Source organism: Microcaecilia unicolor, chromosome 3, assembly GCF_901765095.1.
Source record: "Microcaecilia unicolor chromosome 3, aMicUni1.1, whole genome shotgun sequence".
Lineage (NCBI taxonomy): Eukaryota > Metazoa > Chordata > Amphibia > Gymnophiona > Siphonopidae > Microcaecilia > Microcaecilia unicolor.
In genome coordinates this window covers 99,791,302-99,863,390 of record NC_044033.1, presented here as the reverse complement: position 1 = coordinate 99,863,390, position 72,089 = coordinate 99,791,302, and positions in this window count along the sequence as shown.

The following is a 72,089-nucleotide window of genomic DNA, read 5'->3' as shown; positions in this document are numbered from 1 at the left end:
GAGTCCTGCCCTTCCAATACATGCCCATCCATGCTCATCTGTCACCTGGCCCCTCCATTTTTCCGTATCCAGCATTTCCCCTCTCTGCCTGAGGCCTGTCCTGCAATCCATATCCATCCATGGCCATCTGTCTCCTCCATTCATCCCTATCCAGCAATTCCCCTCTCCCTGAGTCCTGCCCTTCCAATCCATGCTCCTCTGTCACCTGGCCCCTCCATTCATCCCTATCCAGCAATTCCCCTCTCTGCCTGAGGCCTGCCCTGCAATCCATATGCATCCATGGCCATCTGTGCCCTCCATTCATCCCTATCCAGCAATTCCCCTCTCCCTGAGTCCTGCCCTTCCAATCCATGCCCATCCATGCTCATCTGTCACCTGGCCCCTCCATTTTTCCCTATCCAGCATTTCCCCTCTCTGCCTGAGGCCTGCCCTGCAATCCATTTCCATCCATGCCCATCTGTCCCCTCTATTTATCCCTATCCAGCAATTTCCCTCTCTCCCTGAGTCCTGCCCTCCCAATCCATGCCCATCCATGCTCCTCTGTCCCCTGCCCCCTCCATTCATCCCTTTCCAGCAATTGCCCTCTCTTCCTGAGCCCTGCCATCCCAATCCATGCCCATCCATGCTCCTCTGTCCCCTGCCGCCTCCATTCATCCTTTTGCAGCAAGTCCCCTGTCTCCCTTTCATGACCCCCCTTGCATCCATGCTCCTCTCTCTCCCATGTCCCAGCCTGGGCCGCCCTCTTCTTCCCCCCCCCCCCCTTCGCATCCATGCTGTCGTTTCTCCCCTGCCCTCCCGCTCCCATTGTTGTTCTTTAGTGGCCACCCTCTTCTCTCCCCCCAACATGGTTGTTTTTTTTTTTTTTTCTTGTTTTTAAATTTACCTCCGTGCCGGTTCCGGCAGCGAAGCGTCAGGGAAGGAGGCGGCGCTCCCGACGTCTAGGTTTCCCTTCGCTGTGTTCCGCCTTCTTTTGACGTCATCCTTGACGTCAGAAGAAGGCGGAACACAGCGAAGGGAAGGCTAGACGTCGAGAGCGCCGCCTCCTTCCCTGACGCTTCGCTGCCGAGCGTAGCGATTGGTTGAGTGTCATTGCTCCGCCCTCGACGTCATCACGTTTGACGCGTGGGCGGGGCAGACACAATGCGATCTCACCCCCTTCACTTTAGAATGTTGGCTGCTAACAGAGGCTTCATTAGAACGTTGGAGGTGCGTTTTATATAGAGAGATATTGATGGGTATGTAAATGCTAGCACCTCTGTTACAAATTGTCAGGTAGAAGCCTATTCAGTAAAGGAAGGTAGGCATTTACATTTTTTATAGAATACCAGCATAACCACTTAAGTATGCTTGGGCTGGTTTTTTAACACCTAAATGCCGCAGATACACATGGAACAGTAATCTATGAGTTATACATGTAAGCCCCACCCATGCTCCACCTATGCTCCACCCATGTATCGACTGGCATATTTATTTCTAATCTTTACCCTTTTACAATTAAAGATCAGGCTATCAATAAAGACAGTAGATACATGGTAGTTACTGGGGAACTGGCATCAGCAAACATTTATGGGGCCCTTTTACTAAGGCTCATAGGCACCTATGTGCATCTAATTCCATTTTTGACGCACATTCAAAATGCAGTAGAAAATATTTTCTATTTTCTATCGTATGGCACTTAACCAGTGGTAATTGGCAGTTTACGCGTGCTGACGCTTACCACCCAGTTAGCGCATGAGACCTTACCACTAAGTCAATGGGTAGTGCTATGGTCTCAGTCCGAAAATGGACACATGCTGGTTTTCATTTTGCCGCATGTCCATTTTCGGACACAAAAAAAGGACTTTTTTCCAGGCACACTGAAAAATGGACCTGCGTGCATCCAAAATACGAGCCTACACCAGCGCAGGCCACTTTTTGGTGCGCCTTAGTAAAAGGGCCTGTATGTCCTTAACTCTGGTATCTCAGGTTTTTTTTCCCAATTGCTTTTTTGAGACCTGAGATATTTTGCTAAAGCTCTGATTTGTTTTTTTGTTTTTTGGAGGGGGGACTAATTGTACTCTCTCCAACAAATATAGCATAGATTAAAGCAGATTGTAATGCTGAGCCCCAAACCCTTAAGTACTTTTTGAGGGAGTTACAACTGTGTGATCCCTGGGCAGAAAGTTATGAAGTGTAGCAAGGTTATTCCTTTTTTTAACTACATACATAACTCATACTCCTGTATTGGTTTTGGCTCATTTGTGCAGATGTTTTAAATGTAGCATGCAAAATTAGTTTCATTGTACTTGGACCATGTACATATATTTTTATTACTAGACTGAAAATCTTCCTCCTGAGTACTGCTCTGTGAATAGTCATTTTTTTAGTGGATCTAGAATTGTCAATAACTTGACCAGTGTGTGAAGAGTCTATGCAGTTCAATTATAACATACAGGTCTGCTTATTAACATTATGGGATGTGGCTGAAGCAGTCTTTCAGGGATAGATTATGGGGCCCTTTTACTACGCTGCGTAAGTGGCTATGCGTGCCAAGTGGCATTTGGCATGCGTAGGTCATTACTGCCCGGTTACCGCGTGAGTCTTTACCACTACATCAATGGCTGGCGGTAAGGTCTCAGACCCAAAATGGACGTGCGTCAATTTTCATTTTGCCGCACGCCCATTTTTGGTAAAAATTTTTTTAAGGCATTTTTTACCGGTGTGCTGAAAAATGATTCTGCGCGTGCCCAAAACACACATCTACACTACTGCAGACCATTTTTCAGCGTACCTTTGTAAGAGGGCCCCCCATCTTCATTTTTAAAAAGTGTCTATCTTTTTATAAAGTATAGTTGGGAAAAACTCCTTTCGTTAAACACTTAATTAGAATACTAGTTTGGCAAAAGGGATGACACATTGCAACATGTGATTAAAATTAGGGAGAGAGGAAAACACCGGAGAGCTCCTGTACGACTTACAATGTGAGGCTGAGAAAGATACATTTCTCTGAGCATGCAAACAAGCCATCTAAGCTATTGCTATGGCAACTAAATCACATCAGAATAAAATACAGAATTAATAGATTGAAATCTGGAAATGATGCTGTTAATGTACCCTCCAGCCAAAGAATTGTTCATTTTTCTGACTTGTATGGGATTATATTCTCATCACAGCTCTAAGTGGATCAGGGCTTCACATCTTAATGTTTAAACTCTCGTTTGGAGCAGGATGCTGTTTTATCCATTAATATACCCTTTTCCTTACAGGAAGTAGAGAGAACCATCAACAGCAGCAGGCCCAGACGATCTCCTAGCTGAAATTTATAGAAATGTTTATATACCATTTTCCTAAATACTCAAAATGGTTTTTTTTAATGTTGGATTGCTTTGCCCCAGTTTTATTAGAAGCTTTTAATGAAGTCTTGGTGGAGGTGAGACTTTCTAATTTCTTTTATGATATTTCTATTTCTGTTACTCCCAAAGAAGGGAAGAAACCTTGGTTATAGGTCTATTCAGGGCTTGCACTAGAAGATGGAAACCAGGGCATCTGCCCTGGGCCTCCATGCTACAGAGGGCCTCAAACATGCTTCATGCTGAAGGAACATAGCCTGAAGGAGGGCTCAGGGGCCCTCTCTCCAGTTTCTATTCTAGGTCCCTGAATATCTAAAACCAGCAATAGGCCAATTTAGCTGTTGAACACTAGCTAAACAATTTTCACAAACATATTGTGCTTCAGGATTAGCTCTCATATCACTATTATTGTGCATCCAGATGAATGTGAAGCACCTGATAAAAATGCTAGTTCTGTCATTTATATTTTTTTATGCTAAAAGAGCTTTTTAATATAGTAGAATGGCCCAATCTCATGTTTGGATATGAAGATTATTTTATAAAATGGATTAAGGCCATGTATTCTACTATTTTAGCTTCCATGGTTGGTCTTCCTTGACTCTTAACTAGTTAGGGTTATGCAACAGGGTTGATCCCTATCTTTATCGCTGCTTATTATGGCTGTTGAATCTATTGCTATTGTCATATGTGAAACTAAAATTGATATAATGTAACCAAAATAGCTTTAATTTTTTTTTAATTTATCTGAGGGCTCCCAGGAGTTGGGGTAGGTCCCAGTAGGCTTTAAGTATGGGACCCGATGGGGTCATGCATTTGCCACAACTGCTGGTGTTCCAGGCCACATGAGAGTGAGAGGAGGCAGCAAAAGAGTCCCTGGCTCTTCCTGGAGCTTGGGGCAGGCCAGCAACATCATAGGCATGTGTGGTGATGTGGATGCATGCTGATGTCATTGATATCAGGCTCATATGTGTGAAACTCAGGGGAGAAGGGCAGAAGCTCCAGAAGACCACGAAGCACAGAGCCCTGGAGCCAGCAAAATTAATTAAGCTCCAGTGCTACCAGCATGGCCTGGAGTGATCCCTTGATAATTAAGAGTATGAGTCTGGTGTGAACTGCATGGGTGCACAGTCGCATATGCGCAGATATATCTAGGCAGACCCCTGAGCATGCTGGGAGGCAAGGGGGCACCAAAGAGTTTGAAAACAGCATACATTTTTGCACAGGTACCCTAAGGCTAATGAGATTTGTATGGAGACTGGTTTCTTAAAAGAAGTTTAAAATAAGTATTTTTAAAGTTTGAATGTAATTTTAAAATAACAGTGGGTGTGTTAGATGGCCCTAGAGGTATGCTATTGGGTTATAAAGTGACATCAAAGCTGTCTGAGCATGCATATTAAAGAAATAGTGTGGAGATTAATATAAAATTAAAACACAGTTTAAAATTGGGAAATCTCCATAAAAGAAAAGTTTCAGGTGCAGCTGAGATGTTTTAGTAATTTTTAAAGCAAAAATGAAATTTTTAAAAACATATTAAAGAAATTTAAAAAAATGTCTGTGCTGCACAGTATTTATGTAAATGGAAACAAACTCCAGATTGGCTGTACAGCACAGAGAACAGAACTCTGGCTGGAGCTGCAATTTTCTTATGCTGATGCCACACAAACCTTTGGGAGAGACAGTTTGGAGTTTGAGGGGTCCTTTTACTAAGGTGCACTGAAAAATGGCTTGCTGTAGTGTAGGCTCGGTTTTGGGCACACGTCAATCCATTTTGTAGTGTGCCTGTAAAAAAGGCCTTTTCTTTTTTGTTGAAAATGGATGTGTGGGAAAATCAAAATTGTTGCGTGTCCGTTTTGGGTCTGAGACCTTACAGCCAGCCATTGACCTAGCGGTAAAGAATCTGGGCGGTAATGACCTACGTGTGTCAAATGCCACTTGGCGCATGTCCATTACATGCATCTAAAAATTAAAAAATATTTTTCAGACATGCACCAAAATTGAAATTACCGCAAGAACCATGCGGTAGTCGGGCAGTAACTCTATTTTGGTGCACGCTGGGTGTGCATAGACGCTTACGCAGCTTAGTAAAAGGGCTCCTGAATGAGGTGTTGCTTGGATGTGTTTAGTCAGTGCAAAAATTGATAAAAAGGGCAGAATTTCATTAATTTTATAGAGAAATAGTTTGTGAGAGGAATTTAAGTGAAAAGGTGGTGGTTGGAAGAGATTTTAAAGAAATGAATCCTTCTTTAAAAAATGAGATTTCTACCAGGAATTGTGTGTGAGTGGATTTGGTGAAGAAACATATTAAAATATTTAATAGAAGTAGCTATTACAGTGAAGGAGGAAATATATTTTCTGCCAATTTTCTACAGGTAAGAGAATTTTCTTGCCCAGAGTAATTTGAGTATAGAGAGTTATTATATAACTGAGTATACTTCAAATTCAGAATAGTTGAGACAAGGAGAAACCTTGGTTTGAAATAATAAAGAAAATGATGATTTTAAGTCATTTTAACTTGTTAGTCTCACTCACTCACACACACACACACACACACACACACACACACAAGGATTGACTCGGGCTGTACATACTGCAGCGGGACATGTTTATCCACTCCTACCCTAGCCGAGATGATATTTAACTATCTCTCTGACCTCATGTGCAACTTTCTTCAAATCAGTAACCTTACTTTCTAATTCTTCCTACTTTTTTACTCATCTATATGTTATAACTTTGCCTTACCCTTCACTGTGCCAGAGCCAGTGGTTGGGAGGCGGGGATAGTGCTGGGCAGACTTATACGGTCTGTGCCAGAGCCGGTGGGGGGGGGGGGGGGGGGGGGATAGTGCTGGGCAGACTTATACGGTCTGTGCCCTGAAAAAGACAGGTACAAATCAAGGTAAGGTATACACAAAAAATGGCACATGTGAGTTTATCTTGTTGGGCAGACTGGATGGACCGTGCAGGTCTTTTTCTGTTGTCATCTACCATGTTACTATGTTAGAGAAAGGGCCCCTATATTTGAGAGCAGTGAGGTAGTATAGGGCTTAAGCAGATTAAGAGGCCCTTTTACTAAGCTGCAGCAAAAAAGTGACCTTGGCACAGATTTTTCCTACATGCTAAGGCCTTTTTGTCACAGGCATAAAATGTCCGATTTTCCATTTTTTGTATTAATGGCCATGCGCTAATGTTGCCATCAGTGAGTGAACTATCAAGTAAACAAAAAATAGGTGAAACCACCAAGTATATCCAAGTACAAAAACCAAAAACCTCAAAACCAGTGGAAAGTTGCAACCATAGCAATCAAAAATTACTTAATTGTATATTTGTTATTTTTTTTACATATATAGGCGTTAATAGATTTCAAGTGAGACCTCATCTGGCTTGCAAGATTGTGGCGTCACCACAGGGCAAAATGCACCATAGCATAACATACCCAACTTTTAATCATAGGTCAAAAACTCTTCCCTTCTTTAAAAGAGTTCAGTAATGTCCATTTCTTTTTTTCATAAAACTTGTTTGCATACAACTCCACTTTGCCCAATAATGTGGTTCAAGTATCAACAAAACAAGCCACAGAACAAAGCAGCAATTACCTTCAAAATTGATCCCTGATCAATTTTTCATTGCTATGATTGTGATTTTCCACCGCTTTTGAGGTTTTTCCCATTACTGACCGGCCACTAATAAAAATGACTGCATAACCAGTAATTGCCACCTATTTTGTAGGCAGTAAGGGCTCCTGCAGTAATCTTAGCACATGGTAATGTAGGGAAAGGGAAATGGGACTTGATATACTGCCTTTCTGAGGTTTTTGCAATTACATTCAAAGCAGTTTATATATATTCAGGTATTTATTTTGTACCAGGGGTAATGGAGGGTTAAGTGACTTGCCCAGAGTCACAAGGAGCTGCAGTGGGAATTGAACTCAGTCCCCCCGGATCAAAGTCCACTGCACTAACCACTAGGCTATTCCTAGATGGTAGTCAGTTAGCTGCACTAACTGATTACCATAGGATTGCCCTCTGACTTGGCCCCCCTCCCCAGAAAATAGAAAAAAATGTTAGCACGTGGATTCGTGTTCACTAAAATAGCACTTACCAGGTTTCTCTCCACCTTGTCTTTGTTGGCCTTCCTAAAGATTTTTCTTATCTCTGGAATACAGTTTCCAAATTTTCTGTAACAAAATGGCAATAGTATCTAAGACATTTCATCATGGTGATGATTGTCTACCTTAACTGGACTGCATCTGAAAGACAACCTTCTTAAGACCATAACATTTGCCATACAGGATCAGACCAAAAGTCCATCCAGACCACTATCCTCTTTACAAGTGTCCAATCCTGGTCAAATGTACCTGTCAACAACACTAAAGGAAGATAGATTCCATGTTGCTTACCCCAAGGATAAACAGTGGCAGGTCAGTATTCAGCCCGTGGTGGTCGGTAGATTTTTATACGCTGACCACCATAGGAAGAATTAGCCCCAGATATTCAATGCTGTTCCATGTGTTTTTGTCATGTTTATTATTGATATTGATATGTGGAAATTGTGTTTATGAATGTTCTATTGTAATCTGTCTCGTGTTTAGGTGAACTATACATCTGCAAAATAAAAAAAATTCTTCAGATGCTGGAGTTTATTTGGGTCACAGCTGAATATCGGCCAGACCCTGCATAAATAGATCTGCTACCTTCCGATGTCCACTTTCCCTCCCATAGAAGCAAAGCAAGACCCCTCCACTGGATCTCCTTCTCTCCCTCACCTCACCAGAGCAGCATCCTCCCCATGTTTGCAGGCTTACCTACTCATTTCCCCTGGTGGTCCAGTGGGAGAAATGGGCAGGAGTGATGCCCACTCCCCCCTGCCCATTGCAGCTGCCCCCCTAAAATGGCTGCTGTGACCTCTAGGAAGATCCTTCCCCTTTCCTCACTGGACTACCAGGGAAATGGGCAGGTAAGCCTGCAACCATGGAGGGGTTGCTGTTCGGGGAGGGGAGAGTGAGGGTTTTGGCCTGGGAGGTTAGAGGGAATATTCAGCAGCATTGTCCAGTTAAGTGCTTCTGAATATCCCTGGTTACCCCCAGACAAACAACAAACTGTCAGGAGCTTTCTGGCTATTTAAATCGCTTTGAATATCTATCCCTGGATTTCTGGAAATCTACCCTAATGTTGGTTTATGGACTTTTCCTACAGGAACTTGTCCAAACCTTTTTTTAAACCTGGATGTATTAAAAGCTTTAACACATATCCCCCTGTTTACTAAGTTACGCTAGCAGCTGCGGTGCGCTAATGCCAATACAACCCATTCAATTTTAAATGGGCTGTGTCGGCATTGCTGCGCGGCAGCTAGTAGCGCTGCTTAGTAAACAAGGGGGATACTTTGGTAATGAATTTCAATGTTTAATTAGCCATTATGTAAAAAAAAATATGACTTGTTGAGCAAAAAGGTACCAAAAATGATATCCCAAAAGATAGAGGGATATCAACTGCATGATCCTGCAAAATTTCAGCCTGAGGTACAACATCTTTAAAAAAATTAGAAACATTTATCAATAAAAAGCTAATTAACCTCAGAAATCACATATGTCACTTTAAGTACCTGCAGTTTTTAGACTGTAGAACATGAAAAAACGTCAAAATTATGGAAAACATTTGCACATTCTATTGACCCTATAGTACACAAAACTTTCAAGAATGAAAGTTGCCCTTCAAACGTTTACAGCTTTTATCTCTGTTATTTCTAACCCTACTTTTGGTATCTTTTCAGTCAGCGGGTCACAAATATTTCCTCCAATTTGTTTTTAATGTGCTGCTTAGTAATGTCAATACATGCCCCCTAGTCTATATACTTTTTGATCAAAGATTAGAGATCAAGGAATGAAGTTTGTAGAACCAGGGGTGGGTAGCCAGAAATTTTTCATTTTGTGTTGTTTCCCATGTCATGTCTGGGAATGTTCGTTTTATTCATTTTTGTCTGGCCATTTTGTTATCACAGGAGTAGTTGTTGAAAGCATGCACTTTCAAAGGAGTAATTAGGAAGAAGTGAGGTAAATCACCATTAACAATAAAAAAAACTTTTCCAAATCTGTGTTCAGTATTATAATGATTCTCTAGACCTCTGATTTGGCAGGAAGGAAAAGCCTCGGTTTTATCACAGGCATATTATATATTCTGCCTGTTAAACTCACATCACCGGCTAAAAAGCCTTCCACCATCCATAGTTTGTGTATTATAAAGTGTCTCAATATTTAATTTTCAAACTTTTTTTCATTTTTCTCTTTATACATAAAAAACGTTTTAAAGCAAAAACTTAGCTTTTGAGCAGATTGACTGTCCCTGACGTTGGCCAGCGTTTCACAGTTTTATACTGCTGTCTCAGGGAGAACACAGCTTTCTGCTATATGTTCTCCAGTTCATTCATGACTCACTAGTTTTCTACTACATGACTCAGAATTTACGCACACCATGTTACAGAATACACTTAGACACTTAGCAAGTAGTATGCATAAATTCTAATTAGTGCTGATAATTGCTTAACATCCACAGCACTGATTAGCTTGTTAACTAATTAAGTTATGCTCATTGTTATGGAATGCGCTTCGATTTCCACACGGAAATTGAGGCATGATATATAGAATAACAGGGAAAATGTCTAACGCCAGTCCTGCGTGCAATGAGAGAAAACCAGAAATGGATCCATTTATTTGACTCAGGTGGGGGTAAAGTGGCAACCTTAGTAGCAACAGTCAGGTAAAAAGTTTATTTTGCCTTTTCTTTAGTCATGAATTTCAGCCATCAAAACCTAGCACAAGTTGTGTAAAGCATTTCTCATGGGTGGTGAGGGGCAAGGAAGTGAGAACCATTAAGAATGTTATTCTATAACTCTATGCTCTTAGAGGAAGCCTGTTAGGAACAGGGGCGTATCTGCGTGGGGCCTCAGGGGCCTGGGCCCCCGCAGATTTCGCCCTGGACCCCCCTACCGCTGCCAACCCTCCCCCTCCGTTGCTCGCCTACCTTCGCTGGCGGGGGACCCCAACCCCCGCCAGCCGAGGTCCGCGTCCTCCTGCCGCTGCCGGCTGCCTTTGGTCCTTTAATTCTTCCATTGAAGCAGTGGCGCCGACGAAAGTTTCTTTTGAGTCTGACGTCGCTGCACGTTGTACGTGCAGGACGTCAGACTCAGAAATTGTTTCTGAGTCTGACGTCCTGCACGTACAACGTGCAACGTGCAGCGACGTCAGATTCAAAAGAAACTTTTTCGTCGGCGCCAGCTTCAATGGAAGAATGAAAGGACCAAAGGCAGCCGGCAGCGGCAGGAGGACGCGGACCTCGGCTGGCGGGGGTTGGGGTCCCCCGCCAGCGAAGGTAGGCGAGCAACGGAGGGGGAGGGTTAGCAATGGCAGCGGCTGGGGGGAGGGGGATCGGCAATGGCGGCGGCGGCGGCGGCGGCGGGGGGGGGGCTATAATGTGCCCCCCCTCTCTGGCCCTGGCCCCCCCTACCGCCGCAGTTCAGATACGCCCCTGGTTAGGAACCTATTCTATAACAGACAATAGGTACTACTACTTATCATTTCTATAGTGCTACTAGATGTACGCAGCGCTGTATACTTGAACATGAAGAGACAGTCCCTGCTCGACAGAACTTACAATGTAATAAGGACAGACAAACAGGAAAAATAAGAGATAAGGGAATTAAGCTTACTTTTTTGTGTAGAATACTAATGTAACCAGGTATATGAACCCTTATTCCTGTGATAAAGCTGGTATAAAGGGAAATGGAAAATGGGACTTGATATACCACCTTTTGGGGGGGGGGGGGGGTTTGCAACTACATTCAAAGTGGTTTACATATATTCAGGTACTTATTTTGTACCAGTGACAATGGAGGGTTAAGTGACTTGCCCAGAGTCACAAGGAGCTGCAGTGGGAATTGAACCCAGTTCCCCAGAATCAGAGTCCACTGCACTAACCACTAGGCTACTCCTTCACTAGCAAGATTCCATGTAGAAGCCTGCCCTTGCAGATCAGCAATACGGCCGCACAGGCTTCTGTTTCTGTGGAATAGCAACATTCCATGTAGAATCTCAAATAGTAGCAACAGAATCTCAACATTCCATCTAGAATCTCCAATAGTAGTAACATTCCATGTAGAATCTCAAATAGGGAAAGGGAAATGGGACTTGTTATACTGCCTTTCTGAGGTTTTTGCAACTACATTCAAACTGGTTTACATATATTCAGGTACTTATTTTGTACCAGGGGCAATGGAGGGTTAAGTGACTTGCCCAGAGTCACAAGGAGCTGCAGTGGGAATCATGCTCAGTTCCCCAGGATCAAAGTCCACTGCACTAACCACTAGGCTACTCCTCCACTCAAAGCTCACAACTAAATGCCAGAGAAACATGTCTAGCATGTTGAATTCTATTAGGTATGAATATGTTCATACTTCCCACACTCCACCCATGCATTCGCCTACATTAAAATGCACACTATATACACATGATTTACAAAATAGAACATAGGCAGACTTTTTGGCATTTATGTGTATACATATGCACACGTAATTATTTACATGCATAATGACAAGCAAAAGCTAATGCCTTATTTATAGAATTAGCCCTTCACTGTGCATTCAAACCAACTAAAAGCCTCTAATCAGTTAACAATCACTGCAAGAGCTGAAAGCGTAGAATTTGCATAATCCAATTTTTTTCTTGTCTTGATCCATAATAAAGAGAAAGTTACTCTCTAGGAAGCATTGTTAAAGCCTGATTTTCTACAGCATCGAAACATGTTGGTGTACTAAATTAATTACAGGTACATGAAATTGTGCTAAACAAACCCAGCTTTGGATTATTAATTCCTTCGGATCATGAAAATTAATAAACCTTAGAGATCATAACTTTGGACGATAAAATAGTCAATGAAAGAAACCAAATGGATTTTAAAATTAAATTTCTTTTACTCATGTGGAATGAAGCCTTAGGCTATAAACTGTTCTTTTTGTTAACAGGATTTGAAATCTGTAGTCCGGTTGCTAGAATATCAATTCATCATTATGTATAATTTATTGAGCTTTATAAGACTGATAGTGATTTCAAATATTATAGATCAATTTGACAGAGGAAAATTCTTATTTCTGGTACTGGGGACTTCTTTATTGCTTACTGTTTATTGAGAGGCCAGTTTTCAGCCACAGATTAAGAGATGCTCCAGTGTGGAGTCAGGAACGGGATGACACTGGGGAAGCTCTTTAGGGGTGTGGGGGAAGAGAAACAGGGGAGAATGTCTTTAGGGGGGGCTTTATAACTTGCGTAAGTCACTTAACCCCCCCCCATTTCCTCAGGCACAAACTTAGATTGTGAGCTCTCCAGGGACTGAAAAATATCAAATGTAACTGAATATACATCGCTTTGATAGCCTTTGGGCTTACAGGTAATAAATAAGACATAAAGGGGCCCTTTTACTAAAGGGTTGCCGTGCAGCAACAGGCTTGATACACAGCAACACCAAACTATCATGGCCCAATATGGGAGCCGGTGGTAGTTCCACCCCCATGGCGCGCTATTTCTGGTGCTAGCAGAAATATTGAAAATATATTTCTGCAGGGGGTTACCTGGAGGTAATTGGGCAGCCTGGTTACCACCGGGTTAGCACAGAGCCCTTACTGCTACCTCAATGGGTGGTGGTAAGTGCTTTCCCTGAAATGGCCACGTGGCAAGTGCAAACTTACCACACGGCCATTTCATTGTTGGTTACCACTGTGGTAAAAGGGGCCCTGGCATGCGGCAAAAATGGCCTCTGCCACTAGCGCAGGGCTCCTTTTACCGCAGCTTAGTAAAAGAACCCCAAAATAAATAAATGCAAGTAAATGTTTTTCCATATGTACTGTGAAGCCTATTTAACACACAGAAAAGGCCTTTTATAAAATAATGCACTCATATGTACAAGTATATAATAAATAAACTGCTTTGTTTGTACCAAAGAAAGACGGTACATCAAATGCATAACCCATGCTTTATATATATATATATATATTTTAAAAGTATGCACACCACAGGATCATGCATATTTTTATGTGGACTGTGCTTAGGTATTCATGGGGCTGTAGTTTGGACAGAATGGCAGCAGAGTTATGATGGACATGTATATTTCATAAACTATGCAGGTGCATGCATAAAATATATGCACATTTTTATACCATCTTCGGAGCTGGTGTAAATATATACATTTGAATTTGTGCGCTTTTGGGGCTGGTTCTGGGAGGCTATTTTGTAAAGGTACAAAAACACCTTTGTAAAAGAGGGATAAAATTGGTACCTTCTTGGACATTCAACACAGGCATCCTGTCATTAGTTTTGTGTATTGGATGTTAAAGCCATTGGTTTTAAAACCAGCAAGTAACCCATGGTAGCACATAGCCCTCTAGGTGCATCTTGTAATTATCATGTGCCATCAAATTCTATTTCTATCTTTCAGCTTGATTAGGTAATGGTGAATTAATACTCAACATGAATGATCATCTATGGCAGACTAACTTGTTCATGTAGGAAAACCACTGTGAGAAAGGCATCAAAAGGAATGATTTACGCTGCATTGACTTTCTTTTCCCTGGATGTCAGCTGTCAAAAAATGTAAAATGAAAGTTGTGAAAAACAGGAAATGAACCGTTCACTCAATAAGAAGCTGCCAGTCACATGAAAGAGAAAATGCAGAAACAAGTGAAATGAGATTGACTGGTTCTTGCAAAGTAAAGTGAAGACAATATGTAAGTAAAGTTGAACAATATACTATCTCGTTTTTGCGAGTTTTCTATGTATAGAAACAAATTCATTTTCCTATATAAATCATTAGATAATACATACAAGATGAAAAGGCTTTTATTTGTACATGTGTATCTAATAAGATATGTAAATAATCTCTTAACGAGAATGTTCAACATTTGTTTATTTATTGGGATTTATTAATTGCCTTTACGAAGAGAGTCACCTGAGGCGGCGTACAGCAGGTACAGTTTAACATAAAACTTAGAATTTTGTTAACAGCATAGCAATAGTAAAATAACCAAGAATAAACATAAATACAATAAATGAGGTAAACTTGAAAAAATAGATTGAAACCTAATAATAGAACTACTGTGAAACAGTATCAAAATATACACATTTAATAGCACTGGAATTCAAATACCAGACAAGTAATACAATGTTTGCATAATACTAATGATACACCTAATAAGCATTTAAGATACTTATGGATGGTGCAGGATTTTTTCTTCCCCCTCACAAAAAATTAATTTTATATATTAAAAAGGGCATTCTATTATGCATATGATTCGATCAATAACATGGAATGAGAATATAATTTTTATTTATTTTTACTCTTTAAAGCTTATTTTTTTCTCAGTCATTCTAGATCTGGATGTGCCTTTGAGTTAGAGTTGAGTCCTGGCAAGCATACAATGAGGGTCCTCATACCTTTCATAGTTTGCTTAGCTTGATAGAGGAGTGGTTTGTCATTCCCCATTCCTGAGGCATGGAAGGTAAGGGGAATTTGAACCTGGGCTGTATAGTTCCCAGCCCACTGCTCTAACCATTAGGCTATTTCTCTCAGTCATTAGGTACATAAAATAGTTTTCATGACCTGTCCCCCCCCCCCCCCCCCCAAGAAATGATAGAATCTTAATAGTTCAATTATTAAGAATAACACTGTTTACAGAATTTCTTTGCTGTATTCTCAATGCATTTTTTACATGCTTGCTGCAGGATAGAAAATAGCACACAACACATTACATTGTATAGGATTTAGAAGTGTGTTCCAGATTCAATGTGAGATGACACATTTGGGGAAAGTAATCACGCCTTTTTTGAGGAGGAAATACTTTTTGCAGAATTTTGCCTCTTGATATCACTCAAACTCTTCTGTTCGAGTTTCGGAAAAAAAAATCATATCTGCACCAGCATGGCCCTCCAGGTACAGCTGGTAGTCTTCCTATGCTCAAGGGCCCATATTTCATGCTGATGGACATCTTTCTTCCTGCCCAGGAGATATATACCCATAGTTATCCAGCCTCTTGATTGTCAGAACTTGGTCACTGTGTACATCCTTGATATTAGACTTCTAACATTCATGCTAATGATTCCTTTGACTCTTATGCTTCTTAGTTTCTCACTTTAACATCCTCTTTCAATCTTCAACTGTGCTCCTCTACCCCTACTCACCAGAATGGTCTCTTTCTTGATCTTATCTTATTCTTTAACTGCTCACTCTCCAGTTTCTGCACCTCAGCACTTCCCCTCCTTGACCCTAATCTTATAACTTTCACACTTAAACACCTTCCCCCCTAGTCCCACCCAATCTCCACCAATACATTTATGCCCTCATGATCAAAAGCAAACTCCGGTGCTAGAGGCTGTTAACGCCATACTAGCGCCGGAGTTTGCTGCCGACCCATGATCAGAGCCCTCGACCGCCTGAAACAACGCACTCGAGGGCTCTTAGCGCAAGTAGCATGCAAATGCATGCTAAACAGGGCTTCGAGCACAATTAGCTTGCAAATGCATGCTAATCAGCGCTTAACGCATTCATCCCCAATGATCAGCAGCCAGCGTGCCAAAGATTGGGTCGCTGGCCGTGGCAAAATCAACGCCAGCTCTGAGCTGGCATTAGATTTTGCGGATCATTGGGGAGGAATGGTGAGCCCTGTCCAGCTTGCAGTTGCATGCTGGCAGGCCCCCGTTCCCCCCCAAAGCAAACGCAAACAGGGGACTGGAGGTCCGGTGGACCTCCGGTCCCCCCGATGATCCGACCCCCTCCATGCCCAGGGAGGGCTGGAGATCCGATGGGTCTCCAGCCCCCCCCCGAACCCCCATAAATTGTGGTGGCTGCTTCCGGCCAAACGCTATCCCACCCTCCCTCCCACTCAGCGATGGGGGGGGGGGCTGGAGGTTCGGTGGGTCTCCAGCCCCCCAAACCCCCAGAAATCATTGTGGCCGGCACCCTGTTATCCATCGACGGAGGGGGTGGGGCTGGAGGTCCGGTGGACCTCCAGCCCACCCCAACTCCTCCCCCCCCCAGCGTTCTGAATCCCTGGTGGTCCGTGGTCACCCACCCTCCCTCCCGGCCGGCCCCCCGATTGCCCCCCTACCTTTTGTTGGAGGAGGGACGCAGCCTGCCTGCCTCCCTCCTCTTCCTGTTGATGCCACTGCAAAATGGCGGCGCCCAGCCCTGCCCATTGCATCCTGGGATGTGCTGGGCGGGGCAGACCATGTAAGGGAGTGATTCCCTTACATGGTCTGTAGCCCCGCTCAGCGCATCCCAGGATGCAATAGGCGGGGCTGGGCACCGCCATTTTGCAGCGGCGTCGACAGGAAGAGGAGAGAGGCAGGCAGGCTGTACCCACATCTAGGTGCCCCCCTTCACCCATAAGGGCTATGGTAGTGGTGTACAATTGTGAGTAGTGTGTTTGGGGGGCTCAGCACACTAGGTAAGGGAGCTATGTACCTTGGAGCTTTTTCTGAAGTCCACTGCAGTGCCCCCTAGGGTGCCCGGTTGGTGTCCTGGCATGTCAGGGGGACCAGTGCACTATGAATGCTGGCTTCTCCCACGACCAAAGGGCTTGGATTTGGTCGTTTCTGAGATGGGCTTCCTCAGTTTAACTGAGGTATGTGCTTAGATGAAATCTGTTCTTGTTGTATTTCTTGTTTTACTGTTTGTAAATGTTTGTGTGTTGAGATTTATTACCTGGGAATACATTGTAAATTTCTTGAACATCTAGTGGTGCTTTGACAATAACTCCCACGAAGCTGCTTAGAGGCATCAAGGGGTGACTTTGACAGTCTATACCTCAGGCAAATACTTATCAAATAAAAGAATGAAAGTGACCTAATGAGGGGAATTCATTAAAGTTCACCCACAGTTAGGCACTGGGATGACACTCACTAAGCATGAATTCTATAATGATAGTTTTTTGTGTGTTACTGCTGTTATAGAATATTAGCTTAAGTCCTCATTTTTGCCCAAAACTGAAGGTGTGAGCCTTACTGTCACACCCTCATACCTGGGGGAGTGTTGGGCGCAATCTGGGGGGTGTCCAGCAGCAGGCAGCGCCAGTGGCTGGCAGTGTGGAGGCTCCCTTGCTTGGAGCGGTGCACTCTGGCTGGGGGTGTTGCAATATGGCTCCCTCTTTCCCATGTGTGCATCTCCGTAGTGTTGGAAGGGGGCTTAGCCCCCATGTTTTTGATGGCGTCAGCCTGTCGGATGGTTCCCTCTTCTGCCAGCTCCTCGGCTTCCTCGGGGCTTCGGCAACAGCTTTGGCTGCTTCTCTGAGTGTACTTTCGTTTGACTGACTGCTTTGACTTTGTTTGCCTATTTGACCTGAGCTGACTTCTGACCACACTGCCTGCTGCCTGCCTTCTCTTGAGCTGACTTCTGACCACGCAGCCTACCTTGATCTGAAATTACTTCTGACCACGCTGCCTACTGACTGCCTTAACCTGAGCTGACGTCTGACCACGCAGCCTGCCTTGTCCTGCGCTGACTTCTGACCATGCTGCCTGTGGCCTGCCTTGACCTGTGTTTACCCTTGTCTTGTCTCTAGCTGTTCACCCTGATCTGTGCCCGCTTCCTGACACCGACATTGCCTGGCTGTGGGCTGGTCCCACTGGCTGCCTGAACCTGGGGGCTCAACCTCTGAGGAACAGCAGTTGGTTGAGATGAAGAACCCAGGAGCTTGTCGGCCTTCTTTGGTCCATTTTGACTAGGACTTATTCTCCCGGGCTGGTTGTTACATTTACGTCAGCTAAAGGCTGGTGTAAATGTTTGTGCCTATCTATTGTTAGGTGCAGGAATGCAAGTATTCTATAACACCACACCTAAATACTGGGCATACCCATGACCCACCCCTGAAGAGATGGTATGGAGCTGTAATGCACATAGCAGGCCACCCAGGGAAGGAAATGTGAAGGTCATCTTGTACATAAAGAAGGGATACTATCTCCATTAATTCAGCTGATTGTATCTCATCTTTCCTTGCTAATCTGCTAGATTTGTACAGTAATGGTGAGGCTCACCCCAATCAGGTATCCCACCTTTCTACCTCTTCAGTTCCCTTCAGTCCCTTCCATCATTTGCCTCCTCCAAACAGCTTCCTACTACTACTATTTAACATTTCTAAAGCGCTACTAGGGTTACGCAGCGCTGTACAATTTAACATAGAAGGACAGTCCCTGCTCGAAGAGCTTACAATCTAAAGGACAAATGTACAGTCAGCCAAATAGGGGTCGTCAAATTGGGACAGTCAAGATTTCCTGAAAGGTATAAAAATTAGGTGCCGAAAGCAACATTGAAGAGGTGGGCTTTGAGTAAGGATTTGAAGATCTATGAACCTGAACTGATTAACATAAGAACATAAGAATAGTCATACTGGGTCAGATCAATGGTCCATCTAGCCCAGTATCCTGTTGTCAATAGTGGACAAGCCAGGTCACAAGTACCTGGCAGAAACCCAAATTGTGGCAACATTCCATGCTACCAATCCCGGGGCAAGCAGTGGCTTCCCTATATCTGTCTCAATAGCAGACTATGGACTTTTCCTCCAGGAACTTGTCCAAACCTTTTTTAAACCCAGGTATGGTAACCGCTGTTACTGCATCCTCCGGCAGCGAGTTCCAGAGCATATCTATCTGTTGAGTGAAAACATATTTTCTCCTATTTGTTTTAAAAGTATTTCCATGTAACTTCCTCAAGTGTCCCCTAGTCTTTGTACTATTAGAATGAGTAAACAATTGATTGAGGGGGGCCACGTCCTTTTGGAGTTACGCAGTATAGGAATTGGGTGTGCTGGTTATAGAATAGGGGCATAGGTCAGATACGTGTGTAACTACTAATTACTGCAAATTAGCATTTGATATCTTTTATTTATTGGGATTTATTAACCACCTTTATGAAGAGATTCAACCAAGGTGGTTATTGATAGCATTAATTCAACCAGTTAGTATATGTGCATAGCTGATATCTGCACACAAACTTGAGCACCTAACTTTGGTTGACCTTTACAGAATTCCAGAAAATTTGTGTGGTGTGCTTTGAGAAAGGGCCTAGTCATCTTTACGTTTAGAATTGTTTCCACCTGCACTTTTTCTATTGTTATGTTGAGAATGATAGCAATAGTAAATGATAAATTTAAGCTGTTAATGAAGTTTGTGTTAAAGGCCATAAATAAACCACACATTTATTCTTCTTGCTACCTATTTATGAAGTGTCTTATTGATCTGGGGAGAGATAAGTTTTATTGCTTCAGCATTTCAAGGATCTATGATAAATATGGCCGACTGCCTCAGTTTGTGCTTTCAGAATATTTTATTTTATATATTCTCCTTTTCCTGGGGACAGGTACATTTAAGGTAGATAGCACTATATTACCCATCTTGCAGGGGTGTTAAAATACAAGCTTCTTTTTGCCCCTACTTTCCACTACTCCAGCCCGAAGACTTGGAATGCTCTTCCCCTATACCTAAAATCGCAAGCTGACCACCATCTTTTCAAGAAGCTGCTGAAAACTTACCTTTTTGAAACAGTGTATTCCATCAGTAATTCTGCTGTTTAGCCATCCTAATTGCTGCAAGCGTTTTATCCTTATTCTACTGTAAAATTCATGTGTTGTATCTTTTAACTTTTGTAATTCATGGAAGCCACATTGTGCCTGCATTTGTTTGAAAATGTGGGGTAGAAATGAACCATAAATAAATAAAATACAAATATAAACTGAATCATTATTCCTTACAAGTAGAGTATTAACTATCTGCCTGCTGCCAAAATTATTCCCACTCATGATCTTTCTTAAATATTTAAGGCTCCTTTTGCAAAGCAACACTGTTAGCTTGTGCTGAATGCGAAGAAGACCATGGGAATTGAATGGGTTTCTCCATATTCAGCGCTCTGCTAAATGGGTAGCTCTGCTTTGTAAAAGGAGCCCTTAATCCTTAGTTAAAAAGCAGCACTCATGGGGGGGGGGGGGGGGGGGGGATGACAACTTGACTTTTGTATATTCATTGTTTAGTTTATATTGTGAAATTAAATGTTGAGTTTTCCAATAAATCACCATTCAAAGAAAAAGTTAAATAAAGACAGGAACATCTGAAGAATACAACCTTTAAACTAAATCAGGTTAGTCTATGTTGTAGAGAAGTTGCTTTTCTCCAACTACAGTACTGAGAAATAATTTGTGAACTCCATAAGATGGTCTGTGTTTTAACACAATTTATATCCAAAACCTAATTAGATCCTAAACCATCTTAAAAGTACTTCCAAGTGTACAATACAAAAGATAGATTACATGGTGATTTCAGAAGCCATATGTAGAGGTGGAGGTTGCAAAGATTTCATGGTGTGTGGTTATGGTGGACTAGAAATCTACAATGGGAATACTGTATATTTTACATGCTTTCCCTGATGTCTTCTGCATCAGCTCTGAGACAAACATAGAGGTCCTTTTATAAGCCGCATAAGGCTCTATGTGCGCCAAAATGGAATTACCGCCCGGCTACCGTGTGGCTCTTGCGGTAATTTCATTTTTGGCGCGCATCCGGTGGTGGGAGGCGGGGCTAGTGGTTGGGAGGTGGGGCTAGTGCTGGGCAGACTTCTACGGTCTATGACTTGAAAATGGCAGATAATGGCAGATACAAATCAAAGTCAGGTAAACACATAAAGCAGCACATATGAGTTTACCTTGTTGGGCAGATTGGATGGGCCATACAGGTCTTTCTCTGCTGTCATCTACTATGCTATTATGATACGTGTGGCCCAAAAAAAAACTTTTATTTTTGGACATGCGTATTGGATGCACGCCAAGTGGCCTTTGGCGTGCGTAGGTCATTACTGCCTGGAAACCACGTGAGATTTTACCGCTGGGTCAATTGCTGGCGGTAACGTCGCTGACCCAAAATGGACATGCAGCAATTTTGATTTTGCCGCATGTCCATTTTCGGTAAAAATAAAAAAGGCATTTTTTACAGGAGTGCTGAAAAATGGATTGGCGCGCACCCAAAACCCGCGCCTACACTACCGCAAGCCATTTTTCAGCGCACCTTAGTAAAAGGGTCCCATACTGTTAGTTTTTGAGAAGGCTTATTTAGCCAGGGTCATAGACAAGGGATTGTGGGACTAATTTTTAAATTATGGCTTCAAACTTTTTTTAAAAGAAGACCCTTTTGTGGATTTTCCTTTTAATTGGTGATACGTATGTGTGCATGTTTCTAAAATGAGCCACTGTGGGAGTAATCGTATAAAGCAATTTTCATATCTAAATACCATTATGCCTGTGTAAAATCCACTCCACTTGGAAAATTGCCCCCTGAATAAGAGTACACGTGAAGACAAGAATGAACATACTCATATGCGTCTTAGGTATGCAAGTTCAGGGGCAAGTTTTGGATGGAGCACAGGTATAGTTGTGATTTACACATGTATTTTACATACAAACATTTAAATCTGTTCCAGAGCAGGCATAAATGTCCATGCCTTCAATATAGACGTGTTTTGCTACTTTTGCCCTAGTGTTACATAGACAATCTTGTGTATCAAATGGTCGCGATTGTTCTTCTTTCTTGAATATGGATTGTGGAGTTCCACAAGGGTCTGTTTTGTCTGCTACTTCATTTAGGGCCCTTTTATCAAGCCGTGGCAAAAGAGGGTTGGCGCTGCCATTGGCGCAAGTTTTACACGTGCGTCGAGGCCCTCTTTTACCGCAGCTGATAAAAGGGAAATCTCGCTTTCCTACAGGAAATGACCGTGCGGCAAGTAAAGCATTTCTGGGGGGGAGCCGTTACCGCCACCCATTGAGGTGGAGGTAAGAGCTCCAGCGTTAACCCGGCAGTAACCGGGCAGTGTGTGGCAGTGCCCAGTTACTGCCGGGTACACTCTGGCGCTAGGGATGGGAAGTACTGCCGGGCTGCTAAGCTAGCCCGGTGGTACTTCCTGTACATCAGGCAGTAAGTCCGTGTTGTGCTTACTGCAGCTTAGTAAAAAGAGCCCTAAATATTTTTCTGCAACCTCTCTGTGTTCTACTAGGAGGGCTTGGTGTTGAATATCAAATATATGCTGATGATATTCAAATTTTTTTTTAAATTAAAGACTCATACTCTTGGGGCCCTGTTTACAAAGGCGAGCTAGCTAAAAATTAGCGCACACTAACCGTGTAGATGCCCATAGGAATATTATGGGCATCTACACGGTTAGTGCATGCTAATTTTTAGCACATGCTAAAAATGCTAGCGCACCTTTGTAAACAGGGCCTTGGTTTGTTCTGAAGTACTGAAAATCAATGGATGAAAGTAAATAAATTGAAGTTGAATATGGCAAAGAGATATGTAATGTTGCTATTGGGTTATTCTATTCCATATTTTCCTGCCTCTTTCAATATTGATAATGTTGAGATTACTTTTGTCTGGAAGATTCTTTCCATAGGTGTGATTCTTGATACTGCATTGACAATGCAAGAGCAAGTAAGAAAAATGATTGGTATTATCTTCCCTAGGACCAGACTGGTGAGGCATCTTAAAGATTGCTTAACTCTACAAAACTTAAGGACAGTAATTCAAAGTAGTTATTCCATGGTTTGATTACTGCAATAGTTTGCTTATAGGTTTGTGAAAGAAATGATTAAAATCTCTTCAAATCTCACAAAATTATGTTGCTTATACTTTTTATGGATTATCTAGATTTGATCATCTTTCCCAGCACTTATATGTTTACATTGCCAGAAGAATATGGAATTCAATATAAAATCTTATTACTTGTGTGTAAAGTGTTAACAAATAATATCTTACCAACTATCTCTGCTAGCTTGCATATATATCAGCCCTCATAAACTCTGTGCTCCTCTTCAACACATTCATGAGATGTGCCATCATTTCGGTTGATCAGGCACAATGACAATTTTCTATGTAGCAGGGCCAAAGTTATGGAACAAACTGCCACTTTAGATGGCATTTGGCATAAAAATTATTGATTATTAAGACTTTGGGGTGTTGAAGATTTTTGCCTATTTCCTTTGTTTAAGTATGGAACTTGTGAGTTGTTTAGTAGATATATTTTAAATTTTGTTTTTATTTTATGACTAATGTCAGATTGTGATATTTATTTTTGTTAATTTTTACTAAAACTATGCATGTAAATTTGTAATCTGTTTAGAATTTCTGAGAACGCAGAATATAGAACTTTTTCCAATAAAGAATAAATAAACGTAGGTGCCTATCCTGCTTATTTTCGAAGGAGAAAGGCGGCCATCTTCCGACACAAATCGGGAGATGGCCGGCTTTCTCCTAAGGCCGGCCAAATCGGTATAATTGAAATCCGATTTTGGCCAGCTGCAACTGCTTTCCATCGCAGGGCCTGCCAAAGTTCAAAGGGCGTGTCGGCAGTGTACTGAAGGCGGGACGGGGGCATGGTTAAGAGATGGCTGTCCTCGGCGATAATGGAAAAAAGAAGACCGGCCCAGATGAACATTTGGCCGACATTACTTGGTCCCTTTTTGTTCATGACCAAGCCTTGAAAAGATGCCCGAACTGACCAGATGACCACCAGAGAGAATCAGGGATGACCTCCCCTTACTCCCCCAGTGGTCACCAACCCCCTCCCACCCAAAAAAATTTTTAAAACATTTTTTTGCCAGCCTCTATGCCAGTCTCAAATGTCATACCCAGCTCCATCACAGCACTATGCAGGTCCCTGGAGCAGCTTTTAGTGGGTACTGCAGTGTACTTCAGGCAGGCAGAACCAGGCCCATCCCCCCCACCTGTTACACTTGTGGTGGTAAATGGGAGCTCTCCAAAACCCACCCGAAACCCACTGTACCCACATCTAGGTGCCCCCCGTTACCCTTTAATGGCTATGGTAATGGTGTACAGTTGTGGGGAATGGGTTTTGGGGGGCTCAGCACCCAAGGCAAGGGAGCTATGCACCTGGGATCAATTTGTGAAGTCCACTACAGTGCCCCCTAGGGTGCCCGGTTGGTGTCCTGGCATGTCAGGGGGACCAGTGCACTATAAATGCTGGCTCCTCCCATGACCAAATGGCTTGGATTTGGCCGGTTTTGAGATGGCCGCCATTAATTTCCATTATTGGTGAAAACCAATGTCGGCCATCTCTAAGGGCATCCCAAATGTTGAGATTTGGCCGGCCATGACCGTATTATCAAAACAAAAGATGGTCGGCCATCTTGTTTCGATAATACGGTCAGGTATGCCGCTTTACGGGGCTGTCATTAGAGATGGCTGCCCTTATAGATGGGCACCCCCGTTCGATTATGCCCCTCGATGGCATTCAATTTCAAAGTATATGGACATTTCAAAATGTCCCCCAAAAAAGGCCATCTTCCTAAAGCATCCAAATTGCAATCTTCAAAAGGCAGAATTTGGATGTCCTACGCTGCAGTTCATCCAAATAGCAAGGGGGCATCTTGTGGGTGTGTTTTAGGCGAGACTAGGGAGGGCTCAAATTTAGGACTTTAAACGGGAATTGAACGGGAAGAAATGTCCAAGTCAAAAAAGAAAGGCATCCTCCTTAATCCCCCAGTGGATACTGTCTGCCCCTCACCCCTTAAAGTGACACCAGAAAGGGAAACTAGTCTTCCAGGCACCATCAGGTATTATAGGCATTGTGAACGCAGCAGAAGCAGGTTTGAAGGGTAGTCTAGTGGTCAGTGCAGTGCACTATAAACCTGGAGACCCACATTCAAATCCCACTTCAACTCTCTTTTTTTTTAACCTTTAAATTGTGAGCCCTCCAGAACAGATATACCTAGTGTAGCAAAATATTAAAGACACCTACAAGCCTGAGTGCAAAGGAGGTGGTGCACATTCAGGTATAGTAGGTATTTTCCTGTCTCTGGAGGGCTCATCATTCAAAATAACAGAGTTGAAGTGGACTATGAACTTGGGTGCCATGGATTAAAGTCCACTGCACTGACCGCTAGGCTGCCCCTCTGCTCTGCAGGACCATGTATACGGCTATTTTTGTACAAATGTTGACTGACAGATGTCCTTGTCCCTGGTTTTTTGGCATTCATAATTTGGACATTTTATTTTGGAAAATGGCTATTTGTTTTGGGCGTTCTCATATATCTTCAAACGCAGTGGCGTAGGAAGGGGGGCGGGGGGCGGTCCGCCCCGGGTGCACGCCGCTGGGGGGTGTCGGCTCCGTGCTGGTGCACTGCCCTCTCTGCCCCGGAACAAGTTACTTCCTGTTCTGGGACAGAGAGAGCAGTGAATCAGCGCGGAGCCGACACACCCCAGCAACGTGCAGTTGGGGCGGATCAGCCCTCCCGCCCGTCCCTCGCCGCAGGTATGCGCTCTGGGGGGGAGGTATGCGCTCCAGGGGGGGTGCGCTCCAGCGGGAGGAGGGGGCACCGTGCTGCACCCGGGGGAGGGGTGTGCAGCGGCGACCCGTCCCGGATGTCAGCTCCCCTCGCTACGGCTCTGTTCAAACAGAAACCCCATGTTTTTCCTGTTTGAAAATGGCTGCAAGATGGACTTTTTTTTAGATATTATGAGCAGGACGTCCCAAATTGTGATTTGGACATTCTTTTCAAAATGCCCCTCCATGTGTCTTTATAAAATAGGCTCCAAATTGGTGCTTTCATGCCTTTTCACTCTAGGTGAGCTGTAATAAAATTATCTTCCACACAAGTAAGTGCCAATACTTATGGAAGTTGTATAATTGAGACTTCTACATGTGCTAGTCTGGAAGTTGTCAGTGATGGCACTAATTTTTTTTATGTATATATTTTTTAAAAATCCATGATCTCTGTATATGTATATTACCAATGGCTCCATGTTCAGCATTGTTGAAGTCTCCAACCTGGACATTTCAGTTCATCCCTCCCTGTGTTGTGCAAAATGGAACTTCACATATCCTTGTGCAAAAACGTATGTGAACTTTTTATTTAGTAGCTGCTTCTACTTTCATGAGCAGTAATATCTTTGACTAAACTTTACCTGTAACTGTGATCAGTTTCTTACATTCTTTGAACAATTTTGGACTATTTTTCTCATATGGAACTGTTTCAGCTGTTGACATTTGAGGGCTTCTTTGCACAAACAGCTCATTTCATGTGTAGCCACCAAACTTCCACTGGTTTATTTGAGGACTTTGACTTAATCAATCCAACTAATAAAATATGTTCTTCAGCCATTCTGCAAAATGGCTGTAGTAGATTTACCTGAATGTTTAGGATCATTTTCTTCCTCCATGGCCCACTTTTGGCCCAGATTCAGCTCAAGGATAGAGACACTTTCCTCTCTAATTTTCTGATATAAACCAGAATTTATGGTTGCATCTATTATAACAATCTGTCTAGGTCCTGATTGAACAAGTTACCAGTTAGCATGAGGTTTTTATCTTGGAAAGTAGTGTTCATTTTTTTCAGAACAAAACATTTATTATCAGATCTAGAAAGTTCAATTTTTGATTCATCTGTTCAGAGAAGATTGTTCCAGAAATCTCATCGATCTTCCAGTTGCTATTTGGTGAACCTGAAGTGAACAGTTTTGTTCTTTTTAGAAAGCAGTGGTTTCTTCATAACTATGGTATCTATGGACCAAATTCTATCAATAGTGCTGAGAAATTGGCACTGAAAAAATAGCACATTAAGTGCTATTCTATAAAAGGTGCTGAAAATTAAGCACAATTTATAGAATTCGCTTAGGCCCAAATTCTATATATTGCACCTGAAAAATCGACGCCAACTAAAAGCATGCTAAGTGTGATTCTATAAAGGCTGTGCAGCCTTTATAGAATTGCACTTAGCATCATTTTTCAACATCATGTTTTTGTGTCATAGAATCTGCCTAAAAGTCGGTTCCATTTATAGAATACACCTACTTTTTTCCTCACATATATAGAATCATCAAAAATTCCATGTACTGTATACAAACCGATCAGCACCAATTTGATGTCAGCATGTAAAGATGTCATGACATCATGCTCCTAGAGACATTAGCAAAAATGAGTTCTAGATAGCAACAGTTAAATTTCTCCTACTCAGATACTGTGCTCTTTGCTAGGCTATTTCTCTGCAAGGAGGAATGGTATTTTGTCCTCCTAGGCCACAGAAGATCCTATTTGAGATATTGGAGGGCCTGGGAGAGACTGACAGCATCCTAGAATTCCCAAGCCTCCTTCCCCAGGGATGTAAGTATACAACGTACTGTGCACAAATTATGTTCATGATTGTAGTGGTTAGTGCATATATCTCTGGGGGAAAGGCGACTACAGTCTGCAGACTCAAGCAATGAGGTTCCCTTGAAGTTTGGGAGACCAACCAACCTGTTATACAACAGTCTAAAACATATCCTTCTATATGGCAAAGGAGAGTTTCAATGATGTCACTTTGGCAAACTACCTAAGGGACCCTTCAGATGACAAAATGGCCATGTTGCACATCCAAGGAGTCCAAAGAGGAGTAGACGATGAAACAAATGATGATCAGCTGTGGAGATGAGGTCCTCACATCTTTATTAAAAGCACCAGTGAAATCAGACCCGACAGGGCCCGTGTTTCAGTGGGCATAGCCACCTGCCTCAGGGGTCGCAAATATAACTAAACCTTGTATCAAGCTGAAAAGCAGTATCTCTGGTGCATAAGGGATGTAAGATATAATACAGGTTTTGGCACATGTTTATACTATGGCCCAATCACTTAATTACAAGCAGCACCTTAGACCCTCCAGCACATCTAAGTTCCTCAAGTCAGCATAGTTGAAGTTGATATGAACACCATTGAACGTTTGGAGAAAACAATGCCAAAGAACGCGTTGTACAGAATCATGCTTAGCACTGAACAATATATGCACTAGCAGTTAGGCCTTCTCAAGAGCAGGCCTAATATTGGCATCCAGTTTATGTGCAGTTAGGTATGTTTATGTAACAGCATGCGTAAATAATAGAAACACCCACTCATAACATGACTTTTTTGGTTGTGCCTATTGGAAATCTCATGCATAACTTTATAGAATATGTGTAGTGGGATGTACATGTAAAGTCCAATTAGTGCTGTTAATTGCTTGCTAGTGGTTAATTACAGATGTTGATTGGCTTGTTAGCCATTTAAGTTGTGCACAGCAACCGGCAGTGTGCACAAATTTCCTTGCGCATTTTTGAATGCCATATATAGAATTTGGGTGTTAGCATCTAACTTTAGATGCAAGGATTTACATCAATTAAATCCTGGTATAAATCCTTACATCTAAATTAGGCACGGATCTCTCTTATTCTATAATAGCGTGCATAAATTCTACGAATGCCCCTGATCTGCCCCGATCCTCCCATGTCCGTGCCCCCTTTTCAGAGCTGCATGTCAAATTTTTGCACGAGTCCTTGTGACTAAAAATGCATATGTAAATTTTAATTGAGGCCAATTAGTGCTGATAATTATTAGTCCCTAATTATTGGTGCTAATTGGCTCGTTTTTCAATTAAATTGCACATTCAAATTGGATGTACACCTAAATTTCGGGGTATATGCAAAGAGGGGGCACTTTTTTCTGATAGTATGTACATTCTATTAGGAAAGAGTGTGCCCTCTCTGCACAAAGTACATAGCCTTTAAGAAGAGTGCATACTTAACATTAGTTCTAGAATGAATCGATGAATGAAAAAACCCTGAAAAAATGGTATGAAAAATTTCTGTCTGCCCATCCCTACCTATGTCTAAGTGTATGAGCTATGAAGTTAATTCTCTCAACATTGCATTTTTGTGAGAAGCTACACTAGTATTTTGCCTTCAAGTTAGGGATTCTATGCTAAATTTAATATATGAAAATGAACATGAACTGGCTGTTGGATATGGTATGGGTTTGCTAATAGTTAATATATACTAAGTTTTAAATGAGAGAATCACACAACTGAGCAAATGAAAAATAATTGACATTTTAGTGGAACTTTGACATCTCTCCATATTTAGCAATTTCTGTTTCTACTCGACAAAGTGTATAAATTGTAACCTCCCAAAGTTAGTGCTCACTGATGCATCAGCTTCTTAATAAAATGTAATAAGAGACATTTATATTATAAAAGTGTTGCATTAGAGAGTATATTGGCAAGGCATAAAAGAGGAAACAAGCTAGAAAAAATGTGAATGAAATTAAACAGACGGAACATGCTAACATCATTACATGGTTTGTTGAAGGCATTTAAAATTTATCAGAAACAAGCTAACTCAATATTACAGATTTTCTCAGTCAACTGAACCCACCAGGTTGTCAGCAGAAGATACTGAAGAATTTAATGTCCTTCTTGCATACTATGAGGTATTATGATGTTACAAAAGAGAGAGCCCCAGGGGTCAGATGGATTTAGGAGCAATTTTCAAACTGTCCACATAGGTGCAAAGGTGAGGATTTTGCATAATTTTGAAAAAAGAAAGTATTCTCCCTTTACAAATTTCCATAGGAAGAATGTATTCAGAACATTTTTCATCAGTGTTTTCTGCAGTTAAAGGCTTATATGGAAAACAATGCACATACTTGAAACTAGAATCTGTGCATGATATTTTTCGATCCTCTCCAAAATGCACTGCCAGACATCACCCTGGAATCTGTTTAAAAATGTATGTTCCTTGGAATATAAGGCATAGCTAGAATGAGTGAGGGCTGTTTTCAGATAGATAATTTATGGTTTATAGTTTATTTTATTTAATATATCGCCTTTCCTCATGAGACAACATGGCAGTGAACAATATTCAATGGTTAGGAAAATCAGGGAGAAAGGAACATTTTGATAGGAAAGAAGAACCAGAGAAAGTTTAAATAGGTAGGATCTTGTAGGCCTACATAAACTAGTGGATTCCCAGATGATTGTTAGGGCCCAGCTGCATATCGTATGTCTTTTCAAAAAAGTAGGTCTTCAAGAAAGAGATCTAAATTTGGGGTACGAGGCCTCAAGTCTGAATGTGGAGGGAAGAGAATTCCAGAGGGAGGGGGTAAGCCTAAAGAATGCTTGGTGTTTAGTGGATTCACTTATTTAAATGGCATAATTCGAAGGAAATTGTCATTGAGAGAGCAAAGAGCTCTCTCAGGAATGTAGGGCATAAGTAGTGAAGAGAGATCACTCAGGAGAGTGGCAAGTACAGTCTCGCAGCTGTATCCTGGCCTGAAACCAGATTGGTGGGGTGAAGAACATGATTGCTATTGACATGGTTTAGCAGTTGGTGAAAAACTATTCATTCAGTAATTTTAGAGACAAAACACAAATTTGAGATAGGGAAATAATTGGATGCTAGTTCATGGTCCTGAGTCAGGTTTTTAAGAATTGGACTAATGACTGCATGCTTTCATAGAGATGGAAATTGGTCATAAATAAGACTATTTGTTACCATCTGAAGAAGAACGAGGAGGAGACAGTGACAAGGGATAGTGAGTCATGAGGAGGGGATAGGGTCTAATGAACAGGTTCTAGAATGTACTGAACTAAATAACCTTAGTGAAAGTTGTCAGGCTGGGAAGAGTAAATGACTCCCAACAGTGAATGAGAGTGTTTATAGGATGTGATGGTGGGGTTGATTTACAAGAGCTGGTAGTTATGGGAGGGGAAGGGAGAGAGAGGGACAATTATGAATGAAGTTTGACCATCTTAGTGGTGAAGAATGTTGCAAAGTCATCAGGAGTAATTGGTGTAGTGACTATATTTGTGTTAGGATTAGTGAGATCTCATAAGTTGGAGAAAAGTATTTTAGGTGTAATAATAGATGTTAGGATCTGAGAAGAGTAAAACATCATCTCCACTTTCTTTATCTCAGAGTGAGAGACTTTTTAAATATAAAGTTGAAGTGAAGCTGTGGATCTGTATTTCCTACATATTCTTTCTGCATGACACGTTTGGCGATGCAAAAGGTGGAGGCCCTTATGGAACCACCTTTTAGTTGTTTGTGTGACAGGGAAATGTTAAGGAGAGAGGGGGACTGCTGCAAGTAGAAGTGAAGGGAAGAATCTAATAGGAATGTTTGGATCTTGAGAGGGGCTGTCAGAAAAATTGATGGCAATGAAGCACTTAGAGTAGGAACAGTAGAGAGATCAGCAGGAGCAAAGAGGCATGGTAGTGAATTTGGGGAAGAAGAGCACATGGGTAAGTAGGATGGGATGTGTAATGAAAACACAAGTAGAAAATGGTCAGACCATGGAACAGGGGTAGAAGTAAAGTCAGTTAAGGCAGATGTCCTGACCTTAAGACAGCAGTGCAAAATGCTGGCCAACGTTGTGTTAGAGGAGGAAAGATAAGTGCACTTTATTATTTTAAATTTATTTATTTGTTACATTTGCATCCCACCTTTTCCCACTTATTAGTAGGCTCAAAGTGGCTTACATAGTTCCAGAGAGGTGGTTACAGACTCCGGTGTGAACAAATACAGTATAGGGGTACTATTACAGTGACAAGTACAGTAAAGAAGTATCGGTAAATAGGTTGGGGTGATTCAGACAAAATTTTAGGGTGTGATCATTATTGTTGCTATAACATTAAGAAACTTATACATTTTGATTGCACATTAAGCTTGAAGTCAGTTTTTGCATTAATATATGTGGTGTGGTTTTTTGCCAGTGATGAAGAGTTTTTAGCTCTGAAGGGGTTTCCCTAGAGCTCTGTGAGGCTTTTTTCACCCACTGTAATATTTATAGACATCCTTCACAGATTTCTATTTAATTGAAGATTGTATATTTGATTATATTTTGTGAACTGATGTATAATGCCAGGATTACTTGGATTCACATAGAGTGTAGGGCTAATGCATGATACTGATGTCACTCAATAATACACACTTGGCAAATAAGCTCATTATTATGTTAAATGGATAACAGAGCTTGTGATAAACTTTGCAAGTTGCATTATTCATTAATAGTTATAAGCACCTCAAGAGGTATTGTGCGCTTTCCTGGGCAGCATTGACCCTCCATTGCACAAGCTGATGCATCAGGAGAGCTATGAAATGAGCCACTGCAGTGAAAATCTTGACTCCCCCCAAAACAAATCCTTAATAAAAGCAGTGTTACCATTGCTCCTGTCCCAAAGAACCCCTGCTGGACCACTAGGGTTTGTGATAGGCCCAAGGGCCTACATGGAGAGGTGGTGGTAGGGCCAGAAGGGGGACCTTAGATTGTGTATGTATGTGTGTGTGTGTATCATTTCCCATGATGACAAAAGGGAGGGAGAGAACAAAACTGAAATTCCCCTAAGCTACATGGGGAATGACAGAAAATGAAAAATTTCTGGTTGCCCATGCTACGGAAGAAATATATGTGTTCTAAGCTGTGACATAGCCAGAAGGTAATTTTCAGGTGAGCCAATAGGTAGGTTGGGTGAGCACAAATTTCCTCTTTTCTCCCCACCTTTACCCCCATCTCCCCTATGAGATTTAAAAATGAAATACTTTAGCTGGTGAAGATCCACAGTCCCATCAGCAGAAGACATCCAAAGACTACTGACCCATCTTGAGAAAAGTGTGGCAGTCAATGGCAGTGCTCTTAGACACTTGACACCAGCACTCCAGGCATGCTCAGTTCTCATACATGAACTGAATATGCATGAGAATTGAGCTCACATGTGGTGCCAGTGTCAGAAGTTCAGAGTGCCACCTCTGACTATCATGCTTTTCTGATGGGAGTTTGACAGGTTGCAGATGTCGTCAGTTGGAGGAACTTGAGGATCCCCACCAGCTACATGAATGGACCGCCATTTTTTTGAAAGAGAAATACTTGACATGTGCCACCACCCTGCCTTACCTGTGTTCTGCCCCTTGCCATACCCCATCCTGCTCCCAACAAATAACTGCACCGAGGGAAGCAGTATAGCATTAAATGTCTAGCTACTAATAAAACTTGGAACCTTTGAAAATGCATTAGTATAATGGGCTTTTTTTCCGTAGTTAGTTCATTATTTGTGTTCAAATTGTACTCCTTCAACTTTGACACATTCACAAAGTTTTTGACACCACTGAGCTATTGGTTCAATGTATTCTGAGATTTCATTAATTAAGAGTGCAACTGTTTTGCAAGCTCGATGTGCTAGAGCTCCATCCTGTTGGAAGAATAAAATACAAATGTTGGGGGGGGGGGGGGGTCCAGTTTTTTCAGACACCCTGTATAGTGGGGGTAGTGTGGGGAGGAGGCTGCAGAAAGGAACTAAAACAGTCTTAAAATTATTTAATTTCAGATGGTTATTAGAAAGCCAATCAAGTTCAGTTAAAGTGAAATTTCAGAAACAGCCTGAGTGGAATGTGAATAGAGTGTGAAGAGTAACTGAATGTCATCAGCATACATGTAGAAAGAAATACCCAGTGATTGAATGAGAAGAGCCAGGGGAACAAGAAAAAATGTGAAAGAGAATTGGGCCAAGAATTGAGCCTTGAGAGACACTGCAAAAAAGTGTGAGTTTCAAACAGATTTATGTCAGGAGACCTGAAAAATTTTGTCTTGTAGATAAGAATGAAACCAGGACAGTATTGGGGGGGGGGGGGGGGGGGGGGATGGGCCTGGGTCTGCCTGCCTGAAGTGCATTGCACCCACTAAAAGGTGCTCCAGGGACCTGCATACTGTTGTCAGGGAGCTGGGTATGTCATTTGAGGCTGGCATAGAGGCTGGAAAAAATGTAAAAAAATTTTTTTTGGGGTGGGAGGGGGTTGGTGACCACTGGGGGAGTAAGGGGAGGTCATCCCCGATTCTCTCCGGTGGTAATCTGGTCAGTTTGGGCACCTTTTCGAGGCTTGGTCGTGAAAAAGAATGGACCAAGTAAAGTCGGCCAAATGCTCATCGGGGACGCCCTTCTTTTTTCTATTATCGGCCGTGTACGCCCATCTCTAAATCACGCCCCAGTCCCGCCTTCGGTATGGTGCTGACACGCCCCCGTGAATTTTGGTCATCCCCGCGATGGAAAGCAGTTGAGGACGCCCAAAATTGGCTTTCGATTATGCCGATTTGGGTGACCCTGAGAGAAGGACGCCCATCTCCCAATTTGTGTCGGAAGATGGGCGTCCTTCTCTTTCAAAAATTCACCTGCTAGTGACTGCAGATGATGTAATAGAATAGAGAGGTGAACCATGTCAAATGAAGCACTGAGATCAAGGGATAAAAGGAACAGTTCATCGCCATTGTCCAATGTGGTGGGGATAGAGTTTACTAATGCTAGATGTGAGTGCTCAGTACAGTAAGATTCCCTAAACCTTGTTTGGTAGGGATGAAGGGCATTAGTCTTGCACAAGAATGTTTGCAATTTCAAAGCTACTACTTTTTTTGACAGCAAAGGGAGTTGCAAGATTGGGTGAAAGATCAAAGGATTGTTGCTATCTGAGTGAATGTCTTTTTGGCAGGGAAAATAAACAGCATTTTTCCACGAAGAAGGAAAAGTGCCAGTAAGGAGGCTATCTGACACAACAGAGTGAACATAAGGGAGAAGAGAATTACTAATCTGTTATGAAGAAAAAGTTGGGCATTGGTTCAGATGGGGCAGTAAAGGAGCTGAGTTGTGATAAGGTATTATGCAAATCTGATTCAGAAGGAATAGTTAAGTTTGGAAGAACAGTGTATGCTGGTTAGGCATAGTAGGGAACAGAGTAAAGCTGCCAGGAGGTAATGGTGATAGAGTTGTTTGAACATCCTGAATTTCCTTTTGGAAGGTCTGCGCAAAAGCAACCTTAGAACTTACTTGGACAATTGCTCTAGGCACCCAGAGCAGAGAAGGCCCCAAGTATACCTAAAACTGAAGAAGGTAGAGCTTGTAAATGGGCTGTTGGGTCCCTTCCCACATTTCTTCCCTAGGTCCTGGCAATGTCTAACATTGCCTCTGTTCATTCCAAAACTGATGCATTGCAATCACTAAATAGAAAAAAAAAATTACCTTTGTTGTCTGGTCATTTTTTTTTAAATCATATTGTCCCAGTCTCTGGGTTCCATGTTCTGCTGTCTTCTCTTAACTCTTTTTCCAGTATCTCCCATCCATTTGACATTTCTTCTCTCTCCATGTCCACCATCCATCTCCCTTCCACGTCCTTGTCCTTATACTCTCTTGTGTTCAGCGTCTGTGTCCCTGTCTTCATCTATCCCTGTGGCCTGTGCCCAGCATCCCCTTTCTGTGTCCTGTCTCTCCCTGTGTCCAGAATCCTTCTCTCATAACTAGCATTCCCTCTCTATATCCTTTTTCTCACCCCCTCCCCCAGCATCTTCTCTTTATTTCTCTATCCTCCTATAGGTCCTATTGCCTGCCTCCAACCCCTCCATCTCGCCTCCAAATCTCATTATCCTCACAGTACTTTCCTTATCCTGTGGCCCTGCCAGCAACTCACCTGTGGCTGCAACCAAACCACCTGAAGACCTGCAGTGGCAATGTCAAGATCAGAATGCAGTATGGGACCTCCAAATTGCATGTGCACTGAATGCTCTGCAGAATCCTGTCTCCACAGAAACAGGAAGTCTGTGTCATAGGATGCAGCATGCTGCAGAGCTGTTAGTGTCCACATGACTGGGTGATCCTGTGCTACCTTCTGATATTGGCATTACCACTATAGGTCTTTGCGCAGCCTGGTGCAAACTGTGGCAGTAACAGAGGAGGGAGGAGGTTCGAAGATAGTTGCTGGTGTTCTGCCAGCTGCTGGCTTCCATTTGCAAAACCTCACCAGGCCAGCACATGTTGGGTGGGCCTGGGGTGAATGTAGATAGGCTCAGACCCACCCGTGTCTATGCCCTTGGTTCTAAGATTAGCCCTCCAGTGTTGAAATCTCACATGAGGAATGTTTGGTTCTGTTTGTTGTCTGACATTCTTAATTGTTTAGAAGGAACCAAGAGATTTTCTAAGAGGAATTTGTATTTATCCTTCTGAGTGAAAAAGGAAGATGTTTATACCTTTGAAGTAAGCTGAATAAAGAGTGTGCTCTTTTATTGGGTGCCAAGGAAGCTTATGGAGAGATAGCAACCTAGCATGAAGAGAGGGAAGGCAGATGCCTTTGTCCCCACAGAATCTCCAAATCTCAAAGCAGATCTATGAACATGAGGCAGATAATATGGCATCCTGAGATGCACAGGGCAGGGTCAATCCTCCTTAGAAGAGAAAAATGTCCTTATATGGCAGACTGACTGCACCAAGCGCATCACAGGATTTGCCTTTATTTCAAGATGATACTACTAAAGGCAGGAGTGAGTGGGCATTGCTCCTTCTTCTTAAGGATGGAGGGAAGGGGTTGATTGGGTGAGGGGTGCCAATAGACATCAGGGATTTGATTTTTTTTTTTTAAATCTCTGGAGGAGAATTGGGTTGGGGGGGGGGGGGGGAGGGAGGGGGGCACTAGAACCCAGGGATTTTTTTTCTTTATTTGGGGATGGAAGGAATGGGCAGTCATGTCTGCTGAGGGGGTGCCGCTAGACACTATGGAATGTAGGATCAATTCAGGGAGAGAGGGCAGGCAGCCAATGTAGATGTTGGTGGCTTCACTTGCGTGAGGCTTTTTTTTTTTTATAAATGTCACCCTTCATGTCAGTGCGTGAGCAGTGATTGAGTCACACACTGTCAGGGAGGGTAACTGTGACAAAATGACTAGCCACCCAACTGGGGCTAACCCTGCAGCCACCTGGAGGGTCTGTCCCCAGTACAGCTCAGATCTGCCTACACTTGCTGCTTGTGCTCTACATTAATACCCTCCATCCCACCAACTGGGTCTCACTTGCTTCTGAATGAGTTTCTCACTCTCAGGTTATTACCAGGTGATTTCTAGGTTACTAGGGTCACACTTCCAGAAGTTCTACAGGTCCCAGAAAGCACCCACAGGCCAAAGCTCAAACCACCAGGATTCTTAGTCAGTCCAAGACATCAGAGTCAATAAACTAATAAGGTTTATTGTCAGAGTAGAGCAGTGAACCATATAAACAGGTGGAAAAGAATAGGCAATAACATATAACTGAATATGGTTCAAATATGAAACTATCTAAACATTTATCTAATACCTAAATAATACCTGGGAGTTCAGGGACAAGATATAGCTGCTCACAAGTTATGAAGTCTAAGTGTTTACAGGGTCTCAGGAAAAGAGAACCTTCTCTTTCCATTCCCTTATCTGAAACTAAAAAAATAATACCTCAGAGCTTAAGCTAACAGCTTTTGGCGGGAAGAAGTAACAACTTTACAAGCAGACAGTCATCATAAACAATAGCTATTTACAAGCAGGAAAATTCCCTGTTTCGCCACAGTAACATTTTGTAACAAGCTGCTGATTACTGCCATGATATTAACAAGGGAGTAATTTGCATGCTGCAGATGTTTAAACTTTGCTTTATTGTAATTTTTCTTTTATTAAACCAATATCTTCTGTGCAAATATTCTTGTTAATTATATAAATGTCTAGATAACATTTGTGCGCGACAAACACAGAAGAAAACAAACCTCCGCACTGGTGACGCCAAAGAACAAAGTCAACATGAAGGAGACAAAATGGATGATGCCAAAAAACTTCTACTGGACTCAAAAGAGTTCACCACAAAAGTTTTATTAATAGAATTTGGACTCGACATGAGTCGTGTTTCGGCCGCTCAGGCCTGCCTCAGGAGTCCCTGTGTCTTATTGCTAGAATGATCTCTGGAAGACAAAGAGATGTCCTAAAAGTATGTAGCTAGCAAACTGAAACGAACTGTGAATAAGCGAACCTCTTGTCTTAAGAGTACGTCGTTACAACGAGACGAGCATCATCTCAAAGCATGTCAAGTCCAAATTCTATTAATAAAACTTTTGCTGTGAACTTTTTTTGAGTCCAGTAGAAGTTTTTTGGCATCATCCATTTTGTCTCCTTCATTGTGACTGTTCTTTAGATAACATTTGTTGCAGATTTGTAGCACACTTTAGTAGAAGTTAGAGATTGTACGAATGTCACTTTTTAAATGATAAAGAAAATCACAAAGTCTGCGATGCCATTCATTTGCAGAGCTTGAATGACTTTGCTATATACATACTAAGGGCCCTGTTTACTAAGCCGTGCTAGAGGCACGTTAGCGTTTTTAGTGCACGCTAACTGTGCAGATGCCCATAATATACCTGTAGGCATCTACACGGTTAATGTACACTAATTTGTAGCGCCCTAAAAATGCTAGCACACCTTAGTAAACAGGGACCTAAGTGAGTTGTTCCTCCAAGTCCATTTCATGGTAGACAAATGTCCACCACAAACCCCACAATCACAAATTACTATTACTATTAAGTGGCAGAGAAAGGTTAAAACAAACAGTAGAGGAGAGGAACTCACAATTGATATCAAGCCTTTAGAAATGGTATGCTCAGAGCAGTTCTGATGCACATTGGTGGAGCAGAGTGAGAAGGCTGTGGTCTTTGTATAAATGGAGGACTTTGGCTTCCAGTCTTGGCAATATATGACATACCTGGAACATTAAATTGACAAGACAAAGAAAGATTTAGATATTTGATTTATTTGACTTGATTTTCCACCCCTCACTGTACATTGGAGTGGTTTACAATGAAAAAAAAACCAAACCAAAACATAATATCACTTTAATGTAAATTATACAGACGTAATTCAGAATAAATTATTTCTCTGTCATTTTTGTAGGAACTTTAACAAGACCTGTATTCATTTTTTTTGTATCAATTTAACATGATATTAACAGAAGAATTGCATTATTTACTTAACACATTTCTGAAGTACTTCTATTGTAGTCATGTTTGAGTGCAGATTTGATGGCAAATAATTTTGTATGCATGTATACCTTTTTATTGTTTACATTCAAAATTTCTACCAAATAGATCAAGGTCCAATTGTGAAACAGAATCATAAAGTTCAGAGATGTTCTGAATCTGATGTAGGGACCGAGATGATCTTAGATTTTTGGGCAATTCTTATGCTACAAAAGACACCATAGCTTACAAAACATATCCAGTTTTCTCCAGATCTAGAATGGCTATTAGCACTATGCACCAAAGGTTGTTAAACATTTCAAGCATTGCGGCAGTGGCGTACCAAGGGGGGGCGGTGGGGGCGGTCCGCCCCGGGTGCACGCCGCTGGGGGGGGTGCTGCTCGTCTGTCGGCAACGCTCGTTCCCTGCTCCCTCTGCCCCAGAACGGGTTACTTCCTGTTCCGGGGCAGAGGGAGCAGGGAATGAGCGAAGTTGACAGGCACGCGGCACCCCCCCAGCAGGTAAAGATGCACCCGGGGGGGTGTCCGTCATTTCGCCGCTGGGGGGGTGCCGCGCGTCTGTCGGCAATGCTCGTTCCCTGCTCCCTCTGCCCCAGAACAGGAAGTAACCCGTTCCGGGGCAGAGGGAGCAGGGAACGAGCATTGCCGACAGACGTGCGGCACCCCCCCAGCAGGTAAAGATGCACCGGGGGGGGGGGGGGGCGTCGTTTCACCGGGGGGGGGGGCGCGCTGCACCCGGGGGGAGGCACATTGGCGATCCGCCCCGGGTGTCAGCAACCCTAGGAACGCCACTGCATTGCGGTTTCCTGTCAGGATGAAGCAGGTCTCAGGGGGATATAGAATTACTTCCCTGAAACTTAGTTCATGCTTTATTGCTTTTCACTTGATATTTGCAGTGTTTTGTCAGCTGTTGAGGAATTAACGTGGTAACATAGTAGATGACGACAGATAAAAATCCACATGGTTTATCTAGGGGTCCTTTTACTAAGGCACGCTGAAAAATGGCCTGCAGTAGTATAGACACGTGTTTTGGGCGCGCGAAGAATCATTTTTCAGCACAACTGCAAAAAATGCCTTTAAAATTTTTTTTGCCAAAAATGGACGTGCGGCAAAATGAAAATTGCCGCGTGCCCGTTTTGGGTCTGAGACCTTACCGCTGTAAAGTCTCAAACAGTAACCAGGGGGTAATGACCACGTGCATCAAATCCCACATAGCGCGCACCCAATACGCATGTCCGATGAGCACCAAAAATGAAATTACCTCAAGAACCATGCGGTAGCCAGGTGGTATCTCTATTTTGGCATGCATTGGGCACACGTAAATGCTTACATGGCTTAGTAAAAAGGCCCTCTAGTCTGCCCAATAAGGTGGCCAGAGCCGCATCTACCACGCTATCCTACTCATTTTTGAAAGAGAAGGGCGCCCATCTTTCGACACAAATCAGGAGATGGGCACCTTTCTCTCAGGGGCGCCAGAATCGGCATAATCGAAAGCTGATTTTGGGCGTCCCCAACTGCTTTCGGTCGCCAGGACGGCCGAAGTTCCTGGGGGCATGTTGGAAGGGTAGTGAAGGCGGGACAGGGGCGTGCTGGGGCGTGGTTAAGAGATGGCTGCTGCGGCCGATAATGGAAAAAAATGGGCATCCCTGGCAAGAATTTGGTACGCTTTTTTTGGTCCCTTTTTTTTAGGTCCAAGTCACAAAAAAGTGCTCGAACTGCCCAGATGACCACTGGAGGGAATCAGGGATGACCTCCCCGACTACCCCAGTGGTCACCAACCCCCTCCCACCCTCAAAAAAATAACGTTAAGAACTTTTTTTGCCAGCCTCTATGCCTGCCTCAAATGCCATACTCCAGTCCATGAAAGCAGTATGCAGGTCCCTGGAGCAGTTTTAGTGGGTGCAGTATACCTCAGGCAGGCAGACCCAGGCCCACCCCCCCTACCTGTTACACTTGTGGTGGAAAATGGGAGCCCTTCAAAACCCACCAGAAACCCACTGTACCCACATGTGGGTGCTCCCCTTCACCCCTTAAGGCTATGGTAGTGGTGTATAGTTGTGGGGAGTGGGTTTTGGGGGGGGTGGGTGGCTCAGCACCCAAAGTGAGGGAGCTATGCACCTGGGACCAATTTGTGAAGTCCACTGTGGTGCCCCTAGCGTGCCCTGGCATGTGAGAGGGACCAGTGCACTACGAATCCTGGCCCCTCCCATGACCAAATGCCTTGGATTGGTTCGTTTTTGAGATGGGGAAAACCGAGGGCGCCCATCTCTAAATCCGGCGATCTCAGCATTTAGGTCGAGATTTGGGCGCCCCCAACCGTATTTTCGAAACAAAAGATGGATGCCCATGTTGTTCGAAAATACGGTTGGCCCATCCCCTTCACCGCACTGTCCTCGGAGATGGGCGCCCTTAGCGATGGGCGTCCCCATTCGAAAATGCCCCTTTATGCGGGTTACACTTCATCATGGTCTAATATTGGCACCACAAATAGTGCAGTCACACACTCATAGAAGAGTGCTTTTACAATTTTGGTTGCAGCATAGCCACATTCATTGCTAATTAAATCTATTCTATGTTACTTGTGTTAACTGTTGGAACAGTGTTGTAGAATGATACTTGGAAATACCATTGGTATGACAAAAACAGATGATGATGCCATGATTAGACTTACTGCACCAATGTTTTTGTTCCAACAGTTCTGCCCACATGCTTTTGCCAGTCAGAATACTGAAATCTTTTCAATGAATTATCTGGAATAGTTATTACATTAGAGAGGATGTTTATTACATACATCAGTTTCTTATGACATGGGTAGTATGAAGGTTTTATCTAGTGATTCCCTTTTGGTTTTCAGGATATTCTCAGTAAATATGTAGGAGATATTTTAATATCTATTGTCCATTTTATTTTTAAAGAGAATTCACCTAAGGTGGAGATACAAAATCTTAGGCTGCAATAACAAGACAGACCATTCAATTAGGGGTAAAATCTGTAAGTAGCACCTAAACATCAGCGCCGATAATGTGTCATGCTTAGCACGCTTCTATAAAGAGTATGCGTCCTTTATGGAATCACGCTTAGCACTAAGCACACTTCACTACAGGCATCTGAAATTAGGCATAAAATCTGGGAATGCTCCCGAGAGCACCCCCTAACCATGCACCGAAACATAATCCATTATAGAATCACATATGTGCCTAAATTCTAATTATTGCCAATTGGTGCTGATAATTGATTATCACACAATTATCAGCGCTGATTAGCTTGTTCAATTAAATTGTGTGTACTCTTTATAGAATCACACTAAGCGTGTCATTAATTGTGCAGATTTTTCAGGCGCAGAACCTTGCATAAGAGAGATGATTCATCAAGTAAATAATTATGATAATGCATAAAATAAATTACCAGTGGCTTTTAACAAATTTTGGGATTTTGCTTATTGTGATGTTTTGAGAAGAACACTTTGGATTTTGTTTCACATTGTTGATTTATGGAAAGAGGTATTTGAAGTCACTAAAGAGTGTAATAATAAAAATCTCTGATTTTAAAAATAGTAATATAGTCTGGACAGTTATACAGGGCACATTGTTAGGGCATGACTCCTTTGATATTAGTCACGTACCATATTATATTTCCACTGCTAAAATTGCAGCTATGTATATGGAACGTTGCCTTTATTTATTTTGATAAAATAAATTATAGACATCCATAGATATTTGTACGTCACCCAAACTGTGTGGGAGGGAAACAAGGGAGGAAACAAGTGAAAATAAAGGGAAAGGGAACGGGAAACTAACAGAGGATAGGTAAGACATTTATACATCAAGCCAAAGGCAACCCTGAATCCAGCACACATTAAAGGCCTGGCAGAAAAGGGAAATTTATATGATAAAAGTGCTGGATCAGAGAGCATGTTGGCAAGGCATAAAAGAAGAAACAAGCTAGAAAAAAATGTTAGTGAAATTAAACAGGGACAGAAAATGCTAACATTACAATATGTTTGCTGGAGGCTTTTAAAATGTATTGTAAACACCTGTATTTGAGCCAGAAACAAGCTAATGACTCAATATTACAAGACTCTCCTTGGCAGCTGAGCCCACCAGAGAGAGGGCTATGAAAGCCCATGCATACATGTAGCTGGATTGAGTGAGGCCAGTTTTCAGACAGATAATTTACCCAAGTAAGGGAGGAAGTTACTACACTGCGGTAAAATATTGGATTTTACCACAGCTTAATTTATCACAGAAGTCATAAGCCTGCAGTAATTCAATACCACAGGTTAGTGATTTCTGTGGTAAATGAACAACAAAACTTGCAGTCAACCTTTCTGTGGTAACATGAATAAAGGGAGGACCAGAGCCACACAGCGAGTTAAAGTGAATAAAATAACATTTATTTTATTTATTTATTTATTACATTTGTATCCCACATTTTCCCTCATAGCAGGCTCAATGCGGCTTACAGGTTCCGGAGAGGAGAGTACCAACTCCGAGAATATGTATAGAGTGGAAAATAGAGTAACAGTAGGTGCAAGGAAGCTGATAAGATTCCGGAAAAGAGAATACAACTCAGGGACGAATATATAGTAGCATATAGAGAGAAGTAATCCCAATGAGGCTGATAAGTCTCCGGGGATGGGGCTACAGCTTCTAGTGAGCAATACAGAGTAGGATAAGGGTAGAAGTACACTTAATTATAACTGGAGTGGTAAAATTCATACAGTTTGAAGTAATAGGATTATGTGGAAGGGGTATTGTTCATTTCTTACATCGAAAGATGTGATTCATTGTTCATGAATTAGTTCGGGTCTGCTGGGTAGGCTTTCCGGAAGAGGTGAGTCTTGAGGTCTTTTCGAAATTTTAGATGGGTGTTCACATAATGTTTCTAGGTAAGTAGGAAAAGCTGGATGTATATGTTGATTTGTATTTTAGTCCTTTACAGTTTGGGTAATGCAGGTTTAGAAACGTTCTTGATGATGATTCGATGATGTTTCTAGTTGGTAAGTCGATAAGTTCAGTCATGTAGGTTGAGGCTAGACCATGGATTATTTTGTGGACCAGAGTGCAAATTTTGAAGGTGCCAGGTAGGGGTCCTGTTCAATTCACAGGTGATGGAAGAAAAGAAACCCAATAGTCCTTTCATATAAGAATGCCCTTCCGTGGCCTGCTCCTGCAAGGCCACAGCATGTAGCACACATTGCTGGGCTCTGGTGTGGCTCCCCAGAGTTACCAGTACAGTCATTAGCAGTTCAACTAGGCTGGCCTGCATCCAGCTGGGTCAAAGATATTAAGTTGCAAGGTTCCAAGTCAAACTTGGCCTATCTGACTGTCGTGGTCACAGTTCATAGATATGTGGTGGAGGCATATGCAGTTGGGCAGAGCTGCTTCCCTCTGGGCCTCCTTAACCTAGCTGTGCCCTGGTCTTTTATACTTCCTGAACTCTGCTCTCCTAGCTCCACTTCTCCTGTGTCACTTTCCCCGTGGATAGGACTTTGAGTTTTAAGGTGGTTATGACACTATGAGGGAATATCCTTGGTGAGCCTTTATTAGAGGGACTGCCACCCGTAAAAAGATTCTCTAACCCCCTCACCCCAGCAGTTAAGACCTCTGAACCCCACCAGAAGACTCCCTCAGACTGCCAGTCCAGACCCCCAAACAATGACACCTTGTTTACCCCTCTTTCCCCCTCAATAATTCCCCCTAACCACCATCCCTAAAGAAAAGTACCCGAAGAAGAACCCACTCATAGGTTCCCACAGGTTCCCACTAGGCTACCTCAATAACTCCATTGTGGTCTAGGGTAATGTTTCTCAACTTCTTCAAGCCAAGTACCCCTAAATTGAACGAATGTCAACCGAGTACCTCTAAGCTCTGACCAGCAGAGATTTTGAAATGGCTATTTTAATATTAAACAGTTAACTAACTTGGCAGCATACATAATAGATAGAGATCACTGCAACTGCTGTATAGAAAAAAAAACACAGTTGGCATGATCTTATATTTCACTCTCATATAAACTGCCTGGCCCTTTGACAGATGGTATGCTGTTCTTACAAACTGAGTAAAAATGAACAATGAGATCTATAGACAGGACCCATTTATGAAAAAAGTACGAGAAAAGAATATTCTCCACAAAAATTGTCCATAAGGCCCAATCAAGTTTCATATTTTATTCTCTGGGAAAATGAAACAGGAAATCTGAATGGTCACTATTAGTTTTGTGAAGAACTTTTTTTTTTTATAAATATGCCCTAATGAAACAAGGCATCCTTCTATACACATACCAAATGAAAACTAAAATAAATAGCACATAGCAATGACTCAAAACTAGAAATTGTCTGAAGATGCAGTACAAATTAAAATCTCTCTCCCCCCCCCCCCCAAAGTAGAGACCCTTTGAGGCAGATTGTTATGTATCAAAACTGCCACCCACTTGTAGAAGCACAAAACATTTGAGTATACTGTCTATATTGCAAAAATCTCTCCCCAAATTTCTTAACATGCACAAAAGCTATATCCAACTTAAGCCTCATCAATTCCTTTCCCAGGAGACTCCTCTTTCTTGGTGATATATATTACTTATCAAGTATGAAAAGGGCAATAAATGCATGATCACCAAAGCTAGAGAGTATCACTAGATACTCCCCTAAAAGCCAAAAGACTAGAGTTTCAATCTGTTTTCTGCTACCAAATAGCAACTCTGCCAAGTTGCAATTATCTTCAGCAACCCTTGCAGTGTGATTCTTTGCTTCCAAAATCCAGCAACCTAGACAGCTTGAAGCAGCTTCCTTGAATGTTGTACAGAAAATGTTTTCTATTTATGTGTTTGATTATTTATTTAACAGGAGCTATAATCTGTTTTGGCAGTGGTTGTAATTCCATGGTAACATTGTAATGACATAATAGACAACAGGGAAAAAAAAAAGATTTTTGTTTTTTATGTTTGAGACCCTCCTGTTGAGATATTATGCTGGCTGACATTTGTTTCAAAAGCATTACAGGAGGGTAATTTTACATCTGAGCTGGGTCATATATGTCTCACTCCAATGCCAAGAACTGGGTACACAGATTTAAATATGTGTCTCAGCTATTGCCTTACTGCAACTATGCCAGTTTTAGCTAATCAAGAAATGTATTAAGTTATGTCCAATAAAAAAGGTATCATCTTATTTTCTTTTCCATGTTTTATTTTGTTTGATTTCTATTGATAACCTTAAGAGTGGACTAACACGGCTACCACACTCCTCTACTTAAAAGGTTAGCTACGCAACCTTCGAAAGCTAATCAAGAAATGTATTAAGTTATGTCCAATAAAAAAGGTATCATCTTATTTTCTTTTCCATGTTTTATTTTGTTTGATTTCTATAGCTAACCTTTTGGAAGAGGTTGCAACTGCACAGTTGCAGTAATATTTGGATTTGCATGAATTTCTGCATCTGACTTGGGTTTTCATAATTCGCAGAGCACAGAATCCTTGTCTGTAGTGCGTGAATTACTCTTGCACTTAGATAAGGGAAGGCAGGTAATTGTAATGCAAATTGACTTATATGCTGGATTTGATTTGATTAGTGATGAATTCTTGAAAGATTGAATGCAATGGGAATTGCTGGAATAGTTTTTCAGTGGTTCAAGATGACATTTATCGCCTATATTATTTAACATATTTTTGAGTATAGTTAATATGGGCTTGCACATGATAATTTGCTTTTAATACCTTTTCAGGATTCTTCAGACCAGAATTTCAATTTAATAGAAAAATGTTTTTATGCTTGTTAAATCTGGGCTCGATATTAACTGTTTTAAAATTAACCCTGGTAAAACTAATATTTTGTGGATCGGGAGTTCAGCTAAAGTTTGGCAATCATGGAATTCTGAGTTATTGGGGATTGGTATTGCTTTAGGAAATCCCCTAAGAGTACTGGGTATCATTTTGGACTCTGCACTCACCATGGAAATCCATATTGGGTTCGTTGTAATGAAGACTTTTCATAAGTTGAAGTTTATTCATCAATGGGTCCTTTTACTAAGGTGCGCTGAAAAATGGCCTGTGGTAGTTTAGACACGTGTTTTGGGCACGCACAGAATTATTTTTCAGCGCAGCTACAAAAAAATGCCTTTTTATAATTTTTGCCAAATATGGACGTGCAGTAAAATGAAAATTGTCACACGTCCATTTTGGGTCTGAGACCTTACTGCAAGCCATTGTCCTAGCGGTAAGGTCTCATGTGGTACCTGGGCAGTAATGGTCTAAGTGCATCAAATGCCACTTGACGTGTGTAGCTGCTACACATCAGAAAATAAAAAATATTTTGCAGACGTCTGCCAAAATTGAGGGGCCCCTTTACTAAGCTGCGCAGGTGCCTACGCATGCCCAATGTGTGCCAAATGGGAATTACCACCCACTTACCACATGGCCCTTGTGGTAATTTCAATTTTGGCGTGCGTCCGCTGCACGGATCCGAAAAATATTTTTTATTTTCTGATGCGCGGCAGCTACGCTTGTGAAATACCATTACCACCCAGTTACCACGTGAGACCTTACCGCTAGGTCAATGGCTTGTGGTAAGTTCTCAGACCCAAAATGGACGCGTGGCAATTTTCATTTTACCGCATGTCCATTTTTGGCAAAAATAAGAAAAAGGCATTTTTTGTAGGTGTGCTGAAAAATAATTCTGCACGCACCCAAAACACGCATCTATACTACCGCAGGCCATTTTCCAGCACATCTTAGTATTAGGACCCCTGAAATTACTGCAAGGGCCATGCGGTAACCAGACGGTAACTCCAATTTGGCATGCGTTGGGCACGCGTAGGCGCCTAAGTGGCTTAGTAAAAGGGCCCCCAAATTAAGTCATGTTTATCTGCTGAGATCTTACAAAAAGTGGTCCAAGTATTAGTTCTATCAATTTTTGATTATTGTAACATTATGTATATGATGTTACTGGATAAGATGTTGAGACGGTTACAGGTTTTACAAAACAAGGCAGCAGATCTGATGTTGAATTGGCATATTAGTGAATGGACTGTTCCTTTTTTGATGTGATTAGCTGCCTATTGAAGCCTGAGTCCTGTTCAAGATAATAATTACAGTGTTTAAATGTGTTCATGGTGCAGTTCCAGTTTATATGGCTAATCTGTTTGAAATGCATTGTGCCACTTTGTGCTATTCATCATTATAAGATGAAGCTACCTACTCCCAGTCTTTTAAGTGGATGATGTACAGGATATTGATGTTTGAATGAGTTATGTTATATGTTATGTTATTAAAGACTTATCTCTCATCAGTTCTCTCAATTCGAGATTAAAAGTTTCAAAGAAATAAACTTGAGACTGACCAGGCATCAGGAGTTACAGTAAAAATTAGAAATATCAAGTCATTCATAAATTAATATATGAATGAGTTTTTAAAGCTTTACAGAATGAATAATAATTTCTTACTAAGCGTAACTCTGTGCGTGGAATTCTGTACCAGATAGTGTCAAACATGAAAGGAGTTATTTGGTTTTTCAAGTTAAGACTTGGTTATTTGTGTGATTTGTTTTAATAATGTGTAAATTTTATTATGAACTGTATTGTGTTGTATTAGATTGACTAAAAATTTTAAATTACATTAAATTAATTGATGTTGTGTACACTAACAAATTTAGGGGCCCTTTTTCTGAAGTGCATTAATTAGTTAACCTGTGAATTATTGTGTGCTGTTACCACATGAGCACACACTAATTCACACATTAACTGTATGTGATATTAGGGAGCCGGAACTGGGTGGGTTATGAATGGAGAATGGAGAATGGGTGTGACTGTGCATTGCAGTTAGCACCCTGTGCTTACAACGTGCTGTCACTTGTACAGTTAACGCCTTTTCAAGAGAAGACATTAAGTACATCAACACTAATTGTGAATAATCCTAATGTGTGTTAGATTACTGTTCTGAGTATTAACTGTAGGGGACATGCTGGGCACACCCTTAACAGTTACCACTCAGTGTGTGCCAGTGGTTCCAAACCTGGTTCTGCAGGCACCCCAGCCAGGCAGATTTTCACTACCACAATGAATATTCATGAGATAGATCTGCATGCAGTGAAGGCAGTGCATGCAAATCTATCTCATGAATATTCATTGTGGATATCCTGAAAGCCTGACTGGCTGGGGTGCCTCCAGGACCAGATTTGGGAACTACTGGTCTATGCAATTATCACATGTTAGTTTTTGCTGTTAAAGTGTGGAAACTTAAAAAACTTACCACACGTTAGCAGAAAGGACACCTTAAAGCAGAGCTTCCCAAACTGTGGGTCAGGACCCCAAATGGGATCACAACCTAGGTGGGCTGTCCATAGGTGCATCATTATTTTGTACCTCCAGGAGGGCCACATAATTTTATTTGGTTGTAATCATGGGGTCACAGCCACAAAAGGATTGAGAAGCACTGCCTTAAGATGCCTTAAGAAAGAGAATGAGTGCTAACCAGTGCACATTCTTAACATGTGCAAATACTGCAGGCTACATTTCTTAATTAAAACAAAACAAAACCCTAAGCTAAACTTTACTAAAGCATACTGATAGATCCAATTTCAATGAGGCCCAATTCTTGTCTAAAATAATCATTTATGAACTGTGGAGTCTTATTGTTGTATTTGCTGGAACTGTATCTTTTGTGTCTGGAAATGATAAGGTATAAAAGATCATTTGATGGGGACATGGAAAAGGATGGAAAAAAAAAAAACAAACCTTGGCTTGGATTAGTAATTTGTCAGCCAATTTAAATTTCCGTTGGTGATTTAGCTGCTGTTGGCATTGCAATTCTGAGGCGACTAGTAATAAAAGCAGGTCAAATGTCAGTAAAATCATTTTGAATTGCAAACCTGTCATCAAGAAAATGTAGATTGGGTGTCAGCTTTTATTTTCTGCGTTATAAAAGAAGTACTCATACTATGATAATGAGTGCTTCTATTGCTGGCACTTAATAGCTTAGAGAACGCCATTTGTTGACCTCTTTGGTAACAGTTAGTAGAAGCAAGTTTCTTGACTATAACTCTTACAGTCTAGAATTGTATTATGATATACCCATCTGTATTATCTGCACTAGAAGAGGTGAACAAAATCATATATTTGGGATGAAACAAAATTATGCATGTAGAACTTTCAGGGGGGAAGTTATCAATGTGGGCTACCATTAAGACATAGCATTTTACTGTTAAACCCCAGTTATTGTAATCTCCTGTTATTCCCCAGATTTTATATAGCGAGCCAAGAGATCCGTGTCAAAATCCAGGGGTATTCTATAACCACATGTGCAATTTAATTGGCTTAACAAGCTAATCAGCGTTGATAACAGCACTTAACAAGCAATGATATGCACTAATTGGTAATAATTAGAATTTACACTCACAACTCACTAATTGTATTCTGTAATGAACTGTGCCTAAATTCTAATGTGCGCAGTTTAAAAGGGGTTTGGCTATGGGCATTTTATGGGTGTTCCAAAATTTACGTGCGCAGTTACTGAATATGACCCAGTGCATGTAAATCTACATGCAGGGATTTACATCATGTTTTTGTTGGTGTAAATGGAGGTGTGTAGTTTTACATGCTGGGATACCAACATGCTTATTTTCGAAAGTGATCGCCGGCCATCTTCCGACACAAATTGGGAGATGGCTGGTGATCTCCTGAACCCGGCCAAATCGGTATAATCAAAAGCCGATTTTGGCCGAGTTCAACTGCTTTCCGTCGCGGAGCCAGCGAAACATCAAGGGGGCATGTCGGCAGGGTAGTGAAGGCGGGACGGAGGTGGGACGGGGCGTGCCCATGAGATGGCCGGCTTTGCCTGATAATGGAAAAAAAAAGCCAGGCTTGACGAGCATTTCGCCGGCTTTACTTGGTCCCTATTTTTTCACGACCAAGCTTCAAAAAGGGGCCCCAAATGACCACCGGAGGGAATTGGAGATGACCTCCCCTTACTCCCCCAGTGGTCAACAGCCCCCTCCCACCCAAAAAAAAAACACCCCCCCTTTTTTTTTCCAGCCTCTATGCCAGCCTCAAATGTCATACCCAGCTCCATGACAGCAGTAGGCAAGTCCCTGGAGCAGTTTATAGTGGGTGCAGTGCACTTTGGACAGGTGGACCCAGGTCCATCCCCCCCCCACCTGTTCCACTTGTGGTGGTAAGTGGGAGCCCTCCAAACCCACCTAAAACCCACTGTACCCACATGTAGGTGCCCCCCTTCACCTTAGGGCTATGGTAATGGTGTAGAGTTGTGGGGAGTGGGTTTTGGGGTGGGGGGCTAAACAGCCAAGGGAAGAGAGCTATGTACCTGGGAGCTATTTTTATTTTTAATTTTTAGAAGTGCCCCCTCTAGGGTGCCCAGTTGGTGTCCTGGCATGTCAGGGGGACCAGTGCACTACAATGCTGGCTCCTCCCACAACCAAATGCCTTGGATTTCGCCAGGTTTGAGATCACCTGCATTTTTTTCCATTATGGCCGAAAACCGAGGCTGGCCATCTCAACCTTGGCGAACTCTGACATTTGGCCGGGCCCAACCATATTAGCGAAGAAAAAGATGGCCAGCCATCTTTTTCGAAAATACGGTTAGCCCTGCCCACTTGCGGCACCAGCGCCAGAGATGGCCGGCCAGCTATTTCGCCAGCGCCTTTCAATTATGCCCCTCCAAGTAAGTGTATTCTATATACCCTGCCAAAATCTTGGCACTGCTTATAGGCAGCTAAGGGTGAGGCTAGCTGCCAAACTTCCAAGCAAGACTGGAGGGCTAAAATATCTGGACCAGACCAAAAAGAGAGTCTGGAAAGTCTATGGCAGCCACCAGTTCTGGCCACCAGAGGGTGAGAGGAGCACAAACCAAGAAAAAAGTCATAATCGTGACACTTTGATTTCTCTTTTATGCATCTCCACCTTAGCAGTAACAATGTGATGATTATCTTGGCTCAGGGTCTCCAACCTTGAATCTGCTACCCAGGAGTATCTAGCAGATGTCCCTTGTCATGGAAAAAAACTTGTTTGGTGACAAAGTTGAGGAGTGGCCAACCTAATTTAAAAAAAACAGATACTATAAAGACTCTGTCTTGGCCTCAAACTTCTACTACTTCTTCTTCTTTTAGATTTTCAGGATGATACTGATGCTCCAACTACTACATATCTACTATATAGCTAAGTATATATAACTATATATATATATATATATATATATATATATATATATATATATATATAGTTATATATATATATATATATACTTATATATACTTATATATATAAGTATATATATAACTACTATATACTGTATCTAAGTATATATCGTAAGTCTAGTAGCGCTATAGAAATGTTTAATAGTAGTAGTAGTAGTAGTATCATTACACACCTACACCTCCTCCACCGCCACTTCAGAGGACTATGCCCAAACGCTCGTGTCCAAGACAGCCATGAGGTTAAAAATCCCAGATGCTCTCTGTCTAAACAACAACCTAATTTTAACTCCTTCCTAGGGAGAATTGCCACCATACATTTGTCCATGCCAAACGACTTGCCTGTTGGAGGGAGATTCATTCTCTTTGAACAGAGGTGACCTCTCATAATCTCTGACTGATGGGTGCTATGCACCATTCAGCATGGTTACACTCTGCATTGGCTAAAAAGACCCCTCAACCATCTACTAAGAGAGTCTCATTTCAACTCTCTCCAAATGAAATTACTTCAGGAGGAGCTCTCAGCCCTTCTCCAGAAGATTGCAATAGAACTAGTTCCTCTATTAGACAAGGGTTGAGGGTTCTACTCCAGGTATTTTCTAATTCCAAAAAGACAGGGGGAATACATCCAATTCTGGATCTATGAGACCTGAACAGGTTTCTCCTCAAGGAGTAGTTTCACATGGTATCCCTGGGGTTACTATTTCCCATGATACAACTCAACGATTGGTTTTGCTCTCTAGACCTCAAAGAAGCATATTCACATATAACTATTCTCTCTGCACACAGGAAGTTCCTCTGCTTCCACTGTGGAACTCTGCAATATCAGTTCAAGGTCTTACTATTGGGCTTGGCCTAGGCTCCTCAAGACTTCATGAAGTGTCTAGTAGTGGTAGATGCAATACTTCACAAGTGGGGCATACACATCTCCCCTACCTGGATGATTGGTTAATCAAAGCAATCTCTCAGGAATCCACCAACTCTTTCATACAGTCAGTGGTAAGACTCCTAGAACTGCTCAGATTTGTTTTCAACTACCCCAAATCACATCTTCAGCCAATACAGAACTTAGAGTTCATAGGAGCTCTCCTCATTACAACTCAAGGTAGAACATTCCTTCTTCAACTGATGGCGCACAATATATTACATCTCACCACTCAGACATCCAAGTCGACTTATATCAGCTTGTCAGATGCTACGTCTTCTTGGTCATATAGCTTCAACAACCTATGCAATGCCATTGGCTTATCTTCACTTCCAAATTCCTCAGTGGACACTCTCCTTTCAATGGTCTTAAGCCATGGGATTACTGTCCACTGAAATTCAAATTACGCCACAGCCTCACCACTCTCTGCTGTGGTGGATGATGTCCCACAATCTCACCCGAGGCCTTCCATTCAACACTCCCCCCCTCACAACACGAGGTCCTTACCCCAGATACTTTGACCTTGACGGTCTCCACATACAGGGTTCTTGGTCCCTGCAAGATCAATGACATCATATCAACCTCCTGGAATTGCTTGCTGTTTGAAAATTTCAGAACCTTCCAGGACCGTATTCTCAATCAGGTAGTACTGGTTCAAACAGACAACCAAGTAGCAATGTATTACCTTAACAAACAGGGAGGAACTAGGTCTTACCTTCTCTGTTGACAAGCAATCCAGATTTGGACCTGGGCAGCTTCTCAAAACATCTTTATAATAGCTGTTTATCTAGTTGGAAAGCAGAATACTGTAGCAGGCAAACTGGGCAGGGTCCTTCAACCTCATGAATGGTCCCTGAGTACCACAGTGACTTCTCAGAACAACAAGCTTCCCTGCTTGTGTTCCAGATTCTGTGCTTCCAACCGTGTAGCCCCAGATGCCTTCTCGCTCCACTGGAGGATGGATCTTCTATACACTTTTCTCCCACTTCCTCTCATAAGAAAACCTTTCTCAAACTGCACCAAGACTAAGGAACCATGATTCGAATTGCTCCCTCCTGGCCTCATCAAATCAGATGCCTTCTTCTCCTAGAGTTTTCATCCAAGGAACCATTCAGGTTAGATACTTTTACAACTCTAATAACACAGAATGAGGGATCCCTCCTTCAACCAGACCTTCACTCTTTGGCCCTGATGGCTTGGTAATAGAAAAAAAAAAAAGCAATAACAGCAGAGAAGACAAAAATGGCAGGAGATGTTTTATTCACAGTTTTTCAATATGACTTGACTCAGCCTGTGTTTCGGCAACAGGGCATGAATGTTTTTGTATTGATTTGCCCTGTGTGGAGTGTTAGACTTTTGTTTCTTTTTTGTGTTTTGTGTTGGCTTGTTACACAGATTTGTGCTCATTAAACCTTCCTCTTGCAGTCTCTCAGTGCCAGGCACTGTAGTAACAAGAAGTGAGCCCTGGGGCCAAACAGCGTTCAGAGACCAAACAATCCTGGTCTTACCTGAGGACGCAGGGCAGGAACCCCGGTGGAAGTCCAGGCTGAACTCAGGATAGGCAGCAGCAAAAGACACAGTCCAGTTCCAGGCAAAGGTTCAAGACAGGCAGGGAACAAAAGACTCAATTCGGTTCCAGGCAAAGGTTCAAGGCAGGCAGGAAACAAAAGACTCAGTCCGGTTCCAGGCAAAGGTTCAAGGCAGGCAGCAAGCAAAAGACACTGTCCAGTTCCAGGCAAAGGTTCAAGGCAGGCAGCAGGCAAAAGACACTGTCCAGTTCCAGGCAAAGGTTCAAGGCAGGCAGCAGGCAAAAGACACAGTCCGGTTCCAGGCAAAGGTTCAAGGCAAGCAGCAAGCAAAAGCAGTTGTCAAAGTCCAGGCAAAATATCAAGGCAGGCGGCAGGTAAAGCAATAGTCAAAGTTCAAGCCAGGTCAAACAGGTCAAATAAAAAGGGTAGCAGAGACAGACTCCACGAAGCACAGGCTACTCCAATAAAGAAGAAGCCGAAGCACTGGAGTGACAAACAGACTCCCCTGAAGTCCCTCTCTCATCACGAACAAGAGGAATCAGCTGGTCAGGGAATCTCCTAGTAGGCTCGCAATACGAGGAGGTGGAGTCATACCGCCAAGGACCAATCCAGCGTCAGGAGGCGGAGCAAGCATTCCTGGGCCCCGCACCCAGAAGAGGAGAGCCAGCCCATCCCTGGAGCACCAGCCATCCTGACACCGCCGGCGCTCCACACTGCGGGAGCGGGAGTGAGCCAGAGCAGAGCGTGGCAGCAGCGGCAGACCCGAGAGGAGTGTGAGCGGCGGTGGGAGTCGGAGCGTCAGTGCTCCCCCCTGTGATGGCGAAGGCAAGGACCGAGCGTGGGGAGAAGTCAGCAAGGCGAGCCACGGGTAAGGGGCGCCACACTCAGACACTCCTTTGCTCTATAAAAACTTCCACAAGAAAATGTTACCATTTAAAGTGGAAAAGATTCTCTCTCAGGTGTTCAGCTAGGTCTCTCAACCCTACTACATGCTCTCTGTTTACCCTTATGGAGTACCTCCTCCATCTCTTGGATTCTGGCCTCAAAACTAACTGAGTCAGAGTACATTTGAGAGCCATCTGTGCTTTTCATTCTGAAGTCAATCATATGCCAGTTTCAATTCATCCCTTAATAGTTAGATTCATGAAAGGTTTATATTATACCAAACCACCTCTGGTTGCATGGGACTCAATGTCATCCTCACTGCTCTTATGAAACCTCTGTTTGAACTGTTTTATTCTTGTTCTATGAAGTTCCTTACATATAAGGTAGTATTCTTAATAGTCTTACTCCTCCAGAAGAGTCAGTGAGCTTCAAGCCCTTGTGGCAGACCCACAATACACCAGGTTCTACCATAACAGGGTTGTCCTCTGAACCCACCCAAATTCCTCCATAAAGTGGTTTCAGAGTTCCATCTTGACCAATCCATTATGCTGTCTTCCTCCCTAAGCCAAATGCTCATCCTGGAGAAACAGATGTTAGACTGCAAACATGCTCTAACATACTATCTAGAATGTATAAAACCTCATCAAAAGTCATCCCAGCTTTTTGCATCCTTTGACCCTAACAGGTTGGGAATTCTCATCACCAAGCGTACAATCTCTGCTAGACTGGTTGACTGTCCAGCTCATTTTCAAAAGTGATCACCGGCCATCTTCCGACACAAATTGGGAGATGGCCAGCGATCTCCTGAACCCGGCCAAATCGGTATAATCGAAAGCCGATTTTGGCCGGGTTCAACTGTTTTCCGTCGTGGAGCCAGCGAAACATCAAGGGGGCGTGTCGGTAGGGTAGTGAAGGCAGGACGTGGGCAGGACGTGGGCGTGCTCATGAGATGGCCGGCTTCGCCCGATAATGGAAAAAAAAGTCAGGCTTGAAGAGCATTTCGCCAGCTTTACTTGGTCCCTTTTTTTTCACGACCAAGCTTCAAAGAGAAGCCCCAACTGACCAAATGACCACCGGAGGGAATTGGGGATCACCTCCCCTTACTCCCCCAGTGGTCACCAACCCCCTCACACACTAAAAAAAAAAACAAAAAAAACTTTTTTTGCCAGCCTCTATGCCAGCCTCAAATGTCATACCCAGCTCCATGACAGCAGTATGCAAGTCCCTGGAGCAGTTTTTAGTGGGTGCAGTGCACTTCAGACAGCTGGACCCAGACCCATCCCCCCCTACCTGTTCCACTTGCGGTGGTAAATGGGAGCCCTCCAAAACCCACCCAAAACCCACTGTACCCACATGCAGGTGCTCCCCTTCACCCCTTAGGGCTATGGTAATGGTGTAGAGTTGTGGGGAGTGGGTTTTGGGGGGGATTTGGGGGGTTAAACAACCAAGGGAAGGGAGCTATGCATCTGGGAGCTATTTTTTTTTAATTTCTAAAAGTGCCCCCTAGGGCCCGGTTGGTGTCTTGGTATGTGAGGGGGGCCAGTGCACTACAAATGCTGGCTCCTCCCACGACCAAATGCCTTGGATTTCACCGGGTTTGAGATCACCGGCATTATTTTCCATTTTGCCCGAAAACCGGTGCCGCCATCTCAAACCCAGAGAGCTCTGACATTTGGCCAGGCCCAACCGTATTAGCGAAGAAAAAGATGGCCAGCCATCTTTTTTGAAAATACAGTTGGCTCCGCGCACTTACAGTGCCGGCGCCGGAGATGGCCGTCCATAGAGATGGCTGGCGCCATTCAATTATGCCCCTCTGTATCTCCTATATGTATACACAGGCTGGGCTGACCTACCATGGCTGGGTCATCGCTCACAATGTCAGAGCCATGGTGGCTCTTTGGAGCAGCGTTCCAGGTGGGATAGCCAGTTTGGACAAGCAGTCCTGCAGGATATTTTTACTATTTAAAATCAAACACCACCCTCTGACCCGTTAATTCCACCAGGCTCACTATCTCCTTAGTTACAGAATTGATGTTTATTGTGAGCCTGATAGCTAGTGAGTCCCATATGTGAGAATATTATGCTTGCTTGTCCTTGGAGAAAATTAAGTTACTCACCTGTGGCAGGTGTTCTCCAAGGAAACAACACATAGAGGGTCCAAAGTATAGAACAAAGTCCACAACAGAAAAGAAGCATCAAGAGCCTTCAAAAACGGGACACAGTTCTTTTAATTATAAAACTTGAAAATCAGTCTTCCATTATGGACCCAACATGGGCCATATTTCAGCGCACAGTGCCTGTGTCAGGGTTCAAATAATCGCTTGGCATTTTAGGAACTAAATCAGTCCCCTCGTTCATTGATATATTCATCAAAGAATGAGGGGACCAATTTAGTTCCTAATGTGCCGAGTGATTATCTCCTAAAGTGCATAGGAGGAAGTTTTGTTCCTGCATATGAAATCCATCTTATATTAGCACACAGTTGACCCCTGATGCAGACGCTGTGTACCGAAACACGGCCCATGACGGGTCCATAATGGAAGATTGATTTTCAAGTTTTATAATTAAAAGAACTGTGTCCTGTTTTTGAAGTCTCTTGGTGCTTCTTTGGTGCTCTCCAAGAACAGCAGGTGTATATTTTCATATCCCTTCCATCTCCCTTTGGAGTTGCCTTCTTAGCTGTAATACTCTACTGCTGGCCCTGCGCTCATGCATCGGACAGGAAGACACCTGTGCTTTCGCGGTGGGGGCACTGTCTCAAAGATTTAAAGTGATAGTGTAGTTGGCAGTGTCTGCACTGGGCTATGTGGATGATATCACCCAAATGTGAGAATATATGCCTGCTGTTCTCTGAGAACACCTGCCAAAGGTAAGTACTTAACTTTTCATACTATTGGAACTCATTCTAGGAACTTACGGCTCGATCTTCAAAGTGATTTAACTGGGCAGGAAAGGCTCCAGCTGGTTAAAAACCATGCTCAGCAACCTAGCCACTGAACTGAGCAGCATTTAACAGGGCAATGCTGCTGAGCATTGACACTGACTGAAAATTGTAGGAAAAAGCTCTTTTGGATAAAATAGAAATCACTGCAAGTTGTTACAGAAATAAAGGTTTAAAAAAGGGAACATTACTACATTTGTATTCTTCGGACAAAAATGTAAATCCAAACAACTACAGTAAAAGTAATGTCTGTTTTCTGTTCATTACCATATCAGCAGTTGAACCATGTAAATTACTTCACCTTTAGGGTGACATATTAGCAGTTTTCTTTGTTTTCTTTAATAAAGATGATCCCAGTGGAACAATGACATAAAGCAATTTGAAGTCACAGTGTTGGTTTCTGCAACTAATTGAAAATATAAAGACATGAAGCAGGGCAAATTACTTAAACTGGAATGCTGTCTGAAATGTCTGTGTAGCAGATTGTATATATATATGTCTGTTTTCAAAAGTATGCCTTCCTGATTTCAAGCTTGACCTCACAGGACTGCTAGATAAGAGTTGCTTATATAATGATGACTTCAGTCAGATGAAACATGTTCCATAAGGCAGCTATCAAATTCTGACCTGTTTCCAAACCAGTTCTATCTCATATAATCAGATCAGGTAAATGCTAAAGTATATTTAACTATTTTATATTACATTCTTTTACAAGTTACTGTAATTATGTATCTTCTAAAAAAAAAAAGAGAAGCATGTTCTTGAAGGTCATTGAGTCAGGTTGCTCATCAAAGAATAAAAGAGAAAGTAGATGATGTATAGTTGCAGCCAGAAAATTTCCATTTCATGTCAGTCCCCATGTCATTTCTGGGAATGTTTGTTTTGTTCCTTGTATCGTCATAGGAGTAATGCCATTAAGAGTGTGCACCCTTCTGAAAGAGTGCACAGACATTTGAAAGAGCACACACTCTTTTAGAACAGTACACACTTTCCCCAGTACTGTGTGCATGCCAATGGTCTGCACATGTGCACATAGGTGTCTAGGTCAGCTTCCTAACAGGAAAAAGTAGAGTCTGACTAAAGAATGAATCCCAACACTGGAGATGTAATGGAGAAATACTTTATTGAAGGAGGGACTCGACACGGTCTGTGTTTCGGCATATCACAACGCCTACATCAGGGGTCAAACAAATAATTCATCGGCTGAAAGCTATATTCAAAAGAACAGCAAATTTCCAACCAGAAAACTGTAAATTCAGCCAAGCGAATAGACTAACACAAATCAATTAGACCCCACGTAATCGATTTGTGTCGGTCTATTCGCTTGGCTGAATTTACAGTTTTCTGGTTGGACATTTGCCATGAGTGGGAAAGCGCGGGGTACAAATTTAAAAAAAAAATAGCTTTCAGCCGATTAATTATTTGTTTGACCCCTGATACAGGATTGTGATACGCTGAAACACGGACTGTCGGATTCCTCCTTCAATAAAGTATTTCTCCATTACATCTCCAGTGCTGGATTCGTCCTTTAGTCAGTCTCTACTTTTTCCTGTTTGGTCTTCCCGGCGTAGAGGTTTCCCCTGCTCTTGTTTTGATTCCTAGGTCAGCTTCCTATCCATGCATAAAGCTCTTTTAGATGTTCCCACTTATCAGGACGTTTGATTGGAGGAATGCTCAGTTTTTCATATTGCAGGACCATAGTTTTGGAACCAGCTCCCTTTGTGTATTAGAAAACTACAGGAGATGGGTGGTTTCAAGAAATTGTTAAAACATATTTGTTCCAACAGGCATATAATGGAGGCTGATGTTCAGTGAGGGAGATTTCTGTGCTTGGGGAATTAGTAGTATTTTTAATACATTAGGGATGACTTGTAGTATTTGCTTTATTTAGTTTGAATATATGTATGTGGATTAGTTATTATGTGTTAGTTTTTTGAATGAAGTTTGTGTTTTTGTACTCTGCCTAAGATTGTAGATAGAGCAGAATATATGTTTTTAAATAAGTGAATACATAAATAAATGAGCCATTATTAAGACAGACTTGGGAAAATCCACTGCTTATTTTTGGGATACTGTCAATAATTTCTGACAATGCTCTACTGTAACAATACAATATTCAATACTACAACCAGTAGAGAGGATCTACGGTGTATATACAGTGGTGGAAATAAGTATTTGATCCCTTGCTGATTTTGTAAGTTTGCCCACTGACAAAGACATGAGCAGCCCATAATTGAAGGGTAGGTTATTGGTAACAGTGAGAGATAGCACATCACAAATTAAATCCGGAAAATCACATTGTGGAAAGTATATGAATTTATTTGCATTCTGCAGAGGGAAATAAGTATTTAATCCCTCTGGCAAACAAGACCTAATACTTGGTGGCAAAACCCTTGTTGGCAAGCACAGCGGTCAGACGTCTTCTGTAGTTGATGATGAGGTTTGCACACATGTCAGGAGGAATTTTGGTCCACTCCTCTTTGCAGATCATCTCTAAATCATTAAGAGTTCTGGGCTGTCGCTTGGCAACTCGCAGCTTCAGCTCCCTCCATAAGTTTTCAATGGGATTAAGGTCTGGTGACTGGCTAGGCCACTCCATGACCCTAATGTGCTTCTTCCTGAGCCACTCCTTTGTTGCCTTGGCTGTATGTTTTGGGTCATTGTCGTGCTGGAAGACCCAGCCACGACCCATTTTTAAGGCCCTGGCGGAGGGAAGGAGGTTGTCACTCAGAATTGTACGGTACATGGCCCCATCCATTCTCCCATTGATGCGGTGAAGTAGTCCTGTGCCCTTAGCAGAGAAACACCCCCAAAACATAACATTTCCACCTCCATGCTTGACAGTGGGGACGGTGTTCTTTGGGTCATAGGCAGCATTTCTCTTCCTCCAAACACGGCGAGTTGAGTTCATGCCAAAGAGCTCAATTTTTGTCTCATCTGACCACAGCACCTTCTCCCAATCACTCTCGGCATCATCCAGGTGTTCACTGGCAAACTTCAGACGGGCCGTCACATGTGCCTTCCGGAGCAGGGGGACCTTGCGGGCACTGCAGGATTGCAATCCGTTATGTCGTAATGTGTTACCAATGGTTTTCGTGGTGACAGTGGTCCCAGCTGCCTTGAGATCATTGACAAGTTCCCCCCTTGTAGTTGTAGGCTGATTTCTAACCTTCCTCATGATCAAGGATACCCCACGAGGTGAGATTTTGCGTGGAGCCCCAGATCTTTGTCGATTGACAGTCATTTTGTACTTCTTCCATTTTCTTACTATGGCACCAACAGTTGTCTCCTTCTCGCCCAGCGTCTTACTGATGGTTTTGTAGCCCATTCCAGCCTTGTGCAGGTGTATGATCTTGTCCCTGACATCCTTAGACAGCTCCTTGCTCTTGGCCATTTTGTAGAGGTTAGAGTCTGACTGATTCACTGAGTCTGTGGACAGGTGTCTTTCATACAGGTGACCATTGCCGACAGCTGTCTGTCATGCAGGTAACGAGTTGATTTGGAGCATCTACCTGGTCTGTAGGGGCCAGATCTCTTACTGGTTGGTGGGGGATCAAATACTTATTTCCCTCTGCAGAATGCAAATAAATTCATATACTTTCCACAATGTGATTTTCCGGATTTAATTTGTGATGTGCTATCTCTCACTGTTACCAATAACCTACCCTTCAATTATGGGCTGCTCATGTCTTTGTCAGTGGGCAAACTTACAAAATCAGCAAGGGATCAAATACTTATTTCCCCCACTGTATTATTATCTTAATGTGCCACTAAATGCTATTAGCTAATCAAGGGAGAGTCTCATACGGTCACCATAACAATCTTTTACACCATTCGGTGTATGGTTTTTTAATGGCGACAAGTTTAATCATAATGTCGATGATTAAACTTGTCACCATTAAAAAAAACCATACACCGAATGGTGTAAAAGATTATGATTGTGACCGTATGAGACTCTCCCTTGATTAGCTAACAGCATTTAGTGGCACATTAAGATAATAATATATACTCCGTAGATCCTCTCTACTGGTTGTAGTATTGAATATTTTTGAGATAAGCAGCATAAAGTCTATTTTATTGTTCTTTGATCTTGCTAGGTACCTATGACCTGGATTGGCCACTGTTGGAAACAGGATACTGGGTTTGATGGACCTTCGGTCTGTCCCAGTATTGCAACGCTTATGTTCTTAAGTTCCTAAGGTGAAAATAACCTGAGGAAATACTTCTTCATGGAAAGGGTGGTGAATTTATACAACGGCCTCCTGGTGGAAGTGGTAGAGATGAAAACAGTATCTAAATTCAAGAGAGCTTGGGACAATTACACATGATCTCTAAGTGAGTGATAGGGTAGATGGCATGGATGGTCTTTATCTGCCTACATTTTTCTATGTTTCTTAAACACCTGGCATAAAAGCACAGGGTGCAAGTCTCTCAATTGAAAGGAAGCTCTGTAATGATTGGACACATTCAGAAGTAACCTAAGAAAATGTTTCTTCATGGAAAGGGTGGTGAATTTATTGAATGGCCTCCTAGTGGAGGTGGTAGAGACAGAAACTGCAACTGAATTCAAGAATGCTTGAGACTATATATATAGGATCTTTAGGGGAGAGGAAGAGATAGTAGATGGCATGGATGGACAGGCTAGATAGGCCTAATGGTCTTTATCTGCCTTCATTTTTTCTATTTTTCTGTTTCTGAACCCTTGTCATATTGTCTTCTTCAATATACTGTAGGAGCTTGGTTGTAAAAAAAAAAACAACAGTGATGTTATCAGCATTTTTATGAACCAACCCAGAATATTTACATTAGATGTATTAACAGGAGCTACTTTGTTATCAAGTGCTAATGTGCATTGATGTGTGTTATTTGCCATAGGTAAATATGCCATAAGACCTATAATGCACATTAACAGCTTTACTGAATGTTAAAAGTCATGCATTTTAGTAGATCTAGCCATATCTCATGACCTGGTTTGTATCAGGTTCCTTCTTGTGCAAGAGCTTTGTTGTTGTTTCAATTACCTTCTTGCCAAGTCCACTCCTTTTTGCTGCTCTGTTTTTGCATAATTGTCATTCTTGTCTGCTTCTGCATTGTGCTTTGCAGTCCATTCCTTTCAGTTTGGGATAATTTTCTGCAGACTCACTTCCTGGTTTGCTTTGACCTAGTCCTGACTTCCATTTTGTTTTGCTCAGAACTATTTGGCTGCCCTCCTCAAGTCTGATCTGAGCTTGTTTGCCTTGACCTCATGCTAGGCCACCCTTGTGACTGGCCTTAAAGTGGGAGTGTTAATGCCTCTCTGTTCATTTTGATCTCCCTTGACACTTGTGCTGAAAAGAGCATACATACTTTTTCATGCTGATATTCTGATTCTAAATTCTAATTATCTTTACTGCTTGTGTTTAGACATTGAAATTATCTAATCTTGCTTTCTGTTTTTGCTATAACCCTGGAAGTATTTTGATGATTTATTTTCTTTGTGAGAGAATACATGGCACATGAGTTTAAATATATAAATATCCTATGTTAGATTTCCATGGAATACACCTATAGTTCTCTTAGACCATCAATTCAGCTAACTTAGGGGCCCTTTTACTAAGCTGTAATAAAAAGTAGCCATATTCTGACGTGGATCCTTCCCACATGCTAAGGTCATTTCTACTGTAGCAGGAAAATGACTTTCAGTTTTTTATTTATTTATTTATTTATTTATGTATTTATTTATTGCATTTGTATCCCACATTTTCCCACCTATTTGCAGGCTCAATGTGGCTTACAGAGTTTGGTTATGACATAATCATTCCATGATATCAGATACAATGAGTAATGTACAAAGATTAAGTGAGGGAGGAAAGAAGGAAGGTGTTAGGCAGGATAGAAGGTGGACTTTAATAACTGGGTTCTCTTTTCCATTAATGGCCACATGCTAATTTTCCTATTAGCGTGTGGTCATTAGCACGTGAGCCCCTACCACTACCTATTTTGTAGGCAGTAGGGACTCATGCACTAAGGGGCCCTTTTACTAAGGTACACCGAAAAATGGCCTGCGCTGGTGTAGGCATGTGTTTTAAATGCGCGCAGATCCATTTTTCAGCGTGTCTGCAAAAAATTGGCATGCATCCATTTTGGGCCTGAGACCTTACTTACCGCCACCTACTGACTTATCTGCTGAAGAGTGCTTTAAACTGGTATCATTGAGGATGGGAGAACAAAGCCCCCAGATAAGTAAAAGCTCTCATGGGGGGGGGGGGGGGGGGGGGGTGGGGGGAAGCAACACCTGGAAAGCATCTATATGTATACTAATGCCCAAAGTAAGGGTAATAAGATTCTGGATATAAAGAGTATGATGGAAGAGGCTGACATGGATTTAGTAGCAGTCATAGACACATGATTCATGGAAAACCATGACTGGAGTATAGTAATACTGAGGAAGAAAGGGAGGAGGAATGGCTTTATATGTTAAAGATAATATTAAAACAAGAAAATCGTAATACTTACAGGGTAAGGAAGAGCCATGGTGGGCTAATCTGGAAAGAGGGAATTAAAGTCTTTTTACACTGCTGTGATATTCAGGCTTCTTTCACAGACAGAAGAAATAGACAGATTTAATTGAAGGCATTTACAATTTTGCTAAGGGAATTAGTACTGATAGTACTGATTGATGAGGTGATTTTAATATGCCAGATGTTGAATATAGTACAAATCAATCACACTTCTATCAGTATTGGATAAGTTCCTCATTTTCAACTTAATTCTTATTTATTTATTTATTTATTTATCTATTTATTTATGGAAAATGAAACAGACTCCATTGGTAAACCAAGGGTTATGACAGAAGTTTAAATACTGGAACTTATTTTCTTTCATCGGTCTCAAAAACTCCAGTTTTTTTCACAAAGTTCTTCCCCATTCTTTGTGCATCAATATAATTTCTCAAAAAATATATACTTAAAAATACTTTAAATTTCAAGTGGTAAATTGATGTTCCATAAGATTCAGCACTTATTTTTTTATGCGCACCGTTTCACTCTGTCAAGCTTCCTCGGGGGCTCTGTGCTGCTTTCAAATTACCACTCGATTCTCAGATTGCATTTTGTCATAGCTCTCGTCCATCCTCTTCTGCTCCTTTCCTCTCAGCAACATCACAGGCGAGCCCCTTTCATTGCCTCCGGCAACTTGATTGGGGTATCCCTGATGCAGTATCATCTAGAAGTAGATTCTGGATTCTCTACAGGAAAAACTGTTCCAGCCACTGGTAATGGAACCCACATAGGAGGGAGCCATACTAGACTGGATGTTTATGAATGGAAAGCGTATTGCATTTTGAGGCTCTGTTCTTTCTTTGTTTTGTTCTTACCTCTCCACCACACTTTTAGTGTATGCTTTGGTAGATCGTCCTCCACTGCTATTCCACTATCAGCTGGTGTACCTCAGGGTTCTGTCTTGGGAACTCTGCTCTTCTTTCTCTATACTTGTTTGCTTGGTGATTTGGATGGGCATTTTTGAAAGGGACATCCAAGTTTTGATTTGGACGTCCTCGCAAAACATCCCGATCCCGGGGCGGGGAAACCAGTATTTTCAAAACAAGATGGACGTCCATCTTTCATTTTGAAAATACCATCACGGACGTCCAAATCCTTAAATTTGGTCATCCCTAGACATGGATGTTTCTGATTTTTGGCGATGATCGAAACCAAGGACGTCCATCTCAGAAACGACCAACTGCAAGCCATTTAGTTGTGGGAGGAGCCAGCATTTGTAGTGCACTGGTCTCCCTGACATGCCAGAACACCAACCGGGCACCCTAGGGGGCACTGCAGTGGACTTCATAAATTGCTCCCAGGTACATAGCTCCCTTACTTTGTCTGCTGAGCCCCCCAACCCCCCCAAACCCACTACCCCCAACTGTACACCACTACCATAGCCCTTATGGATGAAGGAGGGCACCTAGATGTGGGTACAGTGGGTTTCTGGTGGGTTTTGGAGGGCTCGCTGTTTCCTCCACAAATGTAACAGGCAGGGGGGGATGGGGCTGGGTCCACCTGTCTGAAGTACACTGCACCCACTAAAACTGCTCCAGGGACCTACATACTGCTGCGATGGACCTCAGTATGACATCTGAGGCTGGCATAGAGGCTGGCACAAAATATTTTTACAGATGTTTTTTGAGGGTGGGAGGGGATTAGTGACCACTGGGTGAGTAACGGGAGGTGATCCCCGATTCTCTCCGGTGGTCATCTGGTCATTTCAGGCACCTTTTTATGCCTTAGTCATAAGAAAAACAGGTCCAGGTGAAAACGTCCAAGTGCTCATCAGGAACTTCCTTCTTTTTTTCCATTATTGGTCAAGGACGTCCAAGTGTTAGGCACGCCCAAGTCCCGCCTTTGCTACGCCTCCGACACAACCCCGTGAACTTTGGCCATCCCTGCGATGGAGTGCAGTAGGGGACTTCTAAAATCGGCTTTCGATTATACCGATTTGGATGTTTCTGTGAGAAGGATGTCCATCTTCCGATTTGTGTCGAAAGATGGACGTCCTTCTCTTTTGAAAATGAGCCTGTTGATCTCCCCTCACTGTACACTGCACTGATGACTCCCAGACCTACCTCTCTACATGAGAAATATCACCAAGAATCCAGGCCCAAGTTTCAGCCTGCTTGTCTGACATTGCTGCCCTGATGTTCCACCATATAAGCATGACAAAGACAGAGTTTTCTTTTTTCCTTAAACCCACTTCTCTTCTTTCATCATTCTCTATTTCTGTGGATAACAGTGTCATCCTTCCTTTCTCCTCATTTAATAACTACGGGGTCATCTTTGACTCATCTCCCTTTCTCTGAACATATGTAACAGAGTACTAAAACCTGTTGTTTCTGAATATACTACCAAAACCCTTGCCAATGTTCTCATCACTTTAGGCTTAGATTACTGCAAACTGTAATAGTAATAGAACTATTATTGCTGAAATATAAAACCTTTGTTCTACAAAAACTGCCTCCAAATATGAGTTTACCCCAAATGCCTATGCTAAATTATTACTCAATAAATTGGCTACTCTTCAGGTTCATCACCATGCATTCCCCACTCTTCCCCTTCCTTCCTTCCTTCCTTCCTTCCTTCCTTCCTTCCTCCCTCCCTGCTAGCCCCCTCAGATTTCTGTCATGCTAGTACTTTCTCAAATTTTTCTCCCCTGACCACTGTGGGCTTCCAAAAACTCATTATTTCCTAAACTACATTTCTTGACCAAAGTAGCTGAAAAGGCAGCTCTTGCTCTCAGGTACTCAGATTCTGGAACTCCAACAATACCTTCCATCCATACCAGTCTGGTTCCAAGAAGAACACAATACAGAAACAGTGTTAAGCTCCATGATTAGTGACATCATATGCTACCTGGATCACAGAAAATATGTGTTAATCCAATTAGATCTTAGTTCAGCTTGACTTGATCAATCATGCTGTTCTTTTATCCCAGTTAGAGGAAGTTGGTATCAAAGGAGCAGCATTAAACTGTTTCCATTCATATTTTTCTCTTCATTCTTTTGAAATAGCCTTAGATTATATACTCTACACATCCTAGCCATTGTCTTGTGGAGATCCCCAACGCTCTACTTTATTCTCAACACTGTTTAATATTTTTACTCCTCAGGTGTCTGATGTCACACCTGGGGGGAAAATTTTCTATCTGTCACTCAACAGAAGTTTTCAGAGATAGCTACTTGGTTTATGGATCATAAGCTCATGAGCAGAAAACTGATGTGCTTTGTTTTTCCCATAACCACTCCTCCTCGGCTCCACAGTTATCCATATACTATATGCCCATTCCAATTAGAGATCAATTGATATCACTTGGGGTGTTAGTGCCTTGTCTGTCAAACCACACATTTCCCATCTTGTCCAACAGTCTTTTGTAGCTTTACATACAATTAGAACCCTCAAATCCTTTCTTGACTCATGCATTAAGTACTGTGATACATGCTTTGATCTTGAATCATCTTGATTATTTCAATGCTTTCCTTATAGACCTCCAACTTTACTCACTTAAACATTTACAACTTATACAAAATATAGCAGTTAAGCACATCTCTATTGCCAAGAAAAATGGTCATCTGATACTTCTATATGAGAAAAATTGGATGAATTTGCAATATATCCCCTCTGTCTTCCCGTTACTGATCCCTCATAGACCCTCATGAAAACTTTGTTTTTTGGACAGTGGCCTGCTGATGGTGCACCCATTCTGAACCAACTTCCCATAAATATTCGGTCTGAAGTAGCTCTCCATAAATTCAAAGTCACTCTTGAGACCTGGCTATTCCATTGGGCATTCTCTGCCATAACCCCCCCCCCCCCCCCACACACACACACACACATCACCACCACAATTTGCTTCTCAGTTTTACTTTGAATTTATTTATTTATTGCATTTGTATCCCACATTTTCCCACCTCTTTGCGGGCTCAGTGTGGCTTACAATAAGAAATGAATAATGGAAATACATTTGTTACAATTTGGTTATGGGTTACATTGTACAAGTTATGCGAGATCATCGAAGTATCGTTAGGAATATAACAATGGGACATCAACATTGATATCTTGGAAGGAGACAATGAGAAGCATAAAGGGCAGTATTAAGACACAAAGACATATGGTGTATATATTTCTGTGAGTAAATGTATGAGTGATGTGGAATTACGGGGGTTGAGAGATCAGAAGTGGATGTATGATGCATTGATGAACAGTGAGTGTGGACTCTATGTGTTTTGGCTCTTTCCGTAAATTGTTTCAAACAGATGGGTCTTCAATAATTTGCGGAAGGAAGCTTGTTCGTTAATCATTCTTAAGTTGCGCAGCAGTGTATTCCAAAGCTGCGTGCTCACGTGAGAAAAGGTTGACGCGTGCAGCGTTTTGTATTTCACGCCCTTGCAATTAGGGAAGTGGAGGTTGAGGTATGTTCGGGATGATCTTTTAGCATTTCTGGGTGGTAGGTCTATCAAATCGGACATGTAGGCTGGGGCTTCGCCATGAATGATCTTGTGGACTAATGTGTATACTTTAAAAGTGACGCGTTCCTTAAGTGGAAGCCAGTGTAGTTTCTCTCGTAGTGGTGTTGCCCTTTCATATTTTGGTTTTCCGAAGATGAGTCTGGCTGCTGTGTTCTGGGCTGTTTGAAGTTTCCTCAGTATTTGCTCTTTGCAGCCTGCTTATAGTGAGTTGCAGTAATCCAGATGGCTGAGGACGAGGGATTGCACTAGGTTGCGAAAGACGAATCTTGGGAAGAATGGTCTTATCCTCTTCAATTTCCACATGCAGTAGAACATCTTCTTAGTTGTGTTGTTTGCGTGGGTTTCGAGTGTTAGGTGGCGGTCGACAGTGACTCCAAGGATTTTTTGCGTTTCTGAGATTGGAAGGTTTAGGCTTGGTGTGTTTATCGCATTGAACTCATTTGTATTGTATTGGGAGGTGAGTATCAGGCATTGAGTTTTTTCTGCATTTAATTTCAGACGAAATGCATCTGCCCATGTGTTCATGATGTATAGACTTTGATTGATTTCGTTGGAGATTTCTTTGATGTCTTGTTTGAAAGGGATGTATATTATCACATCATCGGCGTATATATATGGGTTGAGGCTATGGTTTGATAGGAGTTTTGCTAAAGGGATCATCATTAGGTTGAAGATAGTTGGTGAGAGAGGTGATCCTTGTGGAACTCCACATGCAGGTGTCTATGCCTTGGACGTGGTTGAATTTGATGTGACTTGATACAAACGCAGGGTTAGGAATCCCTTGAACCAGTTCAGGACGTTTCCTCCAATGCCAAAGTATTCAAGTATGTGTAGTAGGTTTCCGTGGTCGACCATGTCGAAGGCGCTTGACATGTCAAATTGTAGTAGGAGTATATTGTTACCAGTTGCTATTATTTGTTTAAATTTGGACATAAGGGTGACTAATACTATTTCTGTGCTATGGTTCGACCGGAATCCTGATTGGGCATCATGCAGTATTGAGTGTTTGTTTAGATAGTTTGTGAGTTGTTTAGTTACCATTCCTTCGGTTATCTTGGTTATTAGTGGTATGGATGCTACTGGCCTGTAGTTGGTTATTTCGCTCGTGTTTTTCTTTATATCTTTAGGAATTGGGGTGAGTAAGATTTTTCCTTTTTCTTAAATGTGACCAGTTACTCCTCTTAGTTTGCAAAATCTCCATGATGGCTCCTGAATGTGCAGTACATCAAATACCTTGAATAGATAAAATAAACCTGCTCCTCACAGGACTCCCACTAAACCATCTCTTCAATCTGATCAAAATTCTGCTGCACGACTCATCTTCCACTAATGTCCCTGAACTCACATTACCCTTCCTCCAGGCACTCCACTGGCGCCCTATTAATTTTCATATAGAGTTCAAATGTCTTTTATTGACTTACTAGTAAAAAAGGCCTGTTTCTGGCACAAATGAAACGGATGCCAGCAAGGTTTTCCTCAGAGTGTGTATGTTTCAGAGAGTGTGTGTGAGAGTGACTGTGTGAGAGAGAGTGAATGTGCGAGTGTGTGTGTGTGACAGAGAGAGAGTGAGACTGGTCCCCTCCCTCCCTCCCTCCCTTCGAGTTCCAGGGTCGTCCCCTCCCTCCCTCCCTCCCTCTGAGTTCCAGGGTCGTCTCTCCCTCCCTCCGAGTTCCAAGGGACCGAGTTTCAGGTTCCCTCCTCCCTCCCTCCCTCCGAGTTTCAGGTTTCCCTCTCCCTCCCTCCCTCCGAGTTTCAGGTTCCCCCCTCTCTCCCTCCTTCCCTCTGAGTTTCAGGTTCCCTGCTTCCCTCCGAGTTTCAGGTTCCCCCTCTCTCCTTCCCTCCGAGTTTCAGGGTCCCTCCCTCCGAGTTTCATGATCCCCCCTCCCCCTTCGGAACGCGACGTCACACACATGAGGGTGTCGTCGTCCCTCCCTTCCTCCCTCCCTCCCTTCCAGTTCCAGGCCCCTTACCTCCAAATTTTAAAAGTCAACTTCACTTACAAAGTTGGTTTTACAGCAGCCGACAGCAGCAGCGTTAACAGGCATGCAGGCTCGACCCTTCTCTCTCTCTCAGCTCTGTTCCCGCCCTCATTTCCTGTTTCTGCAAGGGCGGGACTAGACCTGAGAGAGAGAGAAGGGTCGAGCCTGCACGCCTGTTACCGTTGCTGCTGCTGTCGGCCGCCGTAAACCCGACTTCGTAAGTGAAGTTGACTTTTAAAATTTTGAGGTAGGGGGCCTGGAACTGGAAGGGAGGGACGACGACACCCTCATGCGTGTGACGTCACATTCCATTGCCTGGCAACTCTGCAGCATTCCCTTGCAGTGATTGGTCTTTTACGAACACAGAAGTAGTGACGTCATTTCAGGAGATGGATACAGCAGGAGCACGAATGCTTCAGGCTTCACTTTCACGGAGTCAGCTTCAGAATGTTGGAGGTGCTTTTTATTATATAGGATGTGTTTTCATTCCACAGCAATTCAGTATCAGAGTAGCCTAGTGGTTAGTGCAGTGGACTTTGATCCTGGGGAACTGAGTTCGATTCCCACTGCAGCTCCTTGTGATTCTGAGCAAGTCACTTAACCCTCCATTTCCCTAGGTACAAAATAAATACCTGTATATATGTA